This window comes from Lepidochelys olivacea, assembly GCF_965140295.1.
Source record: "Lepidochelys olivacea isolate rLepOli2 genome assembly, chromosome: 1".
NCBI lineage: Eukaryota > Metazoa > Chordata > Testudines > Cheloniidae > Lepidochelys > Lepidochelys olivacea.
Genome location: NC_140411.1, coordinates 25,314,157 through 25,385,991, shown reverse-complemented (window position 1 = coordinate 25,385,991; position 71,835 = coordinate 25,314,157). Strand labels below are relative to the sequence as shown.

Sequence of the window (71,835 nt, the reverse complement as noted above, 5' to 3'; positions counted from 1 at the left end):
TTCACACATAGAGGGAGAGAAACAGTACCAAAAACCAAGAGACCTCTTAATTAGTAATACCCTGGAATTTAAACTATGGGGAATCAAACTCATTTGTGACTTTAATACAGAACTTCTTTAATATGATCCAACATTTATCAGGTCTGCCATATCTCTCGTTTCATCCTATTTCTGAGTGATACCCTTCAGGTATGTAGTCTATTGGCTGCAGCTCAATGTTTGTGTTGTTGCTGCCTCTTTGGCTGTGTACATTGGGCACAGAGTTTCAAATGGCCATTTGCCACACGGTATTATTTACATTCTCTGCACAGTTAGTGCTAGTCCCTATAATTTCAATGAAACATCCGGGGAGGTTGGGGGATGGCCCCTTTACCCTTTTTAGGGGCTACCTCACTTATGTCTTATTCAAAGGTACTGGGGGGGGTGAGGGGGGAAGGGGCATGTTTTGACCCCAATCCTTCTCACCAATGTTCCCTGGACGAAGTATGCACGTGCGGCCGTGCAACAATCCTCTGTATGCCATGCATGTCACAAACTGTGTCACGCACAACTTCCTCTGTCCCAAGGATGAGCGTTGCAATGGCCAAGCCAATGACTCCATGCCAGGCAGGGCTCTGCGGTTGCTGTGGATGGAAGTAAGAGTGGTACCCAAAGAGGCTGGGCCTGGATCAGGCCAGGGAGCAGGTAGGAACCAGGGTAATTGGGCCAGAGGCCAGAAGCAGCTATCCGTAGTGAGAGAGACAGGAGCTAGTGGGACCCTGGAGCCTGGAGCCAGCTTGCCCTCCCACTGAGTCTCAATATCTCCCCCCAGTCCCAAAGCAGAGCACTCACCCCGCTCCTCCTCCTAACCCTGTCATCCCCACGGTTCCTCGCTCACCAAGCAGAGCACCCACCCTGACACCATGACTCACTCCTCTCCTCAGACAGAACACCCACCCCTAAATTCCCCCACTGCCCGGGACACCTGGCATTCCCCTGCTCCCTCTACCCCTGACATCCCTGTTCCCTCATTTCCCACTTGGCCACTCCAACTCCTCTTATGCCTGACATCCCAACTTCCCCCCACTTCCTACACAGAGCACCCACCCTGACACCTTCTTCTCTCCCTGCCGCCCCAACTTTGCCCCCAGGGACCCACTGTCCCTGGCTCTCCCCATAAGCATAGGCTCAGCTGTGGCAGCAGCTGTGAAGATTGACAACATCCTGAATGAACTTTGCTGAATTAAGTTAAACTTTATTGAATAAGGTTCAATACGTTTGGGGGTCCATTGTATTAAAAATGCAATTGCGTAGGTGCTACTGTGGAACTGTACGTACCTTCTCTAGTTGGAGGAGGATGCTAATGTACTTTATGTCTTATCACATCTTTAAGCTGCCACCCCCTGGAGCGCAAACAGGATTCTCCAGAGGCCAGACAAAGAAAGGATTTTTGAATAAATAGCCTGGTTTTAAAACTGGCTAAGGGCCTTCTTCCTAATTCAATAAATGGACAGGACCCCTGGACCACAGAGAGCACCAATCCTTACAGAAGCATTGGAAGGACTTGGCCTACTGAGAGGCCCATAAGTCTGGGAGCTTATTCTGAGCTGAAGCTGTGATGAACTTGTGACCACAAAGGACACCCTAAGGGTGGGGTGTTTAAAGCCTGCTGCTGTCAGAGCCCATGTGAGAGTTGTGGTGATGTCTGGTAAGCTTGTCAGCATGAGTGTTCTTTATTTAATCTTTCTAATATGTTTTCTATGTAATGCTTTTACCTTAAGAATAAAATAGACTTGCACAGAAAGAATTGTGTGATGCCTTGTGTCAAGGTTCCTTCCCCACTCTGAACGCTAGGATACAGATGTGGGGACCTGCATGAAAAACCTCCTAAGCTTATCTTTACCAGCTTAGGTCAAAACTTCCCCAAGGTACAAAATATTCCACCCTTTGTCCTTGGATTGGCCGCTACCACCACCAAACAAATACTGGTTACTGGGGAAGAGCTGTTTGGAAACGTCTTTCCCCCCAAAATACTTCCCAAAACCTTGCACCCCACTTCCTAGACAAGGTTTGGTAAAAAGCCTCACCAATTTGCCTAGGTGACTACAGACCCAGACCCTTGGATCTTAAGAACAATGAACAATCCTCCCAACACTTGTACCCCCCCCTTTCCTGGGAAATGTTGGATAAAAAGCCTCACCAATTTGCATAGGTGACCACAGACCCAAACCCTTGGATCTGAGAACAATGAAAAAGCATTCAGTTTTCTTACAAGAAGACTTTTAATAGAAATAGAAGTAAATAAAAGTAAAGAAATCACCTCTGTAAAATCAGGATGGCAGATACCTTACAGGGTAATTAGATTCAAAACATAGAGAATCCCTCTAGGCAAAACCTTAAGTTACAAAAAAGATACACAGACAGAAATAGTTATTCTATTCAGCACAATTCTTTTCTCAGCCATTTAAAGAAATCATAATCTAACACGTACCTAGCTAGATTACTTACTAAAAGTTCTAAGACTCCATTCCTGGTCTATCCCTGGCAGAAACAGCATATAGACAGACAGAGACCCTTTGTTTCTCTCCCTCCTCCCAGCTTTTGAAAGTATCTTGTCTCCTCATTGGTCATTTTGGTCAGGTGCCAGCGAGGTTACCTTTAGCTTCTTAACCCTTTACAGGTGAGAGAAGCTTTCCCCTGGCCAGGAGGGATTTCAAAGGGGTTTACCCTTCCCTTTATATTTATGACACTTTGTAACTGTAGCAATTACACCTAGTAGTGGTCTCTGAAAAGAAAGCGAGCAGGTGAGCTTGGGCAGCCTGTCTCTGTGGGGAATAACACAGTAAAGGCAGGGAACTGTGCAGCCTGGAAATACCCCAGTCAGAAGGGAGAGAGACACAGCCTGGAAATACCCCAAGTAAGGCAACTGTTGAGGAGCTGGAATCCTGAGAATGGGTGCCCTTGATGGACCTCCAAGGGGAATACAGGTGCAGCTGCCTTGAACCGTGACTGCTGCATCACCTGCAGCATCCCGTGGTGGAAACATTTGGCCCCTCGGATGGGGCTGTGTTGTCCTGTGGGATAATAGTTTCCCTCCCTCCTTCTGGGTTCAGCCCAGCAGGGCTGGGCTCAGGCCTCTCTGGGTGTGGGGGGTGAGCCCGGGTGTTGGGAGCAGGGCAGCCAATGACCCCAATCACAGCAAGCCTCCTCAGAAAATCCACCCCTGCACGCACGCTCTACAACTGTCCAACCTGACAGACATTTTGCCATGGAGTTAGGGCATTAGTGAAGCATCTGAGGTGAGGGTCAGAGTTAAATCAGAGGTGTACAGAGGGCCTGATCCTGACAGAAGAAGTCCTTGGTTACCTAAGTCTCCGAACTGAAGTTAGGGGAATTGAGAGCGGCTGGGTTCTGAGCTCTTTGGAAAATCTGGACACAGGACTTAATTTATGTGCTTAAGTGGGAGCGGTTGGGCACTTAGCTCTTTTGAAAATCGAGTCCAGTATGTCCATCAGGACTGGAAACTCTCCATTACAGTTTGTGTTTTGAGAGTGGGCTTGGGTGTGTTTAAAAACAGAAACTTGAGCCCCTGTCCTAAAAATAAAGTTTACTTCTTTCATTAAGGGCTCCCCTACTTATTTCCCCATAATTCAAGCCTTGGGAATTCAAGCCACTGGAAATGTAACTACTGCGCCTGGCAAATGTCCATTTGCACTGGCACCCAGCAAAGCTTAGCAGGATGTAAATAGGGAGCACAAGGGTCTGGTGTGTGGGGAAGAATTTGTGTTTTCTGTGCTCAAATAGAGGGCCTGATCCTGCAAGGGCTTCAGTGCCTGCATTTCCCACTGAAGACAAGGGTACATTGAACTTTTTTTCATCTATATTGCAGACCTTACTGCAGGCATTACAACTTTGTTGACACTGGGGACATTTTGCAAAAAATAAAAACAAATTAAAAAAATCCCACCCTTGCTAACGCTGGTTCTGCTTCACATTTGTTGGAAACACTGGGGAATCTAGAGGGGATGATTAATTGGCTTCCGCTGGTATTTCAGGTTCTATGTCAAATCTGTTCATAGCAAGATTAGATAAACAGGGACTTACAAGCTAGTACCAGCCACAGAGCCAAACTCACGACTGGAAACTATGGCCAGTGTAAACTAGGCTCAGGAGGCATAGATGATCCGATGGGAAGAAATATTGGTGTATCAGCCGTCAGAGGTTTGCAAGAGGAAGTGGCGAAGTCACAAGTTGCTGTGCTGTGGTTGGCTGCTTCAGCCCTTCTTCAAAGCAGCTTCGTTTTAATCCTGGCTCCTGGTTAATTGTCGGCATTTAACTACTCTGATATAATTTCACTTCCGGAGTAATGTTCAATTTCATTAGCTCTACAGCTAGCAAATGAGAGGCCAGTGGGAGTTAGCAGATTTTTATTTTTGAAGGACTAAGGAAAACTTCAAAGCTGTCTGAAAAGGAAACACCAACCTATTTATTATATTTGTTCTCTGGCTGCAATTACCTTGCTGCTTTCCCATTCTGTTATTAAACGCTGATTCCAAACTGGTATTTTAATAGACCTTATGTGCTCTTCACTTCCTGTTTAACACTTGCCCCGGCTCCTTTTTTCACTCTCTATTATTATACTGCAGAGACCGTCAACTTGTACAAAGTGGTCTGGTTCTAGGAAATATTTTATGTGCAATCAGGGCTCATGGGTATGTATGAGGCACTGGTGAATGAGTAAATTGCATTATCTTTTCTGTTAGCAAGGAAAGAAAATAGCTAAATGGCTTTTGAAAAATAAATGGTGAAATCGATTAATAATAGCAAATAGAACTGTGTTAGAGATGCCATGACTGCATGTTGTTTAGATCTGTTAGAACACTACATACTAGCTATTGCATCTGTCAACTACATGTGATGGGCTAGACTCTCAGGTGGTGTAAATCAGTGTTGCTCCATTGACATCATTGGAGCTACACTGATTTACACCAACTGAGAACCTGGTACAGTAATGTCAGTAATTTATAGGAAGTAATGCACACTTAAAAAGTAAGTAAAGACCAAATTCTGTCCATGGCAGCTGTACCCTGCTGATAAACTTAAGGAAACAATTCCCTCCACATGTGTGTAGCTCTCATTTATTATGAATGGGAATTACATGAGCACATCAAAGGGAGTATAGAACCCTGATGGCTAGCTCCAACTTGCTTTAGAAGCGCAAAGGGCTTTATCCTTGTTTTACTACAGCATATTTTATCTGGATATTTGGAGCATTTCATCATAAAAAGAATGTCCTGACCAGTAGTGCATTTTCCTGTAGAAAAGGATTTGTTAATTTCAATTTGTGGACACTATACAAATTAAAATATCTTTAGACCAAAAAACAGCAACTCCCAGTCAGAATCCAGCTCAGGCCAGCGTTGCTGATTGTTGTTGATCTCCTGGCTTTTTGGAGGCGTATGCAAAATGAGTTTGGTGGACTCTTTCCAGACTCTAACGGACAAATGTCCACACCCCAGCAACTGGCACTGATTGGTGGCTTCTCAGCTATCTCAACAGAGAGTCTAAGAACTGATTAGGCAAGAATAACTGCCCTCTTGTCCACAAAGCTAATTCCCTCCCAAGCAAGATTGAGCCCTATTAGCAGAACAGGAAGGAATCTGTACTCATACATCCATTATGTACCTGTTCTCTGGGTGAATGCAGAGGGATCTGGCTGTCTCGATGTCTTGCTCCTTGTGAAGTCTTTAAATGTGTGCATTGTGAGTATAAAATACTAACGGATCAGATTAGTGTTTTATATATTTTGTCCTAATGTAAGGTGCAAAGCATTAGGGAATTTCAGACCCAGAGGACTTCAGTCTCCAGAGTTGACTATCTGGTACCTTTGATGAGTCCACATAATTTAGAAAAGTTTCTTCAAACAGTAAATTCCATATAAACTTCTTCCTCCTGCCTTCTCTAACATAACCACGGAGTCATCATCATCATCATGTTCCTATTACGCCTCTGGCGTTTAGAGTAACGACGAAGCTCCTCCACTCCTGTCTGTTTCTGGCAAGTCTTTCAATGGTTCCCCAGCTGTGCCCCAGGTTTTTCAGCTCGGCTTCCACAGCTCTTCGCCATGTTGTTTTTGGGTGGCCTCGTTTTCGCTTGCCTTCAGGTGTCCATCTTATTGCTACTCTGGAGATGGAATCAGTTTCCATCCGAATCACATGACTGATCCATCTCCAGTGCCTCCTGGCAATGATGGTGCTCAGATCCTCTTGGCTGCACTGTGTTACTATGTCTTGGTTTGAGATTGTTCTGGGCCAAAAGATACGGAGGATTTTTCTGAGGCAGGTTGTATGGAATGAAGACAGTTTGAACATGTCATACTTTCTCATTCCCCAGCATTCTGCACTATAAAGTAGTGTTGAAAGTATGCAGCTCTGATAAATCTTGAGTTTGGTTTTGGTGTTGTATGCTGATGATTTTCAGACTGTATTTAAGCTCCTGAAGGTGCTCCTGGCTTTACTGACTTTGTTCCAAATGTCCTGGCTTGTTCCACCATCCTGCCTGATGGTGCTGCCCAAGTATGTGAATGTTTCTACATTGGTGAGAACACAATCCTCTATCCGTAATGGTGAGGCTATATTAAAGGTCATGATATCTGACTTATTGTGGTTGATTTTCAGTCCAATTTGATGGCTGAATGCATTGAGTCGAGTTGTTTTTTCTTGTATATGGTGTTGGGTACGTAATAGGAGAGCGACATTAACTGCAAAGTCCAGGTCTTCATGGGATGAGAAGAGTGTCCACTTAATGCCTCTTGGCACGTCTTCTGTTGTACGCCATATTACCCAGTCAATGGCAGTGTAGAAGAGGATTGTAGACATGACACACTCCTGACGGACTCCTGTTTTGACTTCAAAACTGAGCTCACCGTGATCAACACTGCATGTAAAGTTGAAATAGAAGCTTTTGATGATGTTGATTATGTGGAAAGGAATTTCATATACCTGTAGAACGCGCCATAGGGTGGTCTTGTGAATGTTATCAAAACCCTTCTCAAAGTCTATGAAATATATGTAGAGTTGTCGTTGCCATTCTAAGCACCGTTCTATTATATTTCATAGAGTGAAGATCTGGTCTGTGCATCCACGCTCTTTCCGAAAACCAGCCTGCTCTTTTCTGAGAACGCTATCAACTGCCTCTGACATTCGCTGGACTATGATCGTACACAATATGTTACTTGGCACAGATAAAAGTGTGATACCACGACAGTTATTACAATCACTGAGAGTTCCTTTCTTTGGTATCTTCACTATAACCCCATTGGTCCACTCATCTGGCACTTTTTCCCTTTCCCAGACTGATGTAAATAGAGGGGCCAGGATAGATGCTGCTAATTTAGGATTTACCTTGAACAATTCTGCATTCAAGTTATCCTTGCCAGGAGCTTTCCCATTTTTTAAGGATTTGATGGCTTGAATAATCTCTTCCTTAGTTGGTGTGTCTGTGTTGATATCAAGATCTTCTTTTGCTTCCTGGATGTTTGTTTCCTCTTTATAGACTTTAAGATCAGAAGGGACCATTATGATCATCTAGTCTGACCTCCTGCACAACGCAGGCCACAGAATCTCACCCACCCCCTCCTGCAATAAACCTCTCACCTATGTCTGAGCTATTGAAGTCCTCAAATCATGGTTTAAAGACTTCAAGGTGCAGAGAATCCTCCAGCAAGTGACCCATGCCCCACGCTGCAGGGGAAGGCGAAAACCCCCCAGGGCCTCTGCCAATCTGCCCTGGAGGAAAATTCCTTCCCGACCCCAAATATGGCGATCAGCTGAACCCTGACCATGTAGGCAAGACTCACCAGCCAGATACCCAGGAAAGAATTCTCTGTAGTAACTCAGATCCCACCCCATCTAACATCCCATCACAGGCCATTGGACCTATTTACCACTAATAGTCAAAGATCAGTTATTTGCCAAAATTACCATTTCCTCCATAAATTTATAGAGCTTAATCTTGAAGCCAGATAGGTCTTTTGCCACCACTGTTCCAGAACTTCACTCGTCTGATGGTTAGAAACCTTTGTCTAATTTCAAGTCTAAACTTCCTGATGGCCAGTTTATATCCATTTGTTCTTGAATCCATGTTGGTGGCTCCCTGTTCAGCAATTCTTTGAAATGCTCTGTCCAGTGTATTTTTTTGTTCTTTTTCGGTTGTTAGTAGGTGTCCTTGTTTTTTCCTGATGAGCGTGTTTGTTGGTGTCTGCCGTTTACCACTGATAAGCCGCGTCATTTTGTAGACGGTTCCTTGTTCACCACGAGCAGCTACATCCACTGCTTGTGTTGCCAGATTATCAATATAATGCTGTTTGTCCGCTCTCACAAGGCGTTTGACCTCCAGGTGTGTCTTGCTATACTGTTTGTGGTATTTGTCCTTTAGCTGCTGGGATTTTGTGTCTAAAACCTTTTTCTTCAGGACTTGTTTGGTTTCTCTGGCGTTCCATGTGCTGGGCGTAATCCACTCTTTCCTTCTCTTCTGCCTGTAGCCTAGACAGGCTTCACTGCTCTGTTTATAAATTGCTGTTATTTTGTCCCACTTCTTGTTGATCTCCTCATCTGCATTCCCCTTCTCTTCATCAAGGTCTGCAAGTGCTTGAAACCTGTTCTTTAACTGCAGAACCACAGAGTAGTGTGCACATATTAAAAAAAAAATATCCTACCAAAGCAAAACACTTCACTGCACAAACAATTCTCCCCCTGGGGAGTTGGTGAGAGAGAGACTGAGCCACACATGACAGATGTTAATCAGCTGAAGAAGAGCTCTGTTTGTACCTTCCATCAACATATGTTCTCCAATAAAAGATATTACCTCACCTCCCTTGTCTCTCTCTTGTCTCATGTTGTTTAATGCACTATTGGAAGGTGCCCGGAGGCTATGCTGAGGAAAGTGGTATATGAACCTACATACAATAGAATTTCCTGATTTGCACAAGTATTTGACATAACTGCATGCACAAATTACGCACACAACTGCAAGTACATTGAAACTTTTAAAAAATCTAGCTCTTAATGCTGAAGCACTAATCAAATCCTTTTGTCCCCCAGCTCAGATTATATATGGATATATGTTTGAATAGATAACATAGAGTCCTTTTCCTTTTGTGTTTTATTTCTGTATATAAATCACATTCTCTGCAACATTCTTTGAGTTCATATTTAATTGAATAGCCTGTCAAGATTCACTCCACAGAGAGAGCCTCGTGGGAAGGCTGCACAAAATAAATTGAGAGATTCTGAGAAATAATATTGTTTCATTTTGGTTTTGTTTTTTAAATACACTAAGAAAAAGCCACTGAAATTAGTCTTGTTCTTAGTGGGATCCTCCACTGTGCAGTAATAATGAAAGAGCCAAAGCCTCTGTACAGCCGCCCACTTATATGAAAAATGTTCACTTAATAGGCTACATCCAGCTCAACTGCTGGGTAACAATGGCTGCCTCTTGCGGTCCAAGAACTCAGTAAGAAAGGTGGGTGTTACAGGGCAAATTGTTGCTTAGTTCCTCTCACCATCATCTCTCTCCACAGTTAGTGGATTGTATTTTATGCAGACTACGGTGCCTGAGTCCTTTGAACAGTGTTTGGCATCACACCCATGTTCTAGTGCTGTGTGTGTCAGCCTGTCCTCTTTGGGCAAGGAAAGGGAAGGATTGTAAAGATCAGGTCATTAGAACTGCACCTGTAATTCCTGCTGAGCCTGCTGGTGCCCGAGCATCCTCAATTCCTATTGCTGTCAGTGGGAACTGAACTTCTCAACAGTTATTCAGCATCTTGTATGACCGGGTCCAAGAAACAAAATGGGAGGTGCAAATGCTAAGCATCTCTCAGGATATGGTCTCTAGTAATTTCAGTAGCATAACATAGATAGTCTGCTGCTAAAAAATAATTATCTTGTTATCTATAGCTATAAAGCAAGAGTATGCTCGACAATGGCTTTCCCTTAGGTGCAGCAGAATAGAAGGGAAACCTAAATCCATGGAGAACTGCCTGGTTTTAGCTCCTGTTGTAAACTCCATGCTCAGCCCAGATATGTGTGGTGTTTAGATGTTGTTTGTAATCATTAGAATTGGGAGCACTGGCTGCTGGGAGTCTGAAAGGACGGGAAACAGGAAGGAGGGGGGAGGAGTTGAGAGGCTGGGAGAAAGTTACAGAGGGTGCGGAAGCAGCTTGGTAAAGAGGTTTCCACTTTGAAAATAAAGTCCTGTTGAAGCTTGTTAGTACCTTGCCTGGTTGATACAACACTATGCCAAAAGGTTCATAAATTATTTGAATGTTTGTGCACGCAGCTCGTCTATGCTAAAACATCTTTGTTGTCTTTCCTTCTCCCCACCTGCTTGTTGAAGTCATTCTTCTGCTATATCTTGTCTTTTAGTATAATATTTTGGAGGCAGGGATTGTTTTTTATATGTTTGTACAGTGCCAAATACAATAGGCCCTGATTTGGCAAGTGCCTGTGGACACTACCACAGTATAAATAATCAATCTTCAAATGATTTACAGCTTTGCGTCTGTGGTGTTTCGATGCTGCTTGTAATTACTAGAACTGGGAGCACTGGCTGTTGGGAGTCTGAAAGGACAGGAAACAGGAAGGGTGGGGAGGTTGAGGAGGAGGAGTGAGCGCTAACGAGGGTGCAGCAGCAGCTGCTTGGTAAAGAGGTTTCCACTTTAAAAATAAAGTCCTGTTGAACTTTGTTAGTACCTTGCCTGGTTGATACAACAGTGTCAAAACCTTGAAAGGGGGAAGGAGGGGGGTAATCTCATGAATTCAGTAATTTGAATGTTTGGATTTCGGTTTTCATGTTGGTTTGAAACCAAAGCTCAAGACAGAAGTAGGGAGTGGGAAGTAAGGGAAGTGAAAGTGCTGTGTTCAACTCAGATTTTTAATCTGTTAGAAAACAAGTATGGGAAATTCTCTAGTTTGCCATGTGCTTTGAGCAGGGGGTTGGACTAGATGACCTCCTGAGGTCCCTTCCAACCCTGATATTCTATGATTCTATGATTCTATGTGACAGGGCAATTTCCTGCAATATATTGGGGAGCCCATGTGGCATTAAGTGTATGAATGGTTTATGTATCATTATGTGCTAGCACGCCATATAGGGGTTGTAGCCACAGCTCCTACAGGAAGTGAAAACAGTAGAGGATGATTAAGGCAAATCACTCAGGTTATAACACCTCCAGAGAGGTACCACTTCCTGGGGAGGCTCACGTATTCTGGTTCAAATTGGATTCTCCAGAGACCATCAGACAAAGAACGGACATTTGGATAAATAGCCCTACCTTAAGGTGACTCAGGGCCTCTCCCTGATCCAGCAGACAGGATCTGCTGTCCAAGGAAGGCCCAACCCTTGTGGAAGGGTTGGGAAGACTTTAGCCTCCTGAGGCCCCATAAGACTGACGCCTTTGAGTAGGAGTGATGAAAAGTCAGCATAACAGGTCTGTTCCATCCAAGGAATCCTCAAGTGCCATGGGTATTCTCCAGTGACCAGATTTGCTGGCGTCATTGCCACTTTATAGCACTGGGTCAGTGTAAAAGAGCCATAGGATAATGGAGAATTGGGCCTAGAGTTTCTCTGGAATTCTTGCCTCCCTGCAAAAGAAGCCAAGAGTGTACTACCCTTTACGTCCATGGGTCCCCGGAATTCCATGAAGAGGTTGGGGGGAAAGGGAGAATCTGCTTTCATATGATAGGCCCTTGCCTCCACAATGCTGCCTCGATTCCTCTCTCCCTCCCTTGGCTTCTGCAGGAGCCGTGTCTCAGGGACTTTCCCACATCTATTACAAAGAAGTGGGGGTTGTAGTGTTGAAACGCAAAGCTATGCAAGCAACTGCAGAGCCTGCAAAACTTTGCCCCAGAGGTTTGAATAGGGAGGAGGAATTGCCAGGAGTCAAGTCAGCGCAAACCATCCTAAATCGTGGAAGCAGCATGCAGCATAGGCCAGCCAATCCAGAGGGACTTCTGTGGGGTAGGAGCAAAGGGATCATGCCACAGATATGACATCTCCCCTTTTCCTGTGTTTACAGAATCCCGGGGTGTGCATTTGTCTCTGCTCACAGAAGCAGAAGGTTGCATTTGAATTAACAGGTAGTATAAATACATGTACAGACTAGCAGACCCTATTCATATATACCATAGGGAAAACCAAGCATTGTTCTGAAGTGGATGAAGGGTGGAGGCAAACCCCTTCAGTCTCAAGCTTGTCTTTGAATGCCAATGTTTTTATGAGTCAATATTGGATCCTATGTTATGTTTAACGTAATTTTTTCCCATACCTTTTCATTAGTAGTGTGAGGGGAGTTTTTTGTTTGTTTTTTGCCTGTTGAAAGAATCATCAGACTAAAACCACTGAAACTGTAGCACATAAATAGAAATGAACTGGCACCTATTTAAAAAAAATCAAGATCTGCGTATTCAGTGCTAAGATTTTGTAGGTAAAGAAAAAGGCTTAAACCAGGTTACCTGCTTCTGGAAGGTGCCAGAACAAGGCTCTGCAGTGTTTTCGTTAACCAATGAACAGGTACAATCCATGTGGTGTTAATGTGACCTTTTCCACACCAGAAATATCCCTCAGACCTTGATGTGGGCAGATCTTCTCTCAGGGTAAGTAAGCCAGGACAGTCTTCATGTCAGCTCAATCCTGAGTGGTCATCGCGTGCCAAATGTTGTGGAGGTTTATGTCAGCGTTGGCGGTGATCCCTCAGGGTTGAGAGAGATCTCTTTCACAGGTTTTATTTTTCATGGGTCCTTTGGTGACTGAAGAGTCCGATCCTTGATCATTGGCAGACGTTGCAGATGGTCCTGGAAGTCAGGATTGGGCTGTGATTGCTGCATGACCACTGTCTTTCCTTTCTTTTCCGGCATTCTTCTGCGACCGGGGCAAGGCGATTTTCCTCAAAAGTGAACGTTCCCTCTCTGACAAGTCTTTGCCAGTTATCCCTATCCTGGGCTGCTGTCCCCCAGTGTGTGGTGTCGATGCCACATCTCTTGATGTTTATCGTGAGGATGTGTTTAAAGCGTTTCTTTTGGCCTCCCCATTTCCTTTCTCCTTTGGGGAGTTGAGCGTACAGCAGTTGTTTTGGTAAGCGTACATCAGGCATGCAGCACAGTGCTTGCTCCACCTCAGCTGGTGCTGGATAATCAGGACCTCAACCCTGGTGTGAGGCTCTGTGAGGCCACTGACACCCCAACTCTTCTCTATGGTTGTGAGACTTGGGTGACCAATGCTCCCTCTAATTTTTTACATCCATGTGCGGAATGAATTTTGTTGTGTGCATCAATATGGAGGTGATGTGTGACACACGAGGGGTTCAGAGTGTGGGAGGGGGATCAGGGCTGTAGCAGAGGTTTGGGGTGTGTGTGGGGGTGAGTGCTCTGGCTGGGGATGTGGGCTCTGGGGTGGGGCTGAGGATCAAGGGTTCAGGGTGCGGGAGAGGGCTCAGGGCTGGGGAAGAGGGTTGGGGTGCAGGTTCTGGGGTGGGGCCAGAGATGAGGGGTTTGGGGTGCAGGCTGTCCAGGGGCTACAGTGGGGAGAGAGGACTCCTCCCATCCCTAGGCCTCTCTCCCTGCAGCAGCTCAGGGCTGGGGGAGAGGTACCTCACCCCGGTTGCACAACTCCAGCAGAGCTGGGCTCCTCTCCCCCAGCCGCCCAAGTCCAGGGCAGGTCCATGTTAGGGCCAGGGGAGGGGTGCCTCTCCCCTGGTCATGGCAAGTGTGGGGCAGCTCCGTGCTGGGCTGGGGGGAGGGGCGCCTCTCCCCGCTGCTGCAGCTCCGCGCTCAGGCCCTGAGCCCCAGCGAATGGCCTGATAGGCAGGTGCATGGCCATGCAGCTTAGAAGGAACTTAGTGGCTGACCTATAGAAAACAGCTGAAAAACCGGGACTTTCTTCGGAAGACCCTCAACGTCAGGTGGGAAGATCGTCGCAGACAAAGAAGAACTGGAAAATGTAGAACACTTTGCCTATCTTGGCAGCCATCTCTCCCAGAGGCCAGACATAGACAGTGAGATTCAGCACAGAATTCTCTGTGCCAGCCTTGCCTTTCGCGGCCTGTCTCGCTGGGTGTTCAGTTTATAAAAGTGGTCGTAATCCCAGCTCTCCTCTATGGAGGTTTATGTCACTTGTTCTTTGTGTACTAGGAACATTTCATATAGGCCACTGAACCACCATTTTGCAGTCAGGCAGTAACTGTAAGTCACTATACAGAAATAATGAGGTTGGGAAGACACGCCATCCCACTCTGATTTAAGAGACCTGAGTTCTGACCAGTGCTGTGGCTGACCTGCTGTTAGACTGTGACCAAGTCACTTCACTTCTCTGAGCCTGTTTTCCTCCCTGCCCTTTGTCTGACTTACCTGTTTGGATTGTAAGCTCTTTGGGGTATGTTTGTCAAGTGCCTCGCACTACAGAGCCTTGACATCCCCTGAAGCCTTAAGGGACTAGCATTACCAACATAATAATTGACGCGGGCTGCAAGTGAACTGACAACCCAGGTGAAAGTTGTCACAGAGCTGAAAGTCTGCGTCCCGTTACCCAGGCCCAAGCCATGCCAGCCCGGCCACTAACTATAAATGATTAATTTTACAAACCAACCATTTGCAATGCCCTGTTCAGCCAGGAAAGAAGACACACCCTGCACAACTCTCTCTCTCCTGGTGAGTTATCTGAGAACTAACAAATATAGTAGATTTTATCCATACCGGTCACAGAGGAAATGCTTCTTGCACAAAAATGATGCTGTCCTCAGAACATGAATCCCGCTTCCATTGTATATGTTCGGTCTGGCACCTTTCATCATCATCATCATCATGACAAATTGAGTGCCCCCGAATCAATCTCTAGCTAGGTCTTTACAACAATCTGGGTGGATGTGTCTGTGTCATCCCTGGCAGTCTTATCACACTACTGCAGCGTTTGGCAACCATATGATTGCTGGCCATGTTGCAGAATTATCCAGCATCTTTCACATAGATTCAGTTCACTCGTGGGGAAGAGGAAGAAGGGGAATCCTCAGCAAATCTGACAAACAGCAGCCCCAACATTCACAGGGACCCATGCAGGCAGGCAGATAATTGTTCAAAGATGCATGCTGAGCAAGCAGTTGCTTTTTTGTATGCACATATTTTGTGGGCAAAGCTGGATTGCCCTGTAAAAGCGATTTAGCCCAGAAGATTTTGAGTTAGAACAGCACAAAGGATGATATGAAAATTGGTGAAATTAAACTCCAGGAAAATTGAAATGATGCTTCTTACGTCAAGCATTAGATGTAAATGGGATGTGCCTGCGCTTGTCACCAGCCTTTCCATCTTTGATGGAGAAATTGCATCAGAGGCTAGAAGAGGAGGTAATATGGGTAACAGCAAGACTTTTCCCACTTGAAGAATGAGGCCAGGCTATAGTCCCATCTCCCACATAATGAGCTGATAAATGTTAGGCACATCACTTAATGGCAGCAAGGCTGGATTACTACAAAGAGCTGTATTGTGGGCTAATGAAAAGGCTGCCTGGAGCTAGTACAGAATGGAGCTGCATGATAACTCCCATGCAAGGGAATTCTGCATACATGTTGCTTCCCTCTCTGCTAGCTGCCTGCTGATAAGCAGAATGAGTTCAAGATCTTGATCACATTTGAAGCTGTAATTAATGGATCCTTGGGATATTACTGAAATTCTGGCATGCTAAGGACTTACTGAATGTGGGTAAAGGGCTACATAAGTGCTCATTATCATTATTGCCAATTTGCCTCCCCTTTTTAGGTCAGAGGTTAAGAGCACTTGGAGTGGGATGTCTGCAGAGAATGGATTTTGTACCTTCTTCACTACAGTCCTGGAGTGCACTCCTCAGGCAGGGCACACACTTGACCTTATCTAAACACAGATCTACATATAACTTCAAAAGGCACTCAGCATTTCAACTGAGTTGGTGTTAGGGGTTACTTGTAATGAGACTTTAGTTGGCTTTGTGCATGGTGCGCAGCCATGCTGCCACAAGCAATGCTGACTGTATGGCAGCAGCACCTAGTAGCCCCCCGCAAGGACCAGGACCCCATTGTGCTAGGTATTGTACAAACACAGAACAAAAAAATGATCCAGTTTTCATCAGCAAAGCTGGGTTGGGCTTAGTCTGTACTTGGAAGATTGGATATAAACCCAGGCAGATATAGAGGACATGCAGGGAAAGCTGCAGGAAGTAGTGCTGGTGATTCAATAGGTGGCACCATTCACCAGCATGGTTCTAAGGGTCACTGTGCTGTTGGATGTCCATACTAAGCTCCTGATTAACTGTGGTCATTATGAATCACGTGGCATTTTATGCAAGAACTAGAGCTGCTATCTAGTGCCTTGCCCAAATTTCCACTGGGGTAATTACATTCTGACTATATGAAGGCATGCTGCATTGTCAGTTGGATATGGTATTCCTCACTTCCTGTCCCAAACTGGTGTGTAGTGTAGCTGTGGGTTGCTAAGCAGTTTGTCCCCTTAGTAGGGGAAGTGAGATATATAGGTCTTGTCTATATGGGGTTTCTTTGCACTGATAAAGATACACACCTGCAGTGTCCCTGCTCCCCAACTGTAGCTACACTGCACTGATGTAAACTGAGGGCAGTAACCAGAGCAATTTACCCCAGTAACTTAGGGCTTGGCTACACTGACATTTTATAGCGCTCTAACTTGCTGGCTCAGGAGTGTGAAAAATCACCCCCTTGCGCACAGCAAGTCTGAGTGCTTTAAAGCACCAGCGTGGACAGGCTCTGAGCACTGGGAGCTAATCCCCTCGTGGAGGTGGATTACCAGGAGCGCTGGGAGAGCTCTCTCCCAGCGCTTGTGCATGACCACACTCACACTTCAAAGCGTTGTCGCGGGAGCGCTCCCGCGATAGCGCTTTGAAGTTTCCAGTGTAGCCATGCCTTCACTGAGTTAAGTCGCACCGCAGCAGCAAGCCACATTTCACACCAGTGTAGCGTACCTACATTCGGGGTTAACGACCCTTTAATGCTGATGTAATTGCATTGATTGTATTTTACCTACACTGATGAAATTACATCAGTGGAAATTACCCTAATCTAGAGGAGCCTGTGGTGTATTATGATGTGTGGGGTTTGGTTTGGTTTGGTGTTTTTTTTTTTGTTTGGTTGGTTTTTTTGCTTTTTTGCTTTGTAAACCTCGGCAAGGTCCATCTGGATGAAAGGTGGATACAAGGAAGAACCTTACCCTTCAATAAAGAATGCTATGGAAAATAAGGCTTGCAGATTTATAATCTCTATACATATATTGTTAAATTGGTTGTTTTGTAAATTACCCAACTATACAAATCTTCAGATATAAGACCAGTTTCAGAAAGGCTTGAAAATCGGTGAATAGTGGAACCCTTGACACATCCTTAAATCCCTCATGGGCCTAATTCTTACTCACATGGAGGTCCCTTTACACTGCTTTGGGAACTACAAAATTACATTAAGTTAATACACTTACACCCTTTATCATAGTAGTAAGCAGGAGCCCTAGTTATGGACCCTATTGTGCTAGGCACTGAACATACAGATGGTCCTTGTCCCAAAGAGCCTGCAATCTAAGGGCACGCATACAGAACGGCTGTGGCACAACTGTACCAGCGCATCTGGTGAAGATGCTCTATGCCGACAGGAAAGAACTCTCTGGTTGGCGGAATAAAACCACCTCCACGAGCGGCAGACGTTATGTCAGTAGGAGACGCTCTCCCACTGACATAGCACTGTGCTCACCAATGCTTACGTCAGCGTAATTTATGGCTCTTGGGGTGCGGGATGGGGTTATTCACAACCCGGAGCGACATAAATTCTGTCAACATAAGCTGTAGTGCAGACACAGCCTCAGTATAAGGCCACGTCTACACTACCACATATGTTGGCAAAACTTATGTCACTCAGGAGGGTGAAAAAGACAATCCCTGAGCAACATAAGCTTTGCCAGTGTAAGTGGCAGTGTGCACAGAGCTTCTCCTGACAACACAGCCACCACTGCTCATGGAGGTGGTTTTATTAAGTTGACAGGAGAGCTCTCTCTCATCAGCATAGAGCAGCTATACAAGTCTTCTGAACAGCAACACAGCTGTGCCCCTGTAAGCTTGCTAGTGTAAACATGACCTAGGACAAGAGAACAAGTGGATGCAACAGCTGGATGGGGAAGCATAAGGAAACAATGAGATAGTATTGGCTAGCATGATAGGCAGTGGTCTCAGCACACCAGCATCCTAACCAAACTGGTGTAAAGTGGCCTTAGTGTACATAATAATCAGGCCTAATGGCTCTATCATGGGTTTAAGCTGCTCTCATTTAAGTAAAAGCTGTGTGTGTGTTTGTGTGGTGTGTGTGTGTAAGAAAGCAGCAATGGGAAATAAGAAGGGGAAAATTGAGAATGAAGAGAACAGCAAGACAAAAAGGAAAGGAGAGGGGCTAGAAGGGAAAAAATGGAGAATCTGTGCTTTCATAACTCAAAGACACTGCTCCTGCAGTGACATCCAGTCATAATCTGTCAGCATTATTCTTTTCAAACACAATTCCTGACTTCTGTTTCTAAAACCACTCTAGATTATTAAAAATAAAATATTTTCGGTCTTCTGACACTTTTTAACATTTTTGCTTTTTATTTTTTGTTCACTTTGGCCATTGTAAATAGACTGGTCAATAGACTTCTGTCCCTTATAAATTTCACTCTCTGGTTCCCATGTACTAATACAACACAGTCATTTGGGTTTACAATACTATCTCTCATTAGGGATTCCATAACATTTCTTTTTGAATAAAGTAAAAAAAAAACCTCCACAAAACATTCAAACATTTCTATTAATATTGCCCAACGTTTTCAAAAAGGCTGAGTGATTTCTGGATGCCTGACTTGGAACCTGATTTTCAAAGAACAAGTGTTGAGGCCTGGATCCGTACAGGGGGCGTTACAATGCCTAACTTTTAGGCGCCTAGAGGATCACTGGAACAGCAAGGGGATCCACAAAGCCTGAGTTAGGCACCCAAGCTTCCTATACATTGAACAGGCAGGGATAAGTGCCTAGGAATGGTATCCACAAAAGCCACCATGCTAGGCGGGGAATCCCCTGGGATAGTCAGTGAGAGATGCTGCCCCTCTTATACAGTTACAGTTAAGCAGCTAACTCCAGGCTGCAGGGAAGCACCTATCCCTGCTAGCGATCCACAGCTAGGAACCCGAGTCAGGGTGGCTTAGGCACCTAAGCTGGTTCTTGCCAGAAATGACAGAGGAAGAGGAGAGAGGCAGGGGTCCTCTACTGCTCAGGAGGGTGCCCTAACTACTGGGCTGTGGGATGTTCTGATGTGGGTCTTCCTCGATCCCTCCTGTTCAAACCATCCACTTTGGATAAACCATTAGTCACTGGCCCAGAGAGAGGAAGAACGACTCTATAGTCTGATGTTAGGGCACGCACCTGGAGGCCAGGAGACCGTCAAGTTCCCCTGCTCCAATGACTTGTAAGTTATGTATCCAAAGTGGGTGGCTTCAACGGGAGAGATTGAGGGAGTCCCACATCAGAATATCCCATATCCTAGTGGCTAGGCCACACTCCTGTGGGGCTTCTGTTCAAATTTTCTCTTCTCAGCAGGCAGAGAGGGAGTTGAAACTGGGTCTCCCACACCCTGAGTGAGCATACTAACCACTGGGATGAAAGTTATAAGGGAGGTTCCACTGCCTCCTCTGGCCAGATTTTGAACAGGGCCTGATTTGTAGGATATGCTTAGAGCCCACCTATTGGATTGGGCCCTTCAGGCAAGATAGGTGGGTGACATCCTGGCCCCACTGAAGTCAACGGCAAAATTCCTATTGACATAATAGGGCCAGGATTTCACTCACTGTCTCTAATCACAACACATGGGCTCTCTCACTAGCTCTAACAGCCATAATTCATCTCTAAGGCTTTATCCACATAGCACATCCTCTGTATCTAGTCTGCTCTAAATATAGTTTGGCCCAAACAATATGTGGTTAAAACTTGATTAGTAACCATGGCAGCAAACAGTATTTCACCCAGAGGCCTAGCCTGTCACATAGTTCTCTTCCTCTAACCCAGTGATTCTCAAACTGTGGGTCAGGATACCCATGTGGGTTGCGACCCCATTGTAATGGGGTCACCAGGGCTGGCGTTAGATTTGCTGGGGCCTAGGGCCAAAGCTCGAGCCCCACCGCCCAGGGTGGAAATCAAAGCCTGAGCCCTACCGCCCGGGGCTGAAGCCAAAGTCTGAGACTCAGTGCCCCTGGCCAAAGCTGAAGCCCAAGGGCTTCAGCCCTGGATGACAAGACTCAGGCTTTTGGCTTTGGCCCCCCTGCTCGGGAGGCAGGGCTCAAGATTTGGCCCCCCTGACACGGGCGGGAGAGCTCAGGCAGGCTCAGGCTTCAGTCCACCCTCCTGGGGTCATAATTTTTTTTGTCAGAAGGGGATTGCGGTGCCATGAACTTTGAGAACCTCTGCAAATCCATTCTACACACTGTTAGCTTTGTTGCGCTATAGACAGCTTCTCCTAGCCATTTAACTAGTGTGGCCAGTACTCCTTCCCCTGACCCGGGACAACCCAGAGTGTACTGCCCACATGCTACTGGTGCACTTCTATCTATGTGTCCCCAGGCATTTGAACTGCTGTTGAAGCAATATAGAATAGTTGCCCACTTTTCCCCAGAATGCACTAACTGTTAGCCCAAGGGTGTACTGTAGATTACGAGGTTGCTGATTTAGGCCATGATTTGATTGTGCAACAGTCATCAATGAAGTGCTTTTTGTTGTTTTTTGCAGAACTGTAACAGGTTCCCTTTAGTTGAAGCCACCAAAATTTAAAGTAGGTGAAATTTTTGTGAAACTGCTTAAGTTTTGTGCCATCTCTAAAATTAGCAAATCAAAGGAAGGTTGTACGAAGGGTGGTTGGGATCTAGGTGCCATTATATCTGAATCTCCAATGTGCACAGGAGGGATGTCAGATAAAAGGTGTTAGGGAAAAAGGGTTCCCCTCCCGTCTAGGGTTAGGAGGGTAGCCTTCCCTGGACTTCTGTATTAGCCAAACAAAACACAGAGTCTTGGCTCTTTGATAAAGTGAGGCACTTTATTGCTAGCAAATATGACAGCTGAAGGGCTCACCAATTCCTTTTCAGAGGAAAATGGTGAAGCCCCGAACAAAGAACAGGGATGAGCTTTTATAGCTTGGTTCAACATACATTGTGATATCTCTTCCAGTTCGAACCGGTTAACCCAGTCTGTTTGAAGTTCTGGGGTAGGTAGGAGCATGGAGGCTTATCTGTATAAGGAATTCTCTTTCCAAAAGCAGGGAGTGCAGGTTACACACAGTTCACATTTTTTCTATCCATAAACAAAGTAGAAAGGACAGATAAGCATAGAAAAAAGACAGCAGCGCAGCTTTACATGATTATAGGGTCGTTTTCTGGGTTTTTTTTCCCTATCAAAGGCTTTGGGTTTGGCCATTTCTAATATAGATAATATATGTTGGTGGGGGGAAGAAAGCAGGGGGTCTGTCCAGGAGGGAGTTTGTTTTTTTAATACAGTGTCAGAGGATAAAAAACAATTAGGCCTTGAAGCTGATGACAAACAGGCAGGCAATTAGAATAAGTTTTTTGAGGAGAATGTTACCCGCCCCCCCTTCAAATCTGATGGAAAAATGGAATGTTAGGTTCGACAAGATTTCAGGAAAACTGCTAGAAATTGACAAGCTCTTGACATACTTAAGATGCTTCAGTTCATAAGGCAGCTGGGAGCAACAAGCAAAGAACTGAAAGATGAAAATTAAAAAAAAACAACAACTTTGAATAACATACGTTTTCATTAATCTATAGGACATTGAACATTCCTTTTCAATGCATATAGAGGTTAATTGCTACTTAGTGTAGAGGTCACACTATGCAGCTCAGCATGCATAGCCATCATATGTTACCTAAAATACAGCTTCATTTTAAGGTGAAGTATGATTTGAGCTGGAAAGGCAGGCAAAAATAATAGGTTAAGAACAATTCTATTAAACATTTGTATGATTGCAAATTTCCGTTGGTTTTCATTTCTCCTCAACAAAGAGCATGTTGCATATCCTACTGAGATAGAAGCTTCTCTTACATATGGCAAGCAGCTATAAATAGCTATAAAAATCAAGGGGCTGATATTTAACTGAAATCTTGCCTTGTTCACCCTTACCTTATCAGCCTGTACAATGTAGTAATGGCTCATGAATGCCATGTTACACCCTGGCCACTTGTCATGTACATATACACTATCTAAGCTGGTGCATTACCTTGTTATTTTTTGAAAGTCTCTTTGAGGTCTATTTCCATTTTCTATAATATGAAGGGGTCAGATGTAACTGACGAGCTCCTTGCCTAATATAGATGAAACCCTATGTTAGCAAATGTTTTAGTGAACTGATGACCAGTACCACAGAGTAGGAATATGTGTATAAGGGTGGGGAACAGTGTTTGAAGTAAACACAAACTAACCCTAATCTGCAGTCCATCCATCAAACTAATCCTTCAATTTTTAAATGGTCTAGTTAGCCTTTGTTTCCTCATGCATATTGTGCATTTCTAGGTTCTAAACAGGTCCAGAAGGGGATACAGTAGAACCTCAGAGTTACAAACACCAGTTATGAACTTACCAGTCAACCACATCTCATTTGGAACCGAAAGTACGCAATCAAGCAGCAGCAGACACCAAAATTAAATATATAAATAAATTAAAACAAAGTAAATACAGTACCGTGCTGTGTTAAATGTAAACTACTAAAAAATAAAGGGAAAGCAGCATGTTTTCCGGATAGTAAAGTTTCAAAGCTGCATTAAGTGAATGTTCACTGTAAACTTTTGAAAGAACAACCATAATATTTTGTTGAACATTTCAGAGTTACGAACAACCTCCATTCCCAAGGTGTTCGTAACTCTGAGGTTCTAATGTATTCCAGGAAAAGCTTTTCTCATGAGAGTTCTAGTCCTACGAAGCAGCAAAAAGCAGTTTGGCTGCAATAGTTATCTGTGAAACTGCTGAGTTTCGGTCTGCAGCAAATTCACCGAAGTTCCTAATTTTTGTGTTTAGGAGGAAGGGTGTGTAATTTTTTTTATATTTTCACCATTTAAAAAACAAAATGCAGAAACAAAAGTTTTTAAAACATCTGACTTCTCCATTTCGTTCTTCCACTGACTTCCTTCTGAGATTTAGGCAAAACACTTAACTTTTGTGTCTCAGTTTCCCCATCTTTTAGAAATGGAGAACAGGTTTGGAAAGCTAAAAATGAAGCTAAAAATTTAACCAAGCAAATACTTGCAAAGTGAAATGCTTTAGATTTGTAACTACTTATTTACATGATAGTTGATTGGAAATTCCAAATTTCTTTTTTTCTCTGTTCTTATTTAGCTCAGACTGATACGGTTGTCCTGGTATCAGGATTTCTAGTTTCCATTGCCACCCACTTTTCCACTTGACCCAAGTACAGAGGTATAAGAACATAAGAATGGCCATACTGGGTCAGACCAAAGGTCCATCTAGCCCAGTATCCTGTCTTCTGACAGTGGCCAATGCCAGGTGCCCCAGAGAGATTGAACAGAACAGGTAATTATCAAGTGATCCATCCCCTGTCATGCATTCCCAGCTTCTAGCAAACAGAGGCTAGGGACACCATCCCTGCCCATCCTGGCTAATAGCCATTGATGGACCTATCCTCCATGAATTTATCTAGTTCTTTTTTGAACCCTGTTATAGTCTGGGCCTTCATAACATCCCCTGGCAAGGAGTTCCACAGGTTGACTGTGCATTGTGTGAAAAAATACTTCCTTTTGTTTGTTTGAAACCTGCTGCCTATTAATTTCATTTGATGGCCCCTAGTTCTTGTCTTATGAGAAGAAGAAAATAACAGTTCCTTATTTTTATTTTCTCCACACCAGTCATGATTTTATAGACCTCTATCATATCCCCCCTTAGTCATCTCTTTTCCAAGCTGAAAAGTCCCAGTCTTATTAATCTCTCCTCATAGGGCAGTCATTCCATACCCCAATCATTTTTGTTGCCATTTTCTGAACCTTTTCCAATTCCAATATATCTTTTTTGAGATGAGGCGACCCCAGTATTCAAGGTGTGGGTGTACCATGGATTTATATACAGGCAACATGATATTTTCTGTCTTATTATCTATCCCTTTCTTAATGATTCCCAACATTCTGTTCACTTCTTTGACTGCCACTGCACATTGAGTGGATGTTTTCAGAGAACTATCGACAATGACTCCAAGATCTCTTTCTTGAGTGGTAACAACTAATTTAGACCCCATCATTTTATATGTATAGGCATCAGCCTATAGGATACTAAAGAAACTCCAAATTAACTTCTCTGCTTTGGTTTCCTCATCCTTCAAAGTAAAAATAATAGTACTTATCTACCTAACAGGGATCATGTCGATTAATTAGATTAGGTTTGTAAAACCCTTTGAAGTAAGTACCAACCACTATGAGTGAAATCTTGTCTTTATGAGAGAGGCACCCGTTCTGAAGAATGACATTTCTTTTAAGGAAAGTAAGTTTTGAGGCCTAAGAATCTTGATAATGTCACTTAATTTTACAGTCTTCACCATCTGCAACTCACTTTCTGTTTTCTTTAAATCTTTTTTAAAATAGTCTGTCTGTTTGTATACCTGCATCAATACAAGTGAAATGAATGTTTTCACTTTAGTTTCTCTACATTTAAAAGATACTGAGCTCCAGGTAGTTCCTGAGATAATGGAATTTTCATATTGCTTTAATTACTGCCATATTTCTTGTTATTCTGCCCTAATTAGAGCAGTACCTAACAGTTTTCTAATCAACACTAAATTTGCATTATTGTTTTGTTGGCCCTCAAAATAACAGTCTCAAGCAAACCTCCAGCATGCACATATTAACAAGTGAAAAGGTGCAGCGTGAATAACTGGAAACTTGAAATCAGCATTGTTTGTTTAAGCCAAAAACAGATTTTTCAAGAGCAATCCTGTACATATATAGAGTCTAGAACCATGTGAGCCACCTTCAATGAAAAGTTGGCAGGATTCTTTTTATTTATTTGTATTACTGTAGCAGCTAGGAGCCCTAGCCAGGGACCAGGACCCCATTGTACTAGGTGCTGTACAAACGCAGAACAAAAAGCTCCCAGTGAGCTTAGAATTCATCAAATGACAAAACCCAGACAAGCAAACTGAAGGAATGATATTTACATTTCTACAACCAGATTCTGCTAGACTTGCTTTGGTTGAGTAATACCCAGAGGAGAAAGTAAGCCGGTCCTGTCAGGGGGGACTGCAGGGCTGCTGGGGGGGTGGGGGGGAAAGGGGCAGCTTCCCTGGGGCCCAGGGCTCCTGGCAGCAGCAGGTAAACAAAGTGTCTTGTGGCCCACCAGGGGCTTACTCTGAACAAGCCGCGAACCAAGTTTGGGAACCACTGTTCTAGAGATCATGTTTAGACAGGAACCATGAGGAGCCACACCATCAGTCAGCCGGGGAACTGCATTGTCTCCTGCAGACCTTTGGGCTAGTAGATGTTTGGAGGTTCTCTCACCCCATTGTTAGGCAGTACTCTTGGCTGAAGGCTACTCCCAACCAGGTCTCAGGGGCTAGACTGGATCGCTTTGATACCTTGAAGGCCAGCGTGAATACGTTTGTTCGGTCTTCCATGTCTTCCACTCACTTGTTTGATTATCATTATGTCTCTGTCAGTGTGTCTCTCCCACTTCCTGCCTGTGCTTTCCACTGGTGCTCTAACATCAAATTATTACAGGACTTGAATTTCACCCAGAGGTTTGCTGCGTTTTGGGAGCACTGGTGACAGCACGAGCCCCTGTATGAGTCCCTGAGGCGGTGGTGGGATGCCAGCAGGATACCCAAGCTGCCACATGGTCCCTTGCATTAGGCCATGAATGCCCTGCAACAAGACATCCTGGGCCTTCATGGCAACCTTGATATGGAAATACCGGAGCAGATTCACTAAACCTTAATTGAGAGGTACCAGCCAGCTCCTGCTTGTTGGAAGAGAAGGTGACTGGTTTGGTCCCATTTTACTCTGCTCCATGAAACTGACACTTCCAGAAGGTTCTTTTTCAGGTTGGAGAAAAAGTCTACAGACCATTGACAGATTTTTTGCCTACAGCTGCCAGATGGTTGTCTAGGGTTGCCGGGTGTCTGGTTTTCGACCGGAACACCTGGTCGAAAAGGGACCATGGCGGCTCTGGCACTGCCGACCGGGCCGATAAAAGTCCAGTCGATGGTGAAGCACGGACCTGGGGCTAAGGCAGGCTCCGTGCCTGCCCTGGATCCAGGTGGCTCCTGGAAGTGGCCAACAGGTCCCTGTGGCCCCTAGGCACATGGGTGGCCAGAAAGGCTCCTCCTGCTGTCTGCGCCCCGGGTGCTGGCTAAGCCACTCCCATTGGCCGGGAACTGTGACCAATGCGAGCTGCAGGGTGGCGCCTGCAGGCGTGAGGGCAGCACACAGAGCCTCACTGGCCACCCATGTGGCTGGTGGCCGCTTCCTGGGAGCCACGGTAAGTGCCGCTGGGACCCCGCATCCCCTCCCTCACCCCAACCCCCTGTCCTAGCCCATAGCCCCCTCCTGAACCCCAAACCCCTCATCCCTGGTCCCACCACAGAACCCACACCCCCAGTCAGAGCCTGCACCCCGCCACACACACACACTCCAAACTCCTCGGCCACAGCCCAGAGCCCTCTCCCGCACCCCAAACCCCTCATCCCTGGCCTCACCCCAGAGACCACACCCCCAGCCAGAGCCCTCACCCCCTCCTACACCCCAAACCCTTGCCCCAGCCCGGTGAAAGTGCATGAGGGTGTGGGAGAGCGAGTGATAGAGGGAGGTGGGATGGAGTGAGCAGGGGCAGGGCCTCAGAGACGGGGCAGGGAAGGGTTGTTTGGTTTTATGCGATTAGAAAGTTGGCAGCCCTATGGTTGTCTGATGCCTGACTCTGATGAGATCCGGAAAGCAGCTGTTTCTTTTACAGTACCGTGTACTCACCTGAGACCTGTGGTGTGCTGGAAACGGAAGAGCTGCACCTGGGGTTAGCCCGTCTGACTGGTGAGGAACAGCAATGCCTGGATGCTCCACTGCACCACAGGAGCTCTCTGTTGCAGTCCAGCTGCTCTCTTCAGGTCAGGCCCGCCGGCATTGATGAGCTGCCATCTGAATTTTACAAGCATTTCTGGCATCTCATTGGTCCTGACTTTTTTCTAGTGGTGCTGGAGTGCATCCAGAAGAAAGAGCTGACCTTCAGTTCCCAGAGGGCAGTGATCACCCTGCTGCACAGAAAAGGGGACCTCTGTGACTTACAGAACTGGAGACCTATTTCTCTTCCTGGTTCTGACTATAAGATTTTATTCAGGGCTTTAGCCAACCGACTGAAGGACTGTCTGGATTCTTTGATACACCCAGATCAAACATATTTTATTTGTATCTCTGTATTTTTGAGAATTTGTTTTTAATTTATGATGTTTTTACTGTTAGCAAACTTTGTAATCTGGATGTGAGGCTTGTTTCAATGATACCAGGAAAAGGCCTTTGATAGAGTTAACCATAGCTATCTTTTCAAAACATTAGAAGCTTTCGGGATCAGGTCAGTGTTCTCTTCATTTATTTCTTTATTGTACAACATTTTTAATGTCTTAAAGATTAATGGGGTTCTTAGCCAGTGCTTCCTGGTTTGTTCTCAGAGTGAGATATAGTGCTCGCATTTGGCCAGTTTCCTGCCTGGCTAAGGTTTTGCTTGTTCAAGCAAAAACTAGCTGTTTTGAAATCTCACCACAACAGAATGGCCCGGATAAAGTGATGTGAGGTGCCAGAGCTGTTCCGTGCACTGATTGTGGCCTGGCTGCAAATTGGTTACACCTTTTACAAATTGACTTGTAACCTGGACACTTTTTGGTTGACTTGGTGTGTTAACAATATTTGGAGTGAACTTGGTGATCCTGCCGCTTTAGTGATCCATGTTTAGTGTTTCTTTAAAAGGTGTTTGGCTTTATTTTATTCATATGCTTTTGTGTATATAATTTAATTGTATAACACTTTAATAGTTTTTAATGCAATTTTATGGGGATAAAGGTGTTTTTCATAACATGTCTTTCTCTCTCTCTCTCCTCCGCTCCTGTGAAAAGGTCTCAGTTTCATTCCTTTTCTCACTGTAAAAAACAAAAAAGTCAGTGAAGACAAAGCCTTTGTAGACAGAGCTTCACTTTTCAAAGCCATGCAACTAGGAGCAGGTCTACACTTACAATGCTGCAGCTGGGCTGCTGTAGTGCTTCAGTGAGGATAAATACTGGAGAGGGAGTGGAATTATTTAAGCTCAGTACCAATGTGGACACAAGAACAAATGGATATAAACTGGCCACCAGGAAATTTAGACTAGGAATTAGACGAAGGTTTCTAACCATCAGAGGAGTGAAGTTTTGGAATAGCCTTCCAAGGGAAGCAGTGGGGGCAAAAGATCTATCTGGCTTTAAGATTAAACTCGATAAGTTTATGGAGGAGATGGTATGATGGGATAACATGGTTTTGATAATTAAATATTCATGGTAAATAGGCCCAATAGCCTGTGATGGGATATTAGATGGGGTGGGGTCCGAGTTACCCAGGAAAGAATTTTCTGTAGTATCTGGCTGATGAATCTTGCCCATATGCTCAGGGTTTAGCTGATCGCCATATTTGGGGTCGGGAAGGAATTTTCCTCCAGGGCAGATTGGAAGAGGCCCTGGAGGTTTTTCGCCTTCCTCTGTAGCATGGGGCACAGGTCACTTGCTAGAGGATTCTCTGCTCCTTGAAGTCTTTAAACTACGATTTGAGGACTTCAATAGCACAGATATAGGTGTGAGGTTTTTTGCAGGAGTGGTGGGTGAAATTCTGTGGCCTGCGTTGTGCAGGCGGTCAGACTAGATGATCATAATGGTCCCTTCTGACCTAAATATCTATATATCTAAGATGCTGCCTACGTTATACATACTCCCCATGTCTATACCAGGAGTTAGGTTGGTTTAACCGCGTTGCTCAGGGATCTGGATTTTTCACACCCTGAGCGACATAGTTATACTGCCCTAATTTCATAGTGTAGAGCTGGCATCGGAGACAGACCTTGCAGAAAACTGTCCACAGACAAAAAATAACAGCAACAAAGTTGTGGACCCTCTCAGTGAGATGTTAACTTCAGAGCCTACTCAGGACTATATAAATGCTAATGTTATGGCATCCTAGCTGTCAAAGAAACAAATCCAAACTCTATTAGACTCCTGTTGAATTTGTGATTTACCCAGCACTTTATAATATTAGCATTTAAACGGTCACAGTCCAGACCCATCATCTACTCCCCTCCCTCCCCACCCTTTGCCAATACAGAATTCTCTATTCTTGCTTCTGTCATAAGACACTCTGCACAGATCAGGGAAGCTAGCTGAACCAGTTAAAGAGACAAGGTGGGTGAGGTAGCATCTCTTATTGGACCAACTTCTGTTGGTGAAAGAGACATGCTTTCAAGATATGCAGATTTCAGAGTAGCAGCCGTGGTAGTCTGTATCCGCAAAAAGAAAAGGAGTACTTGTGGCACCTTAGAGACTAACCAATTTATTTGAGCATAAGCTTTCGTGAGCTACAGCTCACTTCATCGGATGCATGCTGTGGAAAATACAGTGGGGAGATTTTATATACACAGAGAACATGAAACAATGGGTGTTACCATACACACTGTAACCAGAGTGATCAGGTAAGGTGAGATATTACCAGCAGGAAAGCGGGGGGGAAAAAAACCTTTTGTAGTGATAATCATAGAATCATAGAATATCAGGGTTGGAAGGGACCCCAGAAGGTCATCTAGTCCAACCCCCTGCTCAAAGCAGGACCAATTCCCAGTTAAATCATCCCAGCCAGGGCTTTGTCAAGCCTGACCTTAAAAACCTCTAAGGAAGGAGATTCTACCACCTCCCTAGGTAACGCATTCCAGTGTTTCACCACCCTCTTAGTGAAAAAGTTTTTCCTAATATCCAATCTAAACCTTCCCCACTGCAACTTGAGTTGAAGCTAGGCCATTTCCAGCAGTTGACAAGAACGTGTGAGGAATAGTGGGGGGGGGGAAATAAACATGGGGAAATAGTTTTACTTTGTGTAATGACACATCCAATCCCAGTCTTTATTCAAGCTTAAGTTAATTGTATCCAGTTTGCAAATTAATTCCAATTCAGCAGTCTCTCGTTGGAGTCTGTTTTTGAAGTTTTTTGTTGAAGAATTGCCACTTTTAGGTCTGTAATCAAGCGACCAAAGAGATTGAAGTGTTCTCCGACTGGTTTTTGAATGTTATAACCGCATTTGCTCCAACCCCTCAGACAGAGACAAACACCTATAAGACCTCTATCAAGCATTCTTACAACTACAATACCCACCTGCTGAAGTGAAGAAACAGACTGACAGAGCCAGAAGAGTACCCAGAAGTGACCTACTACAGGACAGGCCCAACAAAGAAAATAACAGAACGCCACTAGCCATCACTTCAGCCCCCAACTAAAACCTCTCCAATGCATCATCAAGGATCTACAACCTATCCTGAAGGACGACCCATCACTCTCACAGACAGGAGACAGGCCAGTCCTTGCTTACAGACAGCCCCCCTACCTGACGCAAATACTCGCCAGCAACCATACACCACACAACAAAAACACTAACCCAGGAACCTATCCTTGCAACAAAGCCCGTTGCCAACTGTGTCCACATATCTATTCAGGGGACACCATCATAGGGCCTATCACATCAGCCACGCTATCAGAGGCTCGTTCACCTGCACATCTACCAATGTGATATACGCCATCATGTGCCAGCAATGCCCCTCTGCCATGTACACTGGTCAAACTGGACAGTCTCTATGTAAAAGAATAAATGGACACAAATCAGATGTCAAGAATTATAACATTCAAAAACCAGTTGGAGAACACTTCAATCTCTTTGGTCACTCGATTACAGACCTAAAAGTGGCAATTCTTCAACAAAAAAAATTTCAAAAACAGACTCCAACGAGAGACTGCTGAATTGGAATTAATTTGCAAACTGGATACAATTAACTTAAGCTTGAATAAAGACTGGGAGTGGATGGGTCATTACATAAAGTAAAACTATTTCCCCATGTTTATTTCCCCCTCCCCTACTGTTCCTCACACGTTCTTGTCAACTGCTGGAAATGGTCTATCTTGATTATCACTACAAAAGGTTTCTTCCCCCGCCCCCCACCCCCACCCCACCCCCACTCTCCTGCTAGTAATAGCTCACTTTACCTGATCACTCTTGTTACAGTGTGTATGGTAACACCCATTGTTTCATGTTCTCTGTGTATATAAAATCTCCCCACTGTATTTTCCAGGGCACGCATCCGATGAAGTGAGCTGTAGCTCACAAAAGCTTAAGCTATGCAGAGCTCTTCTTCAGGTCTAGGAAAGGTACTGAGAATTTGGTCCAATAAAAGATATTACCTCACCCACCTTGTCCCTCTAATATGCTGGGACCAACATGACTACAACAACACAGAGACAACACTGTTAACACTTCTGTTCCAAACTATCAAGTTAGAACTCACTGCATTGAAATCTGCAAAACCAAGGCTGAATCTTACCTAAGACCTAGTCTACATGCACAGTGGTAGAAGTTTAAGTCTGTATCTTCCCTGGGTGATATTGTGATAACTATCTCAATGTACAGTCCTAGCAGAGAAATGGCACAGGTAGCTTTTAACTCCATGTAGCTACTCAAGGTAAATGTCAGGTAGGGGATACAGGTTGAGTTCCACTAGCTACCTGGAGGTAAAATCTACCTGTGCCTTATTTCCACAAGGATTTTATATCATTAGCTATCTCGATGTAAAGACATACCTGTATTTGCAGTGAAGACATAAGAACGACCATGCTGGGTCAGGCCAAAGGTCCATGCTAGCTCAGTATCCTGTCTTCCAACAGTGACCAATGCCAGCTGTCCCAGAGGGAATGAAAAGAACAGGTAATCATCAAGTGATCCATCCCATCACCCATTCCCAGCTTCTGGCAAACTGAGGCTAGGGACACCATCCCTCTCCATTCTGGCTAATAGCTATCGATGGACCTATCCTCCATGAAATTATCTAGGTTTTTGGGTTTTTTTTTTAACCCTGTTATAGTCTTGGCCTTCACAACATCTCTGGCAAGGAGTTACACAAGTGGACATAGCCTGAAGGTGTGACTCTAAACAGATTTAAGTTAAACAGGTGCAACTTAGCGTGTAGACAAGCCTTCAGCGACCATCAACTACACGTGGAAAGGGAGGCACAAAGCACAGTCCAAACCCATATACAATCAATGTGACAGAGGAGAGATTGAAGCTTGGTCTACAGTACAAACTTACGGAGGTGTAACTAATTCCACACCCCTGGGTGATGTAGTTATACTGACCTAAACTCCAGTGTAGACAACACTGTGTCAACAGGAGGGCTTCTCTCATCGACAAAGCTACTTCTTTTTGGGGAGATGGAGTACTTACGCCATCAGCATAAGTACTAAGCGCTACAGTGGCAGAGTGCTGAAAGTGTAGGCAAGCCCTAAGATAGAGAGATGTTTTCTGCTCCAAAATAAGAGGAAGTGCAAGAAGGATATTTCCTCAAGTTATCAAGAAAACTTGCCCTCAGAAAGCGAGGAGGTAAACATTGTGTCCTGACACCATGGGTTAAAGGTGAGAGTCAGAAGAGATGGCATCATGCTATGTAGCCACCTGTCACCAGATCAGGAACAGTCAGAAATGGCAGTGCATATGGAAAACAAATTGTAGCTACCTCTGTCATATCCATTAGGGGTCTGTTCCTTTTTTATTTCGGTACCTTGACAACAGACTAACTAACTAACTAACTAATACAGACTAACACGGCTGTTACTCTGAAACCTAACATTTGTATAGCTTCTCATCCCAGCGAAGTTTCACTGCATTGAATTTATGCCAGTTTCCTTATCTGCAATGTGGGAGGAATTTTACTTCACCCACCTTTGTAAAACGTCTAATGATAGTCTCTGAATAAGTACAGTTTGTTATTGTTTTTTTGTTGCCCTGAACAAGGACTTTACTAGATGATGGTTCTAGCAATGTTGACATTGAAACTAATTCCTCCCCTTAAGGATGACTGGAAGAAATTCAAGCTGTGAAGTATTAGCATTGAAATTCAGTGCTCTCTTTTAACTAAAGGTGTGATTTTAAGCTAATTTAGTTAAACCAGTGCAGAAGACCATGTGGACACTCTGATTTTGGTTTAAACCAGGTATTGCTTAACTCATTTATTAATTGATTTAAGCTAAACTGCTATAAACCACTTTTAAACCAAAATAAGTGTCTACACAGGGGTTTCCACTGGTTTAACTTAAACAGTTTAAAAATACACCTTTAGTCAAAGTGATGCATTAATTTCAGTGTCAACACTTCATTGCTTAAATTTCTGCAAACTCCACTAGCACAGGTTTCAGAGTAGCAGCCGTGTTAGTCTGTATCCGCAAAAAGAAAAGGAGGACTTGTGGCACCTTAGAGACTAACATATTTATTTGACAGGTTTCAGAGTAACAGCCATGTTAGTCTGTATTCACAAAAAGAAAAGGAGTACTTGTGGCACCTTAGCGACTAACCAATTTATTTGAGCATAAGCTTTCGTGAGCTACAGCTCACTTCATCGGATGCATACTGTGGAAACTGCAGAAGACATTATATACAGTAAAGTAAAACTATTTCACCATGTTTATTCCCCCCCTTCCGCTCCCCCCCTTAACGTTCCTCAGACTTCTTGTCAACTGCTGGAAATGGCCCACCTTGATTATCACTACAAAAGGTTTCCCCCCACCCCTCCCTAGCTCTCCTGCTGGTAATAGCTCACCTTACCTGATCACTCTGGTTACAGTGTGTATGGTAACACCCATTGTTTCATGTTCTCTGTGTATATTAATCTCCCCACTGTATTTTCCACGGCATGCATCCGATGAAGTGAGCTGTAGCTCACGAAAGCTTATGCTCAAATAAATTTGTTAGTCTCTAAGGTGCCACAAGTACTCCTTTTCTTTCCACTAGCATAGGTTATTTCTATGTATCTTATTCCCCGCTGCTCCTCTCCAGAATCCATTCACTCTTGCATAAATTGTCTAGTTTCTCTTTTTATAGACATAACCTTCAGAATGGAAAGCTATGCACATTTGGAATCTGCAGACATAATGAAACAACAGCCATTAAGAGAAATGTGAACTCCTTCATTCCATGGGTTTGCATGTAAATGCTCACACAGTTAACCATTTCACAGTTGATGTTCTTATCAGGAACACTCTCTTCATGTGCTTATCCATGGTTACTGGATATACCTGTCATATTCTGGCAGTCTACTTGTTTGAAAGGACTTTGTAAGCCACTGAAGCCAGGTCTACACTACAGCCCTATATTGGTACAACCACTTCATTCAGGGGTGTGAAAAATCCATGGCCTTGAGCAACATAGTGTCATGACCTAACCTTCTGTGTAGACAGCGCCGTGTCGATGGGAAAGCTTCTCCCATTAACACGGCTACCTCTTCTCTCGTCAGTGAAGTAGCATCTTCATTAAAGTTCTTCCTTGTCTTGCTGTACGTGAAGACACCCCTAAGGCTGCAAATTTGAGTATTCCGACAGGCTATTTAGCTAATACATGTTCGTTTGAAAATTCGAACTTGGATGTTTGCTACTGTCTGTAAAAATTATATGTGTTTTGTCTACTTAGAATGTAAGCGCTGCAGAATAGGGACAGTCTGCTACTCTGTGTTATACACTGCCAGCACAACAGGACCCTCTTGTCAGCAGGTCCCTAGGCATTACTTAGCCTGATTAATAATTATGGGGAAATGGTGGGAGCACTAGTGTAGACAAGCCCTAGCTGCCATGTAATTACTGTGCCCTCTGAGCAGAAGAGAAAGGCAGCTGGGAAAAAGGGACACAATGTTTTACGTTTGAAGAAGCTGTATTAAAATATGAGGGAGAATAAGAAGTTCAAAACACACCAGGATTTCTCTGAATGTGTAAGTCAGGCTGGATGGTTAGTTTATCAGCTGATGAGCTGGAGGGGTTCTGTGGTTTCGTTTTGCACTTCCTTCTTTGTAAGCCTGGGGTTTGCAAAACTAGGCAGATTCTCTTTAATTTGAATCCCCCAAATTCAGTGGTGGGAGAGTCAACACACAAAAGGGTTGGGAGTTTGCTCTATCTCTGCAACAGACAAATCAAGCTGGTTTGATTTTGATTCTGTAAAAACTGGTCAATGGAGAGTTGCCAAATCAGAAGCAGCGGTGGTTCTGATCTAGGAACCAATTCGCTACAACCAGAAACAGTTTGGATCTGGCTTCTATTTCATATGAACCTCCCTCAACCCCCCACCCCCAAATTCAGTGGGAGGTGGAAGAGGGAGGAACTGGCAACACTGGTTTTGCCCCATCTCTATAATGGGGGGGGGTATTTCTAACACAGCTGGCTGAAAATGTTTTGACTAAAGATTGTTGTTGTACTTAAATGAGGATTTTGTCAAAAATGGAAAGTTTTTGGATGGCCAGCGTTTGTTTTTTGTTTGTGTTTTTTTTTGGGGGGGGGGATGATTTTTTTTAAAGCGCCAGCCCACAGGTTGTTCAGTGGGGGGCGGATCTGCTCCAGCCAGGTCTCTGCCTCTGCATTGTCTGAAGCCCCGGGGAAGATCATGAATGATGCTGGGGGACGGTGCGCGGCTAGCCCGGGATAACAGACCTGTCACCCCACGAGCGAGCTGGGTTTGCTGCTGCTGCATCCGGCTTGCTGCAGCCGGTAGGCCCGCTCCCGGGCAGGGCAGGGGAGGAGGCCACCTTCCCCTTCTCCACGTGATCCCTCCGGGGCGGGTCTGGCTCTTCATCCCCGCCGGCCCCAACCTGGTAGCGTGCAGAGCCGGGAGAGGGAGGCCACTACCGCCCTTGCTGGGCTGTCTCCGCGCCGCCCGGTTCAGCGCCCCTCCGGTGACTCGGCTCCCCCAGCAGCGGGGCTGTGTGGCGCCGCCGCCCGCAGGCATGGGGCGCTTGGCATGGTGCCTTTTCCCCGTCCTCCTGCTCTGCCAGCTCCGGGAGTCGCTGGCCGACACCCCGGCCAACTGCAGCTTTGCGGACCTGGAGGGCACTTGGGTCTTCCGGGTGGGGAAGGGGGGCCAGAACCGACACATTAACTGCTCCGAGATGGGTAAGTGCTGGGGGGGGGGCGCATTTTTCTCTCTCTCTCTCTCTCTCTCCCCCCTCCCCCCCCATTTTCTTTCTCCACCTGGTTTTCTCTTTTTGCTTCCCCCCCCCCCTCTGGCCAGCACGATAATCAGCTTGTGACAATCTCAGACAAACACGCTTTAGTTAAAATCCTTTTAAAAACGAACAAAAAAGCCCCCTTGGCCCCTTTAAGAGTGTTGGTAAAACACATTCTGTTCCCCTGGTTTTTAAAAACCATGGGGTATGTCTGATCCACTCCTGTTTGAACAGATCCTTTCTCTCCACCCCAGCCCCCCCCCCCCCAAATCTGCCCTCTAATTCATTTAGTGGGTGACTGTAAAACCACACGGGATATTTTTGTAAAAAGATTGTCTGGATTACGTGGCCCTTGGACCCGAGTTCGTAGAAACTTGTGTATTTGTTTCTTCTCTTTAAATTACTTTCTGGTTAACAGAAAAGGAGTACTTGTGGCACCTTAGAGACTAACCAATTTATTTGAGCATGAGCTTTCGTGAGCTACAGCTCACTTCATCGGATGCATGCCGTGGAAACTGCAGCAGACTTTATTTATACATAGAGAATATGAAAAAATACCTCCTCCCACCCCACTGTCCTGCTGGTAATAGCTTATCTAAAGTGATCATCTGGTTAACTTTTAGCTGGCCTGTCTTAGGAAATTCCCACTCTGATGTATCCATTCAGATATCAAAAGAGGAAGTAGAATGAGAAATTGGGTGTTAGCCCCAACAATTCTGTAGGGAACTCAATGTGAGCTGTAAAAACTGTTTCAGAACTTTTCTCTTACAAATATAGGCATTTTTATTCTGTTACTAAGCAGCAATATGTTATGATAAGTTCCGGAGGTTAGGATGGGAATAGTGACCAACAATGGTATTTCCCTTCCTGTTCACCATGGGATGCTAAAGGGCACATTGGTTACAAGTAAACCAAGCCTACACATTTGAGTAATTTATGTTTTTAAGGCTTGTACCTTCCTTTTAAAAAGGAAAGTTACATCTGATTTCATTTTACTTGGCTTTTTGACCTTGCTTATGCCAGGAACAAGACTTCGCTACTTTTGTGTTTAAAAAATGGTTGTAGTAGTCTTGGATGCCTTTTCTAATGGGGCAGGGGCCTGGATTCATAAAGGTACTTCAAGTCTCTAACCCCCAGATTTAGGCACCTAATTCCCATTTTTAGAAGCCACTGTGATCTACAAAACTCCTGCTTGACTGCAGCTTAACCCCGTAGGTGCCTAAATTCGCTTGGCACCTACATTTTTGCAGTAAAGTGTGCCTGACCCTGCCTCTGGGCATGCACTCACTTCGAGCTGAGTGTGCGACTGATTCCCAGCTCGAGGAGATACACATGCTAGCTCTCCTCAAGCTAGTGCACTAAAAATGGAGTGTAGCTGCTATAGTGCAAGCAGTGGGAGGGGCTAACCACCCCAGCTAGGGCCCATCACAGATTCTGCTGGCTCCGCCCCCCTCTTGTGCTGCCACAGCTCTGCTTTATTGTTAGCATGAGTATATCTCCTCAATCGAGGAATCACACCCAATCTCAAAGTGGTGTAAATATGCCCTGTCTCCTAAACCACAGAGTGATCCACAGAGCAGGGAGCTGCCTTAGAATCATAGAACCATAGGGTTAGAAGGGACCCCAAGGGTCGTCTAGGCTAACCCCTGCCAAGGTGCAGGATTTGTTGGGTCTAAACCATCCAAGACGGATGGCTATCCAGCCTCCTTTTGAAAATCTCCAGTGAAGAAGCTTCCACTTCATCAGAGCTGTAGCTCACGAAAGCTCATGCTCAAATAAATTGGTTAGTCTCTAAGGTGCCACAAGTACTCCTTTTATTTTTGTGAAGTTTTTCGTGAGATTTAATCTAAATCTGCTCTGCTGTAGTTTGAACCTCTTGTCCTGCCCTGCTACCTGCGAGGTAGCTGATCTCTGTTCAAATCCCTTCTCATCTGGCAGAGGAGGGACTTGTAATGGGGGTCTCCCACATCCCAGGTGAGTACTTTAGCCACTGGCCTAAATGTTTTGTGTGGGGTTATACAGCCTCTGAGTGCACTTACTGGATTGGTCCTATACAGACAAGTTACACAGTGGAATAACTGTCGTCTTCTGGTTCCAGACCAGAGATAGGCACCTCCTGCAGCTGGGGCTTAGGTGCCTCTCTCTGAAAGGGTTGGTCTTAGACACACTGCTGTCATCGGCATCTTCCACTGGCTAGTTTAGGCAGCTCCCTGTCCAGCTTGCTAGGATTTGTGGATCACATTCTAAGTCACCTGTTTCTCCCCATGCATTGTTTGGGGAACCTAGGTGCCTAACTCAGACTTCGGGGATCACAGTGTGCTTCTGTGACTTTTAAGCATCTAAAAGGCAGTCGTTGCAGTGGATCGGGGCCAGAGACCTTTTCTTTTAAAACAATTACAATGGTTTGGAACATGGCTATATGCAAATCTGATTGCCGCCCCATATTTAAAAATGGTTTCAAAAATATTTTAAATGTCCTATGTGGATGTGAATTTAATCGAGTGCCATTGGTGAAACTGTCCAACAGCTGCTTTCTCCCCTAGCCCAGTATGAGGAATGCACATAAGTCATCTAAAATTGGGCCTCTTTCTCATATTGCCCCGGTGGTAGTTTTATTTGGCATTTCCCTGCCCCTGTTGGAACTGCTATGCAATGTCTGTTCTAGGCTGCATGGCACTGAATGGCAGAGTACTGATAATACTTAGCGACAGATGTGTGTCAAGAAGCCACTTCCAGTTTTGCTGTGATGGGGCCAATCATTTCACTGCTATTAATATCCAGAGTTAAGAAAGCTTGTGTAATAGATTCCACTTCAGGAAAATAAATCTATTCCTGCAACAGGTGCTCAGTACTTCTCACGTGCCAAACCCAGATATATATATAAAAACCATAAAGCTCTGAAAGAAGTCAAGTGCACCAACAGGAAAAATACATCAAGCAAAAAACTGAACCTGATAAAAGTTTGTCTGCCGGAGTAGTGCTTTCTGCATGTCATGGCAGCCCTAATGCTAGTACTTTATTTTCAAGTCTGGTCGTGTAACGGCGGAAGTGGCGTAGTAACTTTCTGGTTTAACCCATCCGTGTAAAACCTGTCTCATCTCTTCAGGACCTGTGGAAAAAAAGGTAGTTGTGACTCTTCAGAAGGTGGCTGTGGCTCAAGATGATCTGGGCAATTTTGGCTTCTTCACCATAATTTACAATCAAGGCTTCGAAGTTGTAATAAATGATTACAAATGGTTTGCCTTTTTTAAGGTAAGTTTTAATTTTTGTTACATTCTCCCCCCCCCCCCCAAAAAAAAACAAACAAACAAAAAAAAAACCTGTCCGTACTCTGATTTCTCTTCATAGCCTTGTTGCCTAGTGGCTAGAATACAGCACTGGGAGTCCAAGAGGCCTGAGTTCCACTCTTGAATCTGCCACTGGACTGCTGGTTGAGCTTGAGCAATTTACTTCACCTAACTGTGCATCCTATCCCCCCTCTTTAAAAGGGGAGTAACGGTACTGACCTCCCTTGAGATCTACTGATGAAAAGCATGATATAAGGACTCCTAAGTATCTTTATATTAAAAAAACCCCTCAAACTATTCACCAGTGTAGGGTGTGGATTCCTGATCCAGCCATTCTTGCTGAGCCAGCTATATTATGGACAGTCTTTTGTCCTGCCTCTTTTCTGATGGAAAGAATTGACAGTCTTTCATAGTGAAAATACTTTCCTGAGGGACTGGTTTGATCTTGTCCAAAATGACAAATTTGGGTGTGGTTACTTTCCTAACTGAATGGGGAAACCAACATCAACTGGGCTGATGTCTTTGGATTGGTACTGTTCAGGACCTGAAATTTGTTCATCTCTTGATTTTTAAATAACTTAGTGGCCATTTTGTTGTATTTAGACCAAAATACTCTGTATTTAACTATAAATTAATCAGCTAAAAGTAATTGGGATCCAAAACAGTCCCTTTGTTTCTTTGATTCTTTATAGCAGGGTTTCCCAGACTTGGGACACCGCTTGTTCAGCGCGCCGGGCCAGTTTGTTTACCTGCCGCGTCTGCAGGTTCGGCCGATCGCGGCTCCCACTGGCCACGTCCCAAGTTTGGGAAACGCTGCTTTATAGTGAATAAAAGATTTCCTCAAATCTCGCTCTCTTGCTCTCTTTTTTTTTTTTTTTTTAAATAGTCTTTACACATTAAAAATAGCCCTCCTTTTGAGAGAGGGCCTTGGTATGCACTTTAGGGTTTGTCTGCATAGGGAAATTATTCCAGAATAAAGGCAGGGTGTCAATATAAAGTGCAGTAGCTATTCTGGAATTGCTTCCCCCCCCCATCCCATCCCCCATATGGATATTCTTATTGCAGAATAAAAAGTTCCTTTTTCTGATTTATCTTAATCTGCTTCTAAAGTGGGTTAAGCAAAATCAGAAAAAAAAAGATATTCCAGAATAGCTATTCTGGTTAATTTCGCCATCTGGACAAGTCCTTATTAGGTGTGAATAATGTCACATAAAACTGTAAACTGAGCTGCAGCTTCACCCCTCCCCTCTCTCCAGCCCCTCACCCCAAGCAGGGTGGAAGGATCACAGCTAGGGGTGAAGAGAGAGGGGCAGCTTGGGGGACAGCCTCATGCTGCTTCATTAGGCAAGTAACAGTGAGGGAAGTAAAGCTCTGATGAGCTAATCTGGATTCTCCATTACTTGACCTCTTTAAATCAAGACTGGCTATCTTTTTTCAAAAAGATATGCTATAGCTTAACCAGAATTTATGGTCTTGAGGCAGGTATTATTGGGTGAGGTTCTCTGGCCTGTAATATGCAGGTCGTCAGATTAGACTATCATAATGGTTCTGTCTGGCCTTGAAATCTATGAAATTTTAAAGATTATAAAGTAGGAAAGAATGAGATCTAGTTATGTTTGCTTTGCATTGCAGTTCACCTGGGACTATGTAAAGGTAAATCCCTAAATAAACTTTAATTACCTTGAGGCGCTACATATCTCACCGTGAATTATGAATTGTTGCCATTACTAAGGTAATGGAGCCCAATATACTGGCTTGTTTTCTTTCACGCACCTAGGACTGAACTATTAATTCCATCTGTCAGAACTGAACATAATAATGTTACTTTCCTTGACAGACACACTTAGGGGAAATACTAGACCGACACAGACAGTGGGATCCTTAGGCTGATGTCTTTCACATTAAATGTGAAGAGTTGCTTCAAGAGCCAATAAAGTGAGCTGTTGAGACAAATGTCAGTTATCAAGTTACATCTTGATAAACTGTAGAAACAGCAAGTGAATTCTGAAAGAAATGTAAACAAGCTGCATTTCCACAGATAGGCTCCCCTGGTGCAAGAGTTGCTGGGTAACAGTGCTGCTCCAGTAGCATTCACAAGAGATTAAACTTGGCTCATGTGAAATCAAAGTTCATTTGGAGAGCACTAACTGAGTCAAAGGGCCGTGGAAGTCAGACTGATAAAAACACTGGTCTGACCTATTCTTATATGTTTGTGAAAGCTGGTTCAGTGCCTTGAAATGTGGTGGTAACTGCTACCTAATGAGTATTCTGACTATTCCTCAAATAAATGCATGAACAAGGAAGAATGAGGCTCTTTGAGATTCAGAGGAAAAATATCTGAGACTCGCTATTGCATGGCAGTTTGATCCATTCCTGGTTTTGCGGATGCTGTTAGTAGTTGGAGACATAAAAGGTGCTTATTGAATAGGTAGGCTATTACACCACCATTGACGATTAATGTTTCAGATTCCTTCAGCAGGCCATACCTGGGTTAAAGTCTCCGTTCTTTCAAAGAGCGTTCTCCTGCTGACAATGCAAATGCCTTTCGTTGGGAGTAGAAGTTTTTTGTTGTCAGGAGAGCCAATAAACAGCGGCTACACTGCACGACTTTTAGCGGCATGGCTGTGGCAACTCAGCCATGTTGCTAAAGGCTGTGTAGTGTAGACATAGCCTCTGTCTTGCTGGGTTTATCTCGAAGAGCAAGGGTAAATATTAGAAATCTCAGTGCAAGGAGCCAATTTTCCTAGCAAAAACTTATTTCTAAATATCTCTCTACTATTTGAAAACCTTTTACTTTAGTTAGTTAATACAAGTGAATGCTTGGTAGACGACTAGGGTAGACTATCAGAATGCACTTCACCTTAACTTTGGAACCTCACAGCTCATTGGCAGGGCAGAAATTATTCTCTAGCATTACAAGATCATTCTTCCTCTGAGTTCTTCCCTTTCATTTCTCTTGTTCTTTGCAGGATTATTAGTGGTTTACACATGGAACCGCTGCAGAGGGAAACTTGAGTAGAAGAGTTAACTAAACTAGAAGCAGAAGTTCAAATAAAACGTACATTGAGCCTTGAGTTTACTAACAGCCCATGATAAAGGAGTGGGATTACAAATTAAATGCCCCGCAAAACTAGTCTTGAAACCAAAATTAGGTTTAATTGTCCCTTATGTTCTTACTCATGTTGTAAAATTCACTATATCAGCAGATCTAATTATAGCAGCCCCATGATATTGCTAGATCACACTTTGGTCTTGAAATTGTAGCTGGCACAAAACAGAATCTTAACTATCTTTTCACAGTGCTATCATCATGTCTGTAAAGAGGGACCTGGACACTTTTATTTTACAATGTACATAGGATGTTAGATTTTTTTAGAATAAAAGAAACTTTCTCTTTGGGTCAACTAAGTGCTGATTCACCCATCACTAGGTAGCTAACTGGGCTCCCACTGCTTTTTATATCTATATATAATATAGATATATATAATGTTACTATTTCACATATCATGCAGCAGACATAACTCTAAAGTGTGAAGTTGGTCATGTTTCCTCACCCCTAAATTTAAGTTTGCCACTCTTCCTCTTGAAGAAATTGCAGAGTTGAGGATCAGAAGAGCAGTACACCAACATGAAGGCTGCCTCACCACTGTTCCATGGCCATCTCTTTGTTAGCTCGTTTAAGGGTGCAGCAAAGTCAAATGAGTTTGTTTTTAGTGTTCCTTTGACAAGCTAAACTGTAACCTTGATAGAAGTACAGGATTGAGCCGAGGATTGGTCCCACTACCGAGGCCTTTTTTGCACAGCAGATTTACCCTGATTTCAACCATGTGTGTCAGACCTGGGCGGGTGGGGTGGGGAGGGAGAGATTATCAGACATCTACCTACAGCAGGGTTCTTAAACCTTCCTCTGAAGCATCTAGTACCGGCCACTGTCAGAGACAGGATACTAGACTAGATGGACTGGGTTATGATCCAGAATGGCAATTCCTGTGTTCCCCCTAGTGTACACAGGTTTCAGAGTAACAGCCATGTTAGTCTGTATTCGCAAAAAGAAAAGGAGTACTTGTGGCACCTTAGAGACTAACCAATTTATTTGAGCATAAGCTTTCGTGAGCTACAGCTCACTTCATTGGATGCATACTGTGGAAAATACAGAAGATGTTTGTTTTTATACACACAAATACACATAAGGAGAGTGATCACTTTACATAAGCTATTACCAGCAGGGGAGTGGGGTGGGGGGAGAGAAAACCTTTTGTAGTGATAAACACCCATTTTTTCATGATTTATTTGTATAAAAACAAACATCTTCTGTATTTTCCACAGTATGCATTCCAATGAAGTGAGCTGTAGCTCACAAAAGCTTATGCTTAAATAAATTGGTTAGCCTCTAAGGTGCCACAAGTACTCCTTTTCTAGTGTACACAGAGCAAACTGCTACTAACTGCCATTTGTACTGGGGTAAGTCACTTAACCTTTAGCTCTTGCTCTTTTTCTGTAAACTGGGCATAATATTTATATAACTCAGTACTAGTAGGGGTGTTGTGAGCTTGTGTACAATGGTTATGAGAGCGTATTTTGCATTAAGGATACATATATGAGAAGTCTGATCTTAATACATGTCTGCTATTGATTTTATATATATATATATATATATATATATATATATATATATATATAATTTTCCTTTGTTTTTGCAACCTACTTACCAGTCACTCACTGTAAAATTTTCTTAGGATCTCACTGATTTTACAAGTCACTTGTTCTTACGCCTGGGCACTGTGGGGAAATGAGTTGTCACACCAAAGGAATGGACTGGGTGAGCTTATCCATATATTTTTTTAGCTGTCAGTAGTTTGTGTAAATATTACCTAGTAAAGGAGGGCTTGTTGATAGCTTTTTGTGTGGGCCCAACTTTAGAATCTTACTCTTCCCCTCCTCCCAACCTCCTTAGCCTTGGAACCATTAAAAATGCAGAGTCCTACTGCATTTTCCAGAGCTCCCGTTTGTCACAAGTCGTAGTTTTTATGGTGAATGTTTATTGCAACATATGAAAAAGGGAGGATCTTGTAACTGTGGTCTCTTAAGACATTCAGTGCACTTGCAGTGTGCTACATAAATAGCAACCTACTGATGTCCCAAAGAAGGAGAAGCATTTAATTTAAGCCAGGTATACACTTCAGACCTAAATGGACTTAACTAATTTTGCTCAGGGGTGTGAAAAATCCACACCCTATGACCAACGTAGTTATACCGACCTAACCCCCTGTGTAGACAGCACTACATTGACAGGAGAGCTTCTCCCATTGACTTATCTACCACCTCTTGGGAAGGTGGATTAACTGCGCCAATGGGAGAAGCTCTCCCATCAGCGTAGTAGCACCTTCACTAAAGCGCTACAGCAGTGCAGTTGCACCACTGTAGCACTGAATGAGAAGACAAGCCCTTGGGCTTTCACACCTATCACACAAAGGAGTTCATCCTGGCCTGCAACCACTGTAAAGATAAGGCAGGTAGCTATGCTGTCCCTTCTAAAGGTGACTAATAAGATTAAGCCTCTTAAAATGGAACTTTTAATTAACTTTCCAGGTGCCCACTATTAAGAGGGTCATGTAACTTTTTAAGAATGTATCTTGTTTTTTCTACAGGTCCTGAAATCTAGGCCCACACAAGATTGCTGTCTGCTACATGTTGAAATCCAGCGTGCACTATATCAAATCTACCACAGGTCCCAGTGGAACTGGATTCTGTAATACTGGGTCTCTTCTAAAGTTTATCCGTTATCCTGTGTAATAAACAATTGCAAACATTACAATATTAAAACAGTAGGGTGAGATCTGTGGGATAAAATAAGTGTTATTCTCCCAAGCATCAGCTCTCTCATGATGCCAAAATAGGCATCACTCACATATCTTAATATGATTGCCCATCTCCTTTCTCATCTGCTTTGATCAGCAGTGAAATAGTTACATCATGTTGAAATCATTACATTAGTCAACATCCCATTGATATGAATGTGAGCAGTTCCCATTTCTTAGAGCTGTTTGTCAATTTGTAGATTCAGACAGACCTCAGTATCAAAGACACTTGACTTACATTTAAAAAGTTGATGTTTGCAACCATAAAGAAAGGCTCTTAAAGGTGAGTTACAAAGGGGAAAAAATGAGTTTGTGACCTTCTTTACTAAGACCCGAACAGTTTTTACAAAGTGAATTTTCAGTGCTTGTTTCTCACATTAGAAATTCATATCTTTAGAGCCTAGCACGTGATGACTGGAGAGTTAGTAAAACAGTGATATCACAAGAGCTTAGAGTGTGAAAGTTGAGCACGAGGGGAAGAATTTAGTCAGTGTTTCAATCTTTTATGTTAGTTTATGGTAACACCTATTTAACCTTCATGACTAACGTACATTTTGGGGGCAGGAAGTCTGCTAAAGACTCAACATCTCTGCCTCCTTAATTAAGGTGTGAGCTAATATACAACCTCTGAGGCCTGCCCTCCTCCAACAAGTTCTCCAGCAAAACCAGGGAAGACTGAAGTTTGACATTCCTGATATGATTTTTTAAATTTAAAAGTGGGGTTCAGGCCACCTTTATATATCAAACGTGTTTTAAAAAAAGTCACAAGCCCAATTTGTTTTTAAAAAATCCCAGTCACCTTTAATTTATTAAATGAGAGTTTTGATTCTGGAGCACAAAATGATGGCTAAAGTGCCTAGTTGCTAAGTGGCTGCAAAGTGGCCTCACCTGATGCCAACAAAACAGGAACTTGCTGGAACCAGTGTAAGGATAAAGCATGGGTCAGCGGTGTAAGACATCACCAACATAGTGCATGCTGGGTATTTGCAGCAAGTAATAGCTGGTTGTCGGCCTAGACTTCAGGATCTGCCAAAGAAATAAGGTATGTTCTTGGTAGGTTTGAAATTTGAATGCACCTTGGTTTGGACCATTAGATTTGTGGATCATCTTTTAATCCTGTTAGTGAATCGAAATTAATAATTTTCACACTTCTGAGTGTGATTTAATAACATGCACCTGCTGTTTGCTTAGCCTTAATGTGTGAAATAGAAATACATTCAAGTGTAAACCTTCTGCTGCTGCAGAATAGCTGTCTGGTCTGCTCTCCTGATGCCAGTGCAAAAATGCATTTCCTGTCCAGTGGTTTACATTTGTATAGATAGTGAATCCAATATTAGGTAGTATGGTATACTGCTCTGGGTAGCATCTCATTCTGTCAACGTTTAGGTATGCATTGCCCATTAGTGTGCCCTGGAGTCTGATTGGAATTATGAAATAGGTCTTTCTCACTAAAATCTTAAGCATCTCACTATACATTTCACAGGAGAAAAGGAGCAAATAGGAGAAAAATTGTTCAAGATGTTAGGCTTTGTTAAAGACGTTAGGCTTTAACATAGCTATTCCATGCTGCGCTCTGAACCATATTCCTAAAACTTTTAAATGTTTGTGTGATGGAGGCAAAAGAACTAACATGATCCTTGGATATTTAAATAAAGGAATATGGAGCAGGAGTAGGAAGACAGTATTACCTCTCTTTAGGTATTGGTATGCTCACTGCTGGCATACTGTGTTCAGTTCTGGTCTCCACACTTTAAAAAGGATGTTGAAAACTTAGAAAAGGTTTCAGAGAAGCTCTGTAAGGCTGAAAAATATGCTTCATAATGGGAAATATAAGAACCTCAACAGGAACAACTGTCATTATATAATCTAGAATTACCTACACAGGGAGAAAATTTGACATTAAAAGAGTACTTTAATCTAGCAAGGGTATTACACTATCCAGTGGCTAGAAGTCTTTAAATCAAGATGTGCCTTCACGGCACCTGAAGTTAGGGGCTCAGTGCTGGAATCACTTGGTGAATATCTGTGCCCTGCATTATACAGGAGGTCAGTTGGTTCCTTATTGGTTCCTTCTCGCCTAAAATCTATGAAGTTAGTAGAATTCAAACAGAAAATAAGTTTTGAGTTCTTAACAGTGAGGATAATTAAGCACTGGAACAGAGTACCATGGGATGCAGTAAATTCTCCATCACTTGGAGTCTTTACATGAAGACTGGATGCCTTTTTAAAGGCAGACGTAGTTCAGCCACTGGTTGTTTGTCTAGTTAATGTTCATTTACATAGTAGGGAAGAATATTTCCTCCATACCAGGAGCTATTGGGTAAAATTCTACCTGTGTATGCAGGAGGGCAGACTAGATGTTCAGATGGCTCCTTTTTGGCTTTAAAATCTGTGAATTTGTGCTCTTAAATCAGATTAGGTAGCAAAGAGATACTCCTGTGGGAATTCTGCGCCAGAATTTTGCAGAAATTAACATGGTGCGTTCAAAATTTCCTTTCCCTCACAGAAATGGGTGCAGTACTGCTAGCTGCCATTAGGGGCCATAGAAGACACTGCTGAGAGGGAGCTAGAGCAGAGTTTCCCAAACTGGGGTTCGCAAGGATACTCCAGAGGGTCCGTGGGCCCTGCTGATCAACTTCTCCCGCTCCCTCCCTCAACTCCTCCTCCCTCCCAGCACCTCCTGCAAGCCAGGGAACAGCTGTTCAGTGGCGTGCAGGAGGCGCGGAGAGGGGACAGAAAGGTGGAGCAGGGTTGGGAAGAGGTGGGGTGGGGTCTGGGGCTGAGTGGGAGGCTTGGGGATCTGTGAAAAGTTTTAAAACAAAATGGGGGTCCTCAGGTTGCTAAAGTTTGAGAATCCCTGAGCTAGACTGCTAGAGGGTTCCTGGCAGCTGCAGTTCTCAGTATGGCTTGAGGGAAGGAGGCAGTGGGTGCGCAGGAAACTCCATGCAAGCATGGGACCGAGCGTCAGGCTGTTTCTCCCTCTGGATCCCTGGGCTCTGGGGAGGGAGGGAGTGTGGGTATCTGGATAAGAGGGCTGGGGCCCTGCAGCTGCACTCTGGGGCGGAAGGGGGTGGGTTCTTGGGTGGAAGAGGGGTGTTGGTATCTGGGCTCTGAGGGAGGATGCTGGTATCTGGGCCTGGGGTCCCCTGTGGGCTCTGGGGGGAAGGGGGTTTGGGTGTATTGGCTGGGGTGGGGCTGCTGCGGGGGGGGGGGCGGGAGGGAGGGAGGGGTTGTGGGTGTCTGGCCCCCCAGCTGGGCTCTGTGTGGGGGAAGGGGGCAGGAAAAATAGGAACTGGGTTGTCATAGGGGTTTCTTTAACTCTCTACTCTTGGGGAAATTTTTGTGTGTGTCTGTATTGTTACAGACATATTTGCTGCCAGGTATTTTGAAATAAATTACCAAAATAATTGAAACCGGTGTTATTATGTAGTGTTATTTTGACAAATAAAATATGCAGAATTTTAAAATATTGTGCGCAGAATTTTTAATTTTTTGGTGCAGAATGCCCCCAGGAGTAAAGATCTGCATTATCTGTTTGATGCTATGTCCTCTAGTGAACAGTGCTTTGCAGTCTCTTCTCACCTTAATTCACTGTTCTCTAGCAGCAGTTGTTTTGAAAAAATCCAGGGCTGAGCAATAAGGGAGAGCATTACATACATTCTTGGGGATGTAGTTTTTCTGCTGGAAAAAGAAGTCTTAAAAATAAACGTAAAGAAGTTGGCAACCCACTTGTACATCTGAGGTATTAATTGACAGCAGTTTTCTCTGTAAATTTCACTTCCAGTTTGCAAAAGTTTATTCTGCCCTTAGTTATCTCAGTAAAATGCCACACTATTTTCTCACACAACTTGTAAGCAAGGCTACTCATGTCTTAAAGATGACCTAAGGATTTTAATAAATTGGTCTCTTTTGGACTCCTGTAGTATGTATAAAGTATGCCTGAAAGGGGTTTTTAAAAGACATTTTTTGTTGCTTCATATCTGAGATATGAGGACTGTAAACTTATCTTCTCATGCTTTGTTGGATTGGTTGTATATATCTGAGGATGTATAGCTCTTGCCTTAATTGAAGGGTCAGAGATGCTGAAACTTTAACAAAAGTTTCCTGTCTTCAAAATGATAATTGCACATTGGCGGTTACAAAAGTTAACTAATAGTCTGATTAAAAATCTCTTTGGTTCTTAGGCTGTGTCTATTTTATGATAAATGTGGGTTTGAACAGCGGCTAACAGAAGATCCTAATGTAGACAAGGCAAGCTGTAGTCTTAATACATACTAGCTGGTCAAGGTAGGGTGACCAGACCTCCCATTTTTAAAGGGACAGTCCTGTATTTAAGCCCTCCTGCTGGTGTCCCGACTTTTTCTTAAAAATGGGCAATTTCCCATATTTTCTGTCTCCCCCCGCAATCAGTACTGGCGGGTCCTGCTGCTGGCTGGATTCCGGCTCACCAGTGGTGGTGGTGGGGCGGGGCAGGGGGTCCAGTGGCCAACAATGTGGGTGAGTGTGCAAGGCTGGTGGCAGGATGAAGATGCGGGGCTGGCGGCTCCCCCTGCTGCTCCATCACCGCAGCCCCCACTGCATGCCAGCTCTCGGCCAGCAGGACCTCGCTCCCACATCCTGTTTCCTGCCCGCGCTGGCTGCATGCTGCAAGCTGTGGTGGCTGATGAGTGCGGGCAGGCACCAGGCGGTGGTCGGTTACATGTTGCTTCTGCTGTCCACCTATCGGCCCTTTATGCGCTCCCCCTCTCGCTGTCCTCTCCCTGCTTTGCCCCCCCCCCCCCGCCCCTTGCCCTTCTGCTCGTCCTTATCCCCCCCGGTGGGGCACATCCTACTCCCAGTGCTGTGCGGAGAGCCAGCCCCTAGTCGGAGTGCTCAGCTCTCCTTCCCCCACTGCCTCTGGCTGGGCCGGTGCCCTGGGAAAGCCCAAAACCTCTGGACCGGGGCACTGGCCAGGAGGAGCAAAGCCCTGCATGTTCCAAAGCCCCGCATAGTGCTGGCACAGGGAAGCCTCTCCACCACTCAGCTAAGCTCTGGAGTGGGGTGGGTTGCACCCTCCCCTGCTGAGACACCTCTCTGGCCTGCTCTGCTGAAGTCCGTGCAGTCAGGTTCCCTGGGCCCTGATGCACAATGCATCCGGAGGCGGCTAGGTTACGTCAGTGGCCAGCAGCAGCCTGGAGATGTTAGCTGCCTTTCGACACTGTGCAGGCCCGAAGGGACAAGCTTCTTCCAGCTGGGTGGGGGGCGCGAAGAGAAGAGATGAGCTCTGCAAAGACACGGGCCAGGTCATCCTCCCCACTCCGCGGCTGGAAGCAGCTCCCATCCCTTCCCTCCTCCACAGTGCTGAAAGACTGCTGCTGGCCACATTCTGGTGTGAACCTTGGCAGAAATTGAGGAGGGGGGGGGGAAGGGCATGTGACCTTATGTGCTGCCCACGTGTTGCCTTGGGATATGGTGCCAGGTACCAGGAGAGGCGGGTCCGTCCAGGGGGTCAGTCACCCCTGCTGTGTGAGAGAGGTGTAAGGGAGTGAGTGTGTGTCTGGGGGCTAGGTGTGTGTGTCACCCCTCCCTGTGTGAATCCTAAACCCTTAAAGATAAGAAGGTAAATAAAAAGAATCCAACTACGCAATATTGTTTTTTAATGGGCCCAGTCAACTTGATGTTAATTTGAACATTTGTACTGCATAGTTCGGATTGATTGCTGTTGAACTGGCTTGAATACGAGTAATTTTACCAAGTATGACCAGGGAAATATGGTCACCCTAGGTCAAGATAAACCCTAGAAAGTGTTAAAATTACAGCTTGCCTTGTCTACACTAGGATCTTATGTTAGCTAACATACTAAAACCCCACCCTTTGTCATAGTGTAGACATAGCCTAAGAAGGCAAAAGATTCTTAACATGTACTAAGGTTTACTTTGACCAGCTAATATGTGTTAAAACTACAACTTGCCTTGTCTACACTAAGTTTTTTTAACATATTAGTTACCAAGTGTTAAAAACACACCCATTTTTAGCAACCACGTCAAACAGCTGAAGTGAACATGGATCTTCAGTTCTGTGAACGACTATGTTGTTCAGGTTCTGAACTGCATGCGCTTAGAATAAGCCTGCTTGAGGGTATATTCTGCGATACCAGTGCAGCACGGGCCTACAATGCTCATTAAAAAGGGAAGGTTTTCAAGCCCTAGTTCTGTGGGTTTAAGACATGGGGTTTATTTTTAATTTGATCTGTAGTTTTTGCTTAAGTTCATGAAATTTCAGTGTTGAGTGTTCAAATTTACTGAAAATGTTATGAGGCAAGGAAAGAGGATAAAATGCCTAAGGCTGCTTATTAGAAGGATATGAGTCACTTGGTAATTTCACATTCTCCTATTGTAATATCCTATTTATAGTGCTGTTATACACCAAGGTGTTCTATTCATCTGAATAAAATCTGTCAATGATTTTCCTTTCTAAAGGCTGAGTTTTAATTTGCTTAAAAACAATGAAACCACTAAAAGATCCACGTAGAAACTAGTCAGTTTCAGAAGATGGAGGGACCTGCAGCAAAGGGAATAAAATTGGGCTTGTGACCTCTTTTATGTTTCTTCATGATTTATAAAGAAAGCCTGAAGTTTTTTCACCAAAAGAAGTCAGGGAGGCAGTTTTATATTATTAAAATGCAGTTCCTGTTGGGCCTAGATGTATACTGTTAGATCACATAAATAAATAGTGAGTGGGGTAGCTTGGGGCTTGTCTTCAGCCAATGTTGCCACCGTCCTGTTTTGAACACAAGACAAATGCTGTGAGCCTGTGTCTGGTTTGTTAGAAGGAGGGTGGCAAGCAGGTGGGTATGGATTGTTAAGATTCAAGGTCAATACTCCTCAGGAACAGCATATTCAGGCTATTATGGAGAGCCAAGTACAGTACACTCACAGTGAATGTTTATTAATGTAAAGTTAATAACTTTCTGCTTCTGATACAGAATGTCTGGGCTTTATCAGCACTGTTTTTTTGAGAATCCCTCCAGACTATAGAACAAATGCAAAGTCCCACCCGCATTAAAACCCGCACCCCTAGCCAGAGCCCTCATCCTTCCCACACCCCAACCCTCTGCCCCATCCCTGAACCCCCTCCCACACACCAAAGCCCTTGGCCCACCCCCACCACATAAATTTTATTATGTGCATCAATATGAAGCTGATGCGTCATATTGGTGCACGTAACAAAATTAATTCCACACATGGGTGTAAAAAATTAGAGGGAACGCTGCCCCAGTGTCTCCCCGGGCTCCACCCTCCCCCCCTATTGCCCGAGTTGCCTTCCGCAGCCTCACACCCCAGGCCTGCCCTGCTCCTTGTCTCCTGTACCAGGCTGCCCTCCTGACCACAGCACTCACCCCTAAGACTGGCCCTGCTGTTGCTTTCCTGCTCCTCTGCCCTGGGAACTCCCTACAGCCTCCTTCCAATAGCAGGTTCCCCAGGAAACAGCAGCAGCTGCTTCTGCTCCTGATTCAGCTAAGGAGTACCCCCCCACGCTTCCTCTAAACCAGGGGTCTCAAAACCAGGGGACCCCAAAGTGGGTTGTGACCCCGTTTTAATGGGGTCGCCAGGGCTGGCGTTAAACTGAAGCCCAAGCCCCACCACCTGGAGCCAAAGCCGAAGCCCAAGGGCTTGAGCCCTGGGCAGCAGGGCTCAGGTTACAGGCCCCCTGCCCGGGGCTGAAGCCCTTGGGCTTCAGCTTTGGCCACCCGACCTGGGACAGTGAGGCTTGGACTTTGGGCCCCCCCAAGCGGGGGGGCGGTGCTCAGGCTTCGTTCCCCCTCCTGGGGTCATGTATTATTTTTTGTTGTCAGAAGGGGGTCACAGTGCAATGAAGTTTGAGAACCGCTGCTGAAAACCAAACCTCTCCCACACCCCAGGTTAGCGGGAAGTCTCCTTCCATTTACTGGCTGAACTCACCCCACTTCCCCAGACCCCCATATGCTGCTGTGTGGGGTTGCTACCGGCTGAGAGGGTTATGGCTCCTCCCCACCCCATAGCTTCAGATAAACTGGAGCACGCAGAGGCTAGGCTGTGGCTTTCCTTTGCTGTAAAGGATATGGAGAGGAGGAGGAGAAGGAGGAGGTAACGTCTCTCTTCCCCCAAGGCGGAGGGGGTAGAGGGCCTCACCTATCTCACACACTTGTATGGCTTGGCCAGCCAGCAGAGTGTGTTGTGTGTGAGGTGTGATCCTCAGGTGTCCCCTCCCCCAAACAGACAGCCCCCCCCCATACACAACTGCTGCAAGGGAAGGGAGATCAGTGGTTGGCTTCCTCAGCCAGGCCTCCCTCATGCCAGCTTCCTGGGGGGAGACAGAGCCAGGGCTGGCCTCCTCAGTGGGGATCCCCAGAGCAGGTCTGAAGGAGAAGAGAAGGAAATGGGGGGTATCCCGGGGGGAAGCATGGACTGGCGCACGTTAGCACATTTCCCTCTCCTCTCCCAGTCTGCACGGCTCACTGGGTGCAGCAAAGGGGACTCTGCTCCCACCAGGCAGTAACTGCACCTCCCGCCCCGCCCCAGCAGCCAAGCAGGGAGGAGGGTGCTGCAGCAGGGGGTCACCTCTGGAAACAGCACGGCTGGGTTGGGGGACGGAGCTGGCCGCATGTGGACATGCTCCTCGCAGCCTGTCCCCAACCCCCTGATGCAAAGCTGGGAACCCCCTACCCTGACACGGGAGAAGGGGATGACCCCCCCACCTCCTGCGCCCATGATTATTTCACGTGTCTCCCAGCTGCCAGCCAGCCCCATGCTGGCAGCAAGCTCGGAGCGCGGCGCCAAGCCATCACCCCCAAAGGTGCCTGCCACAAGCAGTGGCCCATGAGGGGGGTGCAGAAGCCTCAACGCCAGCCGAGAAACCCATCTAGGCTAGTTGTGGTAAAGCCCGCAGGCGGCAAGGCTGGGGAGGGGGCTAAAGCTCGGACTATAGTGAATCCCTGCATGGTGTCTTGCACAAGAGGCCAGTTTGTACTTCTCCGCCCCCCAAGTCAGCGCTCCCAGAGCTGGACTGGGGGACGCCCCAGGCCCTCTTCGCTGTGCTGGCCAGCTCCATGCGGCACTGCTGAGCAGAAGTGCCCTGCGGCAGCTCCGGCTACCAATCAGTTGGGGAAGCCAGGGAGAACACAGGGCAGGTACCACAGCACTGCGCACAGAGTGCCCTAGGCGGTTGCCCAGGTCACCCACCCCTCAAGCCAGCCCTGCTAATAACACTGTTTTTTGGTGCCCCCATTGGGAGGAGACATGCTTGTCTTCTGAATGTAGAAGTGATCCCATCGCAGCTCTTAAACTGGTAACAGGAGTGAACTTCCGACATTGTAAAACCATTGGAAGATTAAAACTCTCTGAACTTCTCTTGGAATGTGGTAGACTTAATTATTTTACCATGTGTTCCCTGCAGAGCCCTGACAAACACCCCTACCTCCTACTCTCTTTATTAGCTGCATTGTCTGGGTTATCCCTGAGGGGCTGGTTCTCCAAACCGCAGCCACTACCTTTCTGGGCTAGAGGGCCTGTAGACAGCAGTGGCTATATGACACAATGTACTTTAGCGTGTTGACACAGTGTCCCAATATTTGGTATCAATGGGACTTGACCATGTTCTGATAGTGTCCTTGGGCTGAGCAGGGCTATGGAATGACCCGGAGGCGCTGTTAACCATTTATTCTACACTGCAAAAAGGAGCTACAAGTCAGGTGACAACGTAGTTGCAGTGGTTCCCCAGACACTCTCGTGTCGCTTGGTCTTAAACAGAATCTCAGCACCACCACTCCTTTGACACTCCCTCTTCTAAAGGCTTGTCTACATTGGCACTTTACAGTGCTGCAACTTTCTTGCTCAGGGGTGTGAAAAAACACCCCCCCCCGAGCGCTGCAAGTTTCAGTGCTGTAAAGTGCCAGTTTAGACAGTGCACCAGCGCTGGGAGCTGCGAGCTATTTCCCTCATGGAGGTGGGTTTTTTATAGAGCTGGGAGAGCTCTCTCCCAACGCTGGTGCCATGACTACGCAGCCTTTAAAGCGCTGTCATGGCAGCACTTTAACGTTGCTAGTGAAGACATTCCCCAAGTATTCTGCTTTCAAAGCCCTGTTAATCCAGAAAGTAAGATATCAAAGCTTTACTGTAAAGCTGGATGGAGAGATTGATCTCATTAGATAACTTAATCTTTACCCCCACTTTTATCTGGTAAAATTCCAGAGGGTGTAACATTGAATGAGTGTTGGCTTTCAGAGATAAGATGAGCAATAGGGAAGCACTGAAGTTTTAATGCACTGGAAATAGTATTTGTATTTACAATCAATACAGCATTTATATGCAAATGGATTTCAGTAACACATCACTCTGTTCTTTGAAGTTGCCTTCTTTGAATCAACATTCACTGTGCCTAGAATAAATTTTTGTTTAACTTGTCAAGGTGAACCTGTTTCCTTACATACAGTTGACACAACTCACAAACTAGAGGGAAACTTGCTTCCTGGTCCAGCTCTCTGAAATGGGAAAACTAGGAGGCGTAGTGCTGTCTGAAGGACTGTAAGGAGATGCTGTCTGTTCTCTTGGCATGCCGCCTTCAGACCTTGAAAGAGCAGCCTCTCAGTAAGGCAGTGCGTCACACCAAGGGTGTGTGTTTTGTCACGGTTCTTTCATTGACCGTATTGCCACGGTACCTGAGGGCCATAAGTGCAGAGGATTTTAATGCCCTGCCTAAACTACTGATTTTAACCCAGTTTGTACCAGATTAGGACTTGGTTGGTAACTATGGCAACCGGCTGTGGTTTCGCCCTTGCCAGAAGCCAAGCTAGAACCTGATTGTCTTCCTATAACAAGTTCATAATTTTAACTTTGTTGTGTGGACAGGACTGTGTCCGGTGGCTGGCTGGCATTCCTCCTAGGTCTGTGTTCTCAGATGTCCCGAATGCATTGCCCCACATGCACTGAGACTACAGTGTGCATGTCCTCCAGATGCACTGTTATGTAAGATTTTTCCAGAATAAAACTGATACATAGCTGTACTCGTTCTGTGGAGAGTGGCTTAGTAGCAAATTACAGGTGTCACCCCTTAAACGCAGGAGTCTTGATGTGGCTGTACATGTGTCTAACAGAGTTTGTTTGGTTTACAGTACAAGAAGGAAGGACAAAACGTAACCAGTTACTGCCATGAGACCTTGCCAGGATGGGTGCATGACGTGCTAGGCCATAACTGGGCATGTTTTATCGGACACAAAGTTTCGCCCTCTCCCTCCAGCATTCATGTGAACCAGCTCCCTCATCAGAAACCAAGGGAAAGGTGAGTGCACACAGTGAATGGAGGATAACTTTTTATTTTGAAATATGGTGACATCAGCAGTTGTGCTTTAAGTTCCAGACTTAAATGTGTGGACTGGCTCCGGGGCAAGATACAAAGCTATAGTATCACAGGAAGTGTGTGGTCCAAATGAAACTAAATTCCTTAGGCCTGGGGGAAGCAAGTAGTGGTGATGGGGCAGTTTAGTGGACAGGGTTTCCATTTTCTTCAGATACGGCACGCTGTCTTTAAGCTCGACTTTAATCACAGTCAAAATGGAAAGCTACATTTAATCTGTTTAAAAAAGATCTGGAGATGTTTGTAAGCTTCCTGGATGAAACGTGCAGAATCCGTAGCAATAAGGATGTCTACAATTATTCCAGTTTAAGTGTTGTCCGATGCCGGCCATTCATTTCAGCTACTAACAGCTAAATGGTGAATATCCTTACTTTTCAACATAAGAAATTACTGTGGTCGCTGGATATTATTCAGTCATAAATCCAAATGGGAGGAGAGGTGGTCTTAGTTAAACTTTGGATTGAGATTTGATCCACAGTGTGAAAAAGCTGGAGAACCTCTGTCTAAATAACCTGGTGTGCTTGTCCAGTTGGCTCTTTGAGGTACTTTCATACTTTGAACTTTAATCTTGCATCAACCCAGTTCTAATAGAATAGAAAGACTTAGACTGAAGATCTAAAGCACTGGGTTTGGGAATTTGAAAGAAGAAGGTTAGGAAGTGGTCATCTCTGCATTCAGAAAATCCAGGGAATAGAGGAAAAGTTCTGAATTTAAATCTTAAATCCAAATAATCCCTTTCAGGCAAATGATCCCATGTAATGTCCTCTTTAACTACTGGGACTACTTAAGGTAAAAATAACTGGCTTGATATTTGTTTCTCCCCCACACCACAGGGCAAGTCTATGCTTAAAACGCTGCTTCGGCGCAGTTGCCCTGCTGCAGTGCTTTAATGACGACAATAAGCCGACTGGAGAGAGTTCTCCTGTCGGCATAGTTAATCCACCTCCCCAACAGGTGGTAGCTATGTCTGCGGAAGTGCTGTCTACACCAGGGGCTAGGGGTCACTATAACTACGACACTTGGAGTGGGGTGGGGGGGATTTTTCACACCCCTGAGCAATGTTGTTATGCCATTATAGGTCAGTAGGGTAGACTATACCTCAGTATTACAGCTGGCTTACAAGAGTCTGCTCCTAAGCGAGTGGTAAAGTGTTAAGTTGTCTAATCACAGCAGTTGTGTGAATAGTGAATAGTCTTCAGGCCAAACTTTTATCTTAATGTACTATTCCTGATTGTCTGCAGGTTTTCAAGGAGGCCTTATGTACAAAACTTTGACTTTGTGAAGGCTATCAATACTGTTCAGAAATCCTGGACAGCAACATCATACAAGGAATATGAAAGCCTCTCCTTGGAAGAGCTAACTAGAAGAGCTGGAGGTCTCAAGTCCAGAGCTCCGAGGTATTAAAGTTTTCCTACTTAGGTCACTCACAAGGCCTGCTGGTGAGAATCATTTACTGAGTTCTTTGTAGCTTTGCTGATTATCATCAGCTATGGATCTGGCTCCTAGTTCAGTTTATATATAATATACTGTGGAATCCAGATGTATTCAGACCCTTTACTGTATGATTGAGTGCCAGCATATTTGCCTGTTTGAGTCCTGATGATCCAAACATATCTGGCTGTCTTGCAAGCACTTCCAATGAATGTGAGTTTTCGCTGTTTGATCCAGTCCTGAAATTGCCTCAGAATATACAGATTAAGGGAACAGGTGATGACATGGGTATAGAATGGGAATTTTAGAATTAAACTCTTAACCATCCATCGCTCAGGTTGTGCCCACACACAGCTATGGCAGGCAGGTAGGTGTTTTTATCCTTTAAATAAAGTTAATTAGGGAGTTCATAACCTTCAGTCCAAAAACAGCCATAGGCAATCATAGCTGAAATATAGACAATGCAGATTTTCAGAAGGAGTTCTCTGTCACGGTATCAAATTGCCCATCCCAGTGTCTCATTCTATAGATAACTTGGGGAGAATGCTGGCCTATATTTTATACACTGAGTAAGGCACACAGCATTCAATATCAGGCAGCAGGGAGTTGTGTATGCACACCGTAACCTCTGATTTCAGTACAGTCTGACCAAACTTGTAACTGGAGGTAGAAATTGTTTTTCCTTTGAAATTTCCCATTGTGTAGCTGTTCCCTTTAGTGCATTAGCAAGAAGGAGAGTAAAGCTACCTTCCTATGCCAAACATTGCTTTGCAGTGATGTAGCTTTGCAGATGTCTTTTTTCACTCTCAGATGGTTGACTCTGATGGTGTTGAGCCATGTCCTGAAGTAGGAGGGGGCTGTAGGGAAGAAATATTGTTCATACTTTTCCCCCAAACTTCACTGTACTATAGAAGTCAAGTGTGCAGGTAGAATTTGAAATATCTCTAACTTTTGCTACTCTGATTACGAAGAATGCCAAATATTTGCTCTGTGCATGCAGATAATGTTGGGGCTTCCCGATACATTGGTAAGTTTATGCGTTGTCCCTGTGAAGACGGTCACGTGCCCTGACAATCACAAGAAAATAGCACTAAGTACAGACACACAAACATTTAGACCCTCCATCGTCTGCGTGTAATGTTAGATCTCGTCGGGCACTTGGAGCAGCGCTTGTTGGGCTGGTCTCTCCGGTCTGCTGAGAGTAGAAGTGAGCCTGATGCTCTTCACCAGCACTTGACTTTTAAAGTGGGTGGAATGCTTACCTGTGCCATCTTTTTGGCTGGTCTGCACTATGACTATCCGCCGGCAATAGGTGCCGCTGAGGACGGTTTAGCTACAAGCGTAGACAGGGACAGTCAGCATTCAGAACCACTTCAATAGCTGCGGAGAAAGTCGGCTTCAAGTGGCGGTCTCCAAGCATGCTTTAACCAGGATCATCGGAAGCATGGCTGGACACTTTGTCCTTGTCAGCGCTTGCAGTTAAACTGTGTTCACCTCTGACTGATGCACATTGACCGTAATTGGTGATTTTGTGTACTTTCAAGAAACCCTGTGTATTCTTAAGGAAATTTTGTTGATAGCACAGATATTCAGTAGCTGTTCAAAGTCGGTTGTAAGGCTGGCATCTTTGATGATATTGTGGTATTAGTTCAGCACTTCAAAACAAAAACAAACTTTTGGACTGATTTAATTGCCCTAACCAGCAGGTTGTTATGGCATAAATAAACCCTTGTCTGCTCCAGCAGGGATTGAGACTATTTTCTCCTTGCCATATTCCATCTCACTGAAGCTAAGCAATAAAGAATTACTTGTGAGACTTGACACCCATTCAGTGTGCGTAGAGGGGGTTGCTATCTCTAGATACAGTTAGGTGGATTAACACATGGGCCCCGGCCAATTTGGGGGCCCCCAGGAACATTGCAACTCTGCTCATCCTCTTCCCCCATGTGGCCCTGCCTCCTGGCCAGGCCGGAAGCTGGAACCGGGCCAGAGCCACCCAGGGAGCCCTGAACCTTTCGCCTGTCCTGAGCAGAGGGCTGGGGGGCCCAAGAGCAGCCCCCTAGCCTTTGTCCCTGCCCCCTGGGGTGCACCACCCAGGATAGGTGGAGGGTTTGGAGGGGGTTTCACCAGAACTGGGGGGAGGAGGCGCCAAGGGGGCTATGCCCTTCCACTTTTTAACAAAAGAAACCTGCCTTAGTGAGAGCAGGGAACACCATATCATCAGCACTGGCCCCTGCTCAGCCAGGGCCGGCTCTGTGTGTGGCTGCAGCTCCCAGCCCTGGCTCTGCAGGTGGCAGATGACTCCAGTTCTGGGCAGAGGGAGCCCGGCTTGCGTGGGGGGTTAGGTTGCAGGGTCCTGAGACAGGCAGTGGATGGATGTAGTTTGGGGGTGGCACTGATCCCCAAAACAGGGGTGAGGCATGGAGGGATGTTCAAGGCGTCATGTGCCATTGCTCCCCCCCATTTCTGCAGCTCTGAGCTGCTCTGCTCTGCCTTTAATTAAAAAGAAAATTGATCTAAATGGGGAAACACACAAAAATAAAAGCCTAAGTCCTGCTTGGGGGGGGGTGGAAAATGGGGGAAGCGAGTTGGGGGGGAGAGAAGGGGATGAGAGGGTGGGGCAATGGTGAGGGGAAGGGGGATGGGATGGGGAAGAGGGATGGCATAGGGAAGGGGAAGACAAAGGGGAATGGGGTGGGGAGAGGAAGTGGGAGGGGGAAGAGAAGAAGGAGGATGGGGTGGGGAGAGGGGATGGGGTAGGGAGAAGGGAGATAGCGCAGGGGGCGGTGGGTAGAGGCACTTTGCGTCTGAATTGCCTGAGTGGCCGCAGCTCTTGCACTCAGGTCACTGCAGCACCTTTTATGAAAGTTTCATCGCCCTGGGGCTCCCCACAGTGACCTGGCTCCCTGGACAGCTGCCGCAGCTCCTACCACAGCCTGACGGCCTCAGGGGAGAGGAGGAGCAGGGGGCGGGGGCCCCAAAAGGTCTTTGTTCCCAGGGTCCCATTAAATCTTAATCTGCCTCTGCTGTTAGGAAATAGTCTGTGGAAGCAAAATTGCTAGAGGTGTCAGTTCCTCATGCAATCTCTTTTCCTCTGCCTAGACAATGTGATGGTATGTTAATGTCAAATGTATGTTCTTGTGTTTTAGACCGAAGCCTGCGCCACTAACGCCCGAATTAGTCAAACAAGTTTCAGGTTTGCCAGAATCCTGGGACTGGAGGAACATTGATGGTGTCAACTATGTCAGTCCTGTAAGAAACCAAGGTAGGAGGTTTTTCATAATCCCCATATGAGACTGTCTGCAAAAAGTACCTCGTGCTTAATCTATTGCATGTCAGTATCATGAAAGGTCTGAATTTGCTTTGCTGTATGGTCCCCTGCGATAGGCAGTAGAACACGCCTGATATACAAACCCTCTGCTAAGGCTTGGAAAAGTTTTCGCTCTTCCTGCCAAAGTAGAAGACTACTTCCTGTTAGACCGTCCGGTTCAGTACAGGAGTGAAAGTCAATTACCATGGCTCTCTGTATGGAGATCGCTAGCAAATTCTGTTTGTCCAAACTGTCATCATGATGAATTTCTGCCCACCACAATCTCAGAACTGATACAGTGCAAGTTCAGTTATTAATTTTTCTGCTAATTGTTGCTGACAGCATATTATCATACAATTTTAACCAATAATCCCTTGAAGGATTGTTTATATCATCCTGAAGTCTCATTACTTAAATCATTTTAGGAATAATTAGTTACATGACTGATCTGTTACAGAAATAGGTGTCTGTTTATACTTTGAAAAACATAGACACTGGTAAACGTCTGATACCCCCATAAACAAAATGCAACTACTGTAAAGCTTTCGCCTCACTCCTGCACTAGTACAGATCTTCCTTCTTAGCTAGATTTAAAGGTTCAGTCTTACTATTATTTATTTGTAGTGATTCAAAATCTTCTCTTGAGGCAAATGGAATGGAGTGCTGCTATATAATGAAGTTGTTTCCTTAAACCATTGGTCCCTTTCCAATGCATGAGGGGCGTGTGTGTGTACGTGTGTGTACTGAAGAATTCCTAACAAGATTTTGGGGGAAATGCGGGGGAGAGGGAAGAAGGAGGAGGATGGGGGTGTTGGTGGAATGTGAGAGAGTTGGTTCACAATCTGATCTGTGGCTGAATGATGATTGGAAATAGTGAAATGCTTACACAGGGATTATCAACAGCTAACCGGTGTAAAGACCTGTGCTTCCTTTGTACCTTCAGTTCACTTGAGAAATGTGGTATCATCCCTTCTTCATTCAGTGGGTAACAAGATCTAAGGCTTCCTCTTCCTGAAGCAGCATTGTAAACATGTTCTCAGTATGGGGAGTCTTGCTTTGCTCTTTTCAGGGATGGGAGTTGCCTAAACCCCCTCGTATTGTGTTGAGAAAGCACCTGCAACACACAAAGGAATTCAGGTGGACTGTGTTTGCATGTCACATTCAGCCAGAAATGAGCATATTTGGTATGATAAATAGCCAAAAAGATAATAACATTATTAATATGCGTAGTGCTGACATATCAAATAATTCATCTTCCTTACAATAATGAGCTATTGTAGATTTGCAGAGGCATCAGACATCAATGGCTGTAAATAGTTATTAGTAAAACAATGGCACAATATTAAGATTTAGATGCTGAAAGTTTGAAAATGCACTGAAGACTAACAGAACCATAAGCAGCAAGAAGCATGTTTTTTCAAACAGCCAATCATGCTAGGCAAACTTCCACATGCTAAGCTGTTGAGACAGTGCTGCATTCACTGCAAGATCATGCTTTCTTCATGTGTTTACTGTTAGAACCATGTGGCCGCTACTATTGTCCCAAATGGACAAGAATTTCACAAGGACAAAAGTCTAGTCTTTGAAGATAATCCTTCAACATTACAGAGGCAGGCCTCCAGCCACAGGTTTCTTGGTTTGTAATCTTCATTTATATCTATGATAGCACATCAGCATTCCCCAGTATAATCAGTCACGTTTTTTTAGGTAACCTCCTTTACTTACTATTCAGTACAGAACTGAATTACTGTACCCTTTAATGCCAGCTAACACTTTAAGAGATAAAGGCCTGATGTACACTACAGACTTAGGTCGATGTAAGGCACCTTACGTCGAGCCAATGATGTCAGAGTCTACACCACAGCCTTGCTCCCTCCGATGTAAGTGCTCTGCTACACTGACATAAGAACTCCACCTCCACTTATGTCAGTGTAGACACTGTTACTTATGTTGGTTGTCATTCTTGTCAGTTTCATGGCTTCCTGCTGGATCCTTGATACTGACAAGAAAGGCTAGTAGGTTCCCTGCTGTGAACCCGGCATCTGGCTCACAGCTCGGGCTATCACCCCGGGGTGGGTGAGGGGCTCCAGCTAGAGCTGGGAGCCGAGAGCTGCGGAGTGGGGGCAGCTGGGCTCCCTGCGGGCTGTGGGGAGCCCAGGGTCTCACCCCCCATACTGCTCCTCTTAAGTTGGGGGAAGCACTCCTGGCAAGGACATGCACCACTGACAGAAGGAAGGTAGTGAACCATGGCAGGTAATTACTGCCATGGCTGTAAGTCAACCTAACATAGCTTGACTTAACTTTGTAGTGCAGGCATGCCCAATGCTCAGTTTGAAACTAGAAGCAAACAGAACAAAGAACTCTAATACAAATTAAGCTTCAATAAAATCACAGTCCCAAGAACCCCCCTTCCCGTGCTTTAGATATCTTCTGCAGAAGAGATTAGTTTGAGAGGATGCATTGCTGTCAGTTTCTACTATGGGGAAATATTGTTAGGCAATTACATCACAGTAACCAATTTAGCAAGGAGAGCTAGGATTCTCAGTAAATCTCTGCTCTGACTCCTGTAATCTTCCTCTCAAACCAGAGTAGGTGGAAAAACATAGTGAATTACTGATTCCTCACCTTCTAAAGGCATTTTAGGCCCTTTAATCATTTTTCATCATTTAATGATCCTTTTGCCACAGACTGAGTGGAATCTAATGCGGTTAAGTCTGTGATTGACTTGGAATTGAATTTATGGGGAGCATCTGACATGCAACAATTCCAGCAATTATCTCTGATCTCCACTGATATTCCATTTCTGTGTGGGTGCCATATTAGGAGGTTCCCAGAGTGTACTGCTGCAGTTAATAGGGAGAATGTTTTTTTTAAAAAAGTTACTTCCAGGACAATGATTACATGAATGAGACTTGGCCTACTGTGGCGTGGCCAATCAGCAAACAATGGAATGATTGTGTAAGAATGGGTGTCACCTTTCACCACTTTGAACATGAATGCTCTTTGCCCAGCAGTGTGATCAGAGAGTAAATTCCACCCCCTCCTCTTCAGACGTCTTAATCCAACGTCCAACGTCTTAATGTTGAATAATGGTACAATTTCATAAAGTCCTGCTTTTATAATAGCCCTGCTTGATGCCCTCCTATACGTAGTTTGAGACATGAGGTAGTTTCTTTTTGTATTCTCAAAGCCTCATTCCTTTTTTAAGCTTTGCAGTATTTTCCTTTGTAGTGGGCAAGTCAGTTGGGGGCCTGGGTGAGGGGTGATAGTCAGAATAAGACCTCAGCTAAGCAACTCCCCCTCTGCAGTGTGGCTACTTCACTTTCAAAGTTTCTACTACATCACAGAAAATACCAAGAGGGGGCGAAGGAGCTAAAACTAAAAGGCAACACTAAATTGTGGTGTAAAATATGATGCTAAGTGACTTATCTTGTTACTGTCAGCAGAGGACAACTACTCTGAAAAGCCAGAGTATGACTGCATGCTGCTTGAGAGAATCACAAAATTAAACTTCACACTTACATTGCCAAACTCTAAACCAAGCCATTACTTTAGAAGCAGCAGTATAAGTATAGTGGTGCAGTGGGAAACTGTGGCTCTAAATACACTAATGTGCTGAGGATATCTAGAATAGTTTGTTCAGAGTTCAGTTGACACAGGTCATAGGACACTTTTTAGGAGGGCTTCACAAAGAGCAGCCTCTAAAAGTTGGTTATGAGCATCCTCCGCACCATGCTAACAAATATTTTTTTATATGACCATTCAGAGGCAACAGCTTAGCAATTATGCAGCTTTTAAAACTAGACAATTAAAAAGTTAAACTTAACTATATTACACTATATTAAAAGAAACTATATTAAAAAAAACTTCTCGGTCTTGCTGCTTCCTTTTAGGAGACATCAAAACTGCTTTATGACCACAGCTGATCCTTAAAGGGACTTCTAAATGCTAACTTCAGTGGGACTATTTTTGTGCTTGCAGTTAAGCATATTTGAATAGCTTTCTTGAACTGGAGCCTAACTTCTGGTCAAACTGAAGACAATGTCAAAGCAGGGTTGACTTGATTCAACAGTCTGTGCAATATAAGGGTTGCCTCCCTTTACAGCACCCTAGAATCATAGACTATCAGGGTTGGAAGGGACCTCAGGAGGTCATCTAGTCGAACCCCCTGCTCAAAGCAGGACCAATCCCCAACTAAATCATCCCAGCCAGGGCTTTGTCATAAAGCATAAAAATATCTAAGGAAGGAGATTCCACCACCTCCCTAGGTAACGCATTCCAGTGTTTCACCACCCTCCTAGTGAAAAAGTTTTTCCTAATATCCAACCTAAACCTCCCCCACTGCAACTTGAGACCATTACTCCTTGTTCTGTCATCAGCTACCACTGAGAACAGTCTAGATCCATCCTCTTTGGAACTCCCTTTCAGGTAGTTGAAAGCAGCTATCAAATCTCCCCTCATTCTTCTCTTCCGCAGACTAAACAATTCCAGTTCCCTCAGCCTCTCCTCATAACTCATGTGTTCCAGTCCCCTAATCATTTTTGTTGCCCTCTGCTGGACGTTTTCCAATTTTTCCACATCCTTCTTGTAGTGTGGGGCCCAAAATTGGACACAGTACTCCAGATGAGGCCTCACCAATGTCAAACAGAGGGGAACGATCACATCCCTCGATCTGCTGGCAATGCCCCTACTTATACAGCCCAAAATGCCATTGGCCTTCTTGGCAACAAGGGCACACTGTTGACTCATATCCAGCTTCTCGTCCACTGTAACCCCTAGGTCCTTTTCTGCAGAATTGCTGCCGAGCCATTCAGTCCCTAGTCTGTAGCGGTGCATGGGATTCTTCCGTCCTAAGTGCGGGACTCTGCACTTGTCCTTGTTGAACCTCATCAGATTTCTTTTGGCCCAATCCTCTAATTTGTCTAGGTCCCTCTGTATCCTATCACTACCCTCCAGCGTATCTACCTCTCCTCCCAGTTTAGTATTATCTGCAAACTTGCTGAGGGTGCAATCCACACCATCCTCCAGATCATTTATGAAGATATTGAACAAAACCGGCCCGAGGACCGACCCTTGGGGCACTCCACTTGACACCGACTGCCAACTAGACATGGAGCCATTGATCACTACCCATTGAGCCTGACAATCTAGCCAACTTTCTATCCACCTTATAGTCCATTCATCCAGCCCATACTTCTTTAACTTGCTGGCAAGAATACTGTGGGAGACCGTGTCAAAAGCTTTGCTAAAGCTTTTGGTCTTGGTCTTGTTTAGTTTGCTGATGTTTTGTATTTCCTGTATTCCTCAGCATCATGTGGCAGCTGCTATGCATTTGCTTCCGTGGGCATGTTGGAGGCAAGAATTCGTATCCGCACTAACAATACTCAGACACCAATCTTCAGTCCTCAGCAGGTTGTGTCCTGCAGCCATTATTCTCAAGGTGAGTGGACTGGAGATGTTCCCCTGGTATTGAGGAGATGGGGGAAGGACACCACCCCAAGGATTTTGTCACTACAGGAGAGGAAGGGTTGACAGTCTCTTCTAATTGATTGGCAACCATTTTTGTAAGCCTGTCTGTGGTCTTGGGGTGGGAAGCTCATTTGCTGTGAAATAGCAGCTTCAGAAAGCCAGGGTATTAGAACACGCGTCTTTCATGACTGAAAGAAATGACTAATTCTTGAGTGTCATATGCTTAGGACTACATTTTATGGTAGCTGGCTTCTGTGACTCCAACATAGTGATCCAGATTTCATTCCAGGGTCATTAGAGTCCATTTTGCTGTGTGCATGGGAATGTTGTATTGGAGTTGAACCACCAGTGGTTTGCTTAACACTAGCTAGTGGTCTGTGGAGACTGTCTGCTCATTTGGTGTCTGCTGTCCTCCTTCTCCAGCTGCTTGTGCAGGCATCCAGGCGCTTCATTGTAAACTGCCTTGGATGGCTGCAAAAAGCAGCTGGAAACAAGGGAAAGGAACCTGTCTAGGGGAATGTGCTGTGTTGGAGAGGATCCTGGAGCTGTAATCCACCTGCAGAGAAGAGGGAATGTCTAGGGGGAGCAGAGGAGATTGGAATTGGGCAGTTTGTCCAGGGGAGTTAGGAGAAGGCCACCGGACTGGGTAGCACATCTAGGGAGAAGGGAACAAAATCTCCCTGAAGCGTGTGCAGAGGGAGGAAGAACAAAGTGGTGGGGGGAGGCAAAAGGAAAAGCAAAAAGCAGCAGACCGTGCGATTCTCTTTTGGGAAAAAGGACACCACCTCCACCGTATCTGACAGGTACAATACATATGTTTTTTACTGGTGCTATGTTTCCATGTAAGGAATTACTGTGGTTACCATGGGGATGTTGTATGGTCACAAATGGCTGAGGAGATAGCTTGTGCAGTAGGGAAGAGGGTGTTAAGGTGGTCCACCCTGTGAGTCAGCTTGAGAGCCTCTGCTCTGGGTGTTAAAAGAATGTTAGGCATTGTTTCCTCTTGATCTCAGGGGAGAGATAAGAGTGGTTCCCTTTTAACTGTAACCTGCATTAGCCATGCTCAGTCTGATACAAAATATCGGGGATAATAAAGACTTGTGGTGATTTTTAAAACAATGAACTTGCAAAATTGCAGTTTCCTCTCTTATCCCAAAAAGACCTTCTGCAAGGAATAATCAGATCTTTTCTGACTATTTCAGGTTGTGATGGTGGATTCCCATACCTCATTGCTGGGAAATACATCCAAGATTTTGGTGTGCTGGAGGAAGAGTGTTTCCCTTACACAGCCACAGATTCTCCATGTACTCCGAAGCGGAACTGTTACCACTACTATGCCTCTGAGTACCACTACGTTGGAGGGTTTTATGGAGGCTGCAATGAAGCCCTGATGAAGCTTGAACTTGTCATATATGGGCCAATGGCCGTTGCTTTTGAAGTTTATAGTGATTTCATGCTCTATAGAGGAGGAATCTACCATCACACTGGGCTGCAGGATGAGTTCAACCCCTTTGAGTTGACCAATCATGCTGTGTTGCTTGTGGGGTATGGCAAAGATCCAGATACTGGTGAGAAGTTCTGGACAGTGAAAAATAGCTGGGGAAGCTCATGGGGAGAAAATGGTTACTTCAGAATCCGCCGAGGCACTGATGAATGTGCCATTGAAAGTATAGCAGTGTCCGCAACTCCTGTTCCAAAATTATAAAGCAAAACTCCTTTCTAGTGCCTCATTTCTGAGAAGCAAATTTCATTGCCATAGGAGCGTATTGATTATATTCTGTACTTGGAAAATTTTACTGCAGTATTTTAAAGCTTAAGAATGAGCTTTAATGAGATTTTTCAGAATCCAGTGAGCAGTTTTCACTCTCTACCACTGACAACACTTCAAAATTCTGTTGTTTGTTTATGATACACAAAGATACACTTCCTGTGTATAGAGGCTGGCAGTAAATTCTCTAAGAACACAATTGCCATTAGATTAACAATAAGTGGTAGTTATTCATCATTTTATAAAGCCCCGATATTCTTTTTCTTCTCCTTGAACAATCTTAAAACTGGACCTCAGAAGGAAATGACTGCTACAATAATTTATAATTACTTAAAGGGCACTTTTTAAAGTATTGTGCCTTACTCCTGGGACATCAGGGGATCATTGTCTTTTAAAATTGGACATCTTAAGTGTCCATCAGAGAATGATTACACTGTGATTAAAGGGAAACTTTAAAGCTTTAAGTGTTTGGCAAACGTGCAAGCAAAATGTCAGATGTCAAACTCTCTGAACCTCAAAGTTCGTTTTACATATTGGCCTTTTACTGCATTTATGTGGCGGTTTTTTTAAGTTCCTATTTTTATGAATGTCATTTGAATTCAATTCCAAGCTGATCCTCAATAAAAGTCTGACTCTATTGCTGTGGGAGTTGTTTCTTACTGAAGTTGGTGCCTTTTTATTGCTATGACCTACACCAACAGCTTCAAAATAGAGAAGGGATATTCAGGTATTTTAGCATAAGGAAGATTTTGGGGTGGGTGGGGGAGGAGAATTATAAATCATCTGTCCTCCAGCCAGTTCTGTTCGGTATCGGTTCTTACACTGCGTGGTGTTGCTCTTTAGTGCAAGCGCAAGCAGAGTCTTTGTGCAGAGTCTTTGTACAGCGCCTAGCACAGTGCAGTCCCAGTCCATGATTAGAGCTTCTTTAATAATAATCTGTGCGTGGATGTAAATAAGGCTATATCAGCTGTAATCCTCTACACCAAAAGGTAATACCTCAAGCCCCATATGTATCTGCTCCCTTATTTCCATGTCCGTATGTAGGTAAGAAAAGGAATGGTGAACAGGCATGATGGAAGAGATGTGAGCATAGACAGTCCTCCTCTGCAGGGGGGAGATGTCACATAGCTTCCTCCTGCAACTAGACAGGAATAATGTGTCAGACGCATAGCAGGGCCCCTTATTAATGCAGGATTGTCCATTCCGTGTCCTTAACTGGCTCGTACTTTTTACCAGGTATACAACAGTAAATCAGTGCTGTGCAGAATCACACTCCTTATATCTAGACAGACACTCTGTTCACAGTGCCTCTTTGTTTATTTGTATTACAATAGCAGCTAGAGGCCCCAACAAAGATTGGGGGCCCCAATGTGCTTCACAAACTCATGGTAAAATGGTCCCTGCCCCAAAGGTTACAGTCTAAATAGACAAGAGAAAGGGTGGAAGAAAGGCGCTCTGATCCCTCTTTACAGGTGGAGAACTGAGGTGCATACCTCTCAACAGTCCCTCAGCGCATAGGAATTCCCAGACTGGATCAGATCTGAGGTCTGTCTAGTCTCCACTAGTGGCCAGCCCAAGATGCTTCAGAGGAAGGTGGGAGCAGCCGCAAAAGAAGGCAGATATGGGATAATCTGCCCCCCGTTCAGGTCTCATCCTAATCCCTAAAATTGGCTGTAGCATCAAAGCTGTCTCACCCAGAATCAGAAAAGGCCAGAGGTCTTCCCTGATACCCCTGAGTCATCTGAGGCTGTGCTTCTCCTTTCATTTCCTTCTTCCCTTATTCCTACTCTCTTCTCCTCTTCCATCTTTGAGTCAACTTAATACAAGCAGACAAGCTATTTGTAGATACTAGATACCAGCCTCAGTCATCCATAGCCTGTTGTTCTTCTATCATTTTACAGATCCTTTAGGTTGCTACTTGGGATCTAGTGTAACACTGAATAGCATTTTTCTGCTGTGGTAAAATCAATAATGCTTGCAGCACTTTCTCTTGTGCTTTACTATGGAGCTATTTAAATGCCCATTTTGTTTGCATATACAGAGGGCGTAACAGCTGGTATACTACAGCAATGGTGCTAACTGCCACTAGGCTGGCTGCCAGTCAAACTGTTTAACTTCAGGATACTCAGCAATCTGTTGGCTTGTTCTTGTCCACTAAAGAACTGCAGTTTACAAGCATTCAACTCAATTACTGTAACTTTGCAAAGGTGGCATGTGCCCACATGAGCCACTGGGACTAGTTGTAACCATGATGAATGTCTTTTTTCCAACCCAGCCCTCCCTCAAGCTGTTGCAGTCAACATTTTTCATTCTAACCTTTTCTGATGAAAACTAGTTTTCTCAACAAAATGGAAATTTCCATGGGAAATGTCCAGTTCTGAAACAGGCCAGTTACTGGAGTATTGTGCTCTTTTGTGAGGACCAACTGATTGGTGTAGGCAACATCAGGACTCTCATTCTATATTAGTCCTGCAGCTGTGCACAGTTGACCCAATTCATGGTATAACTTGCTCCAACCGAATGCACTTGCAGTGTTGTGGACAAACTTATAAACACTTGTGTGATTGTGAATGTGAGCTGTATATTCCAAGTGGAAAAAAGCCTGTTTTCAGTCTCATGCTCTGAGACCACTATACAATGGATAGTCATGGTTTCATCCTTAGTAACACACTTTGAACATATTGTATGTTCAAGGATTCCTGTTCTTTGGCTGTCATCACTGTGTCGCCAACACTCAGTGATAACTGGTGTTTTTCTTAAAGCCCTGAAGTCAATTGAATGCATCAGCTTCTCAGCTTTCCTTTAAACAAGGGTTGCAGCCCTTATGGTTATGGAGATAAGCTTAAAAATATGAATGCTTCTTGCTAAAGGTGCAGAAGGCAAATAATTCCAAATGGATTTTTTTTTAAATATCGTGGGTTTTTGTAAAGCTTGGGCATTGTACTGCTGTGGGTGGGTGGGTGGGTGTGTATTTAAAATCTCCCACCATTACACTCCTATGGGCACTAATGGCAGTGCTGG

At 44.7% G+C, this 71,835-nt stretch overlaps 1 protein-coding gene and 1 long non-coding RNA gene across 2 annotated transcripts; one reads left to right on the top strand and one right to left on the bottom strand.

Moving 5' to 3' along the window:
* Positions 1-28,081: 28,081 nt before the first annotated feature.
* LOC311520149 lies at positions 28,082-35,944 on the bottom strand. The gene is made up of 3 exons (XR_014711495.1): positions 35,810-35,944; positions 31,928-32,024; positions 28,082-28,210 (listed from the first exon to the last, which is right to left on the bottom strand). It is a non-coding gene; the product is annotated as an uncharacterized lncRNA (long non-coding RNA).
* On the top strand, positions 35,756-69,451 carry CTSC (cathepsin C). Its single transcript, XM_084627402.1, has 7 exons — positions 35,756-36,268; positions 39,428-39,573; positions 56,595-56,761; positions 58,078-58,233; positions 61,417-61,532; positions 66,886-67,017; positions 68,249-69,451. Exons 1-7 carry the CDS (start codon positions 35,767-35,769, stop codon positions 68,749-68,751), a joined length of 1,722 nt encoding a protein of 573 aa, XP_084483528.1. The 5' UTR covers positions 35,756-35,766; the 3' UTR covers positions 68,752-69,451.
* Positions 69,452-71,835: the final 2,384 nt, after the last annotated feature.

Excerpts from the sequence above, each read along its gene's own strand:
- CTSC (XM_084627402.1), top strand. The coding sequence starts at position 35,767 with ATGATGCTGGGGGACGGTGCGCGGCTAGCCCGGGATAACAGACCTGTC. Across the intron at positions 36,269-39,427 it reads CATTAACTGCTCCGAGATGG|GACCTGTGGAAAAAAAGGTA; the intron begins GTAAGTGCTGGG and ends TCATCTCTTCAG. Across the intron at positions 39,574-56,594 it reads AATGGTTTGCCTTTTTTAAG|TACAAGAAGGAAGGACAAAA; the intron begins GTAAGTTTTAAT and ends TTTGGTTTACAG.